Source organism: Apium graveolens, chromosome 7 (assembly GCF_009905375.1).
Source record: "Apium graveolens cultivar Ventura chromosome 7, ASM990537v1, whole genome shotgun sequence".
Lineage (NCBI taxonomy): Eukaryota > Viridiplantae > Streptophyta > Magnoliopsida > Apiales > Apiaceae > Apium > Apium graveolens.
In genome coordinates, this window is record NC_133653.1 from 196,296,536 (window position 1) to 196,368,624 (window position 72,089).

General features: G+C 35.6%; 2 protein-coding genes and 1 non-coding gene across 4 annotated transcripts; 1 reads left to right on the forward strand and 2 right to left on the reverse strand.

Moving 5' to 3' along the window:
* The first annotated feature begins 24,156 nt into the window (after positions 1-24,156).
* On the forward strand, positions 24,157-30,873 carry LOC141671678 (serine/arginine-rich SC35-like splicing factor SCL30A). 2 transcript variants are annotated; one of them, XM_074477980.1, is made up of 7 exons: positions 24,157-24,398; positions 26,595-26,672; positions 26,904-27,071; positions 27,159-27,223; positions 27,381-27,426; positions 29,343-29,684; positions 30,618-30,873. In XM_074477980.1, the coding sequence occupies exons 1-7, from the start codon at positions 24,220-24,222 to the stop codon at positions 30,622-30,624; spliced, it is 885 nt and encodes a 294-aa protein (XP_074334081.1). In that variant the 5' UTR covers positions 24,157-24,219; the 3' UTR covers positions 30,625-30,873. The 2 variants fall into 2 exon arrangements, with proteins under 2 accessions (XP_074334081.1, XP_074334082.1); XM_074477981.1 differs by having other exon boundaries at positions 24,158-24,398; positions 26,904-27,068.
* Positions 30,874-31,239: 366 nt separating this feature from the next.
* On the reverse strand, positions 31,240-36,588 carry LOC141674312 (uncharacterized). The gene is made up of 5 exons (XM_074481038.1): positions 34,374-36,588; positions 33,836-34,011; positions 32,232-33,471; positions 31,886-32,055; positions 31,240-31,790 (listed from the first exon to the last, which is right to left on the reverse strand). The coding sequence occupies exons 1-5, from the start codon at positions 36,586-36,588 to the stop codon at positions 31,413-31,415; spliced, it is 4,179 nt and encodes a 1,392-aa protein (XP_074337139.1). The 3' UTR covers positions 31,240-31,412.
* Positions 36,589-41,166: 4,578 nt separating this feature from the next.
* On the reverse strand, positions 41,167-41,273 carry LOC141675349 (small nucleolar RNA R71). The gene has a single exon (XR_012556007.1). It is a non-coding gene; the product is annotated as a small nucleolar RNA R71 (small nucleolar RNA).
* Positions 41,274-72,089: the final 30,816 nt, after the last annotated feature.

A 72,089-nucleotide genomic window follows, 5' to 3' on the forward strand; every position in this document is an offset into this window, starting at 1 on the left:
ACAAATGTAAGAAGAGATATGCATGAAGAAGGAATTCTATGAAGAATAGAATACTTGGAAGAAAAGATATCTGATTGATATATTTTAGGAAGCAGAATTATATTCCATATCAATTAGCGATTATCTTGTAACTATGTAGTATATAAACACAGACATAAGGTTTACACTATAAGTGTTATCATTATCACAAATATTATTCATTGTAACCCTAGTAGCTCTCGTGATATTTGTTCATCACTGAGAGAGGACAGTTCCATATTGTAACAGAGTTTATTGCTCTGAATAAAGTCTGTTTTCTATTACTTGTGTTATTAGAATTCGATTTGATTGTGTTATACACTGTATTCAACCCCCTTCTACAGTGTGTGTGACCTAACAGTATGCTCTGACTCAACCCGAAGCAGTTTCTGGTAATCAAGTACTGGAGTTCTGGAGAAGCGGTGTGTATGATGATGGTGGTGCTCAAGGGTCCCCAAGTATCATTTTTTCATCTGGGGAGGATGAGTACGGTTCGACAAGCACTGCAGCTACCTGAGAATTGTGTCTATTCTACTGTTGATGAACCAGTTCTTCAAAACATGATGGCAAGTCTGGGATATGGAAGAACATTGGCAAAGTTGGGCCAGTTGAAGAGATCTTTCATTAGGAGGGAATGAAGTTTCTTCTTTGATTGCATAACTAAAGCTTTTGCAAACAAATGTTCTAATTTTGATGCAATTCCCATATTCAGCCAACAAATCGGGTATGCTCTCATAAATCAAACTGATTTTGACTATGCACGTGTTGTTTTAGGTTTTATTGGGGACATAATGAATGAAGATAGATCTACTGTTTATTTTGCTAGATTTTGTCAGCTTATTTATAGTTTCTGTTGTGATAATAAGCCCCAAGGTTATGGTGAATTAATTTCATCATTCAGAATAGGTAAAAGAGCTTTTACTGACTTATTATCTACTGATAATAAGAAGGTTGTGTTAAGACCCCTCTTAATTCCTTTATCTGTCAAACAAGCCTTAATAACCTATGATCCTGTTAAGTACACTGCCTTATATTCTGATGTTCAACCATTTGAACATCATCCATCAGCACCTACCACCTCTACTCAACCACCACAAACTTCTCAACCTTAACCATCGGAACCTACAATGCAGCCTTCATCTTCCAAATCTAAGAGGACTAAGAAAGTACCTCAGACACAACATAAGAGAAGGAGATTCATTCTGCGAGATGAATCAGATGCTGAGGAACAGGTTCCTGTATCAGAACCTGTTGTTCAAGAAGCTGAGAAGGTCTCTTCTCAGAAGGATGATGATATTGGGAGTTCTAGGCCTCTAAAAAGGCTTAAAAAGCATAATTCTGATGATACAGCTCCTAAAGTCATCTTAAAAGCTAAAAGATTCAAAATATTGGCAAAAAGGCCTGAAGATTCTAGTAAAGGAATGGAAGCAGCAGCTAAGGAAGGGGATCAGGAATCTCTGATCTCACAAGACCCTGTTGAAGCTCACAATTCTCCTAGTGCTGATTCAGACCCTCATGCTACTCATCACTCACCACTACATGAGCCAGAATCCACTCATATACCTACACCTCCAGTATCTCCAATACATACTGATACCCAGGGGCCAAGTGATGAAATTGACAGTCATAACTTGGAAGTGCCTCAAGTTTTGCATCTAGAAGCTCCAACAATTCAAGTCACTCCACCAACAACACCAATTCCTGATGCTGATTTTCGTCCAGAATTGCCTACAATGCCTTCTCTGCATCTAGATACTGAAGATCAGATTTTAGGTGAGCATCAGAATATGGATGTTGATCAGAACTTAGTTGGAGATCAGTCCTAGAGGATGATGTTGAAGCATCCATAGCTTCTCATACTGTTCTTTTATCAGAAGATGCTGAAGTTGTTGACTCTGTAAGTTCTGATGCTGCACATGTTGATGCTACTGGTAATGCTGCTACAAATTTAGATGTTGATGCAGCTGGTCCTTCTGGACATGCACCTCTGCAAGCTCCTTTAAAGGCTGAAATAGTCAAAATGTTTGTTACATGGGAAGCACCAGTACCTTGGATTGAAACTCCTAGAGGACAGGAGTGGACTAAGGAGTGGAACACAGTTACCTTTGTTCCTTCTGAAAAGATTCTTGCTGAGCATCTTGCAAAAGCTGATGAAATGCTGATCAGTGATGATTTCAAGACACAGCTGAGAGTTACTGCATTGAGTACAAGGCACCTTCAAGGTCAACACTCAATAACTCATGACAAGGTGAATAAAATTCAAGAAAACTTGATCCAACAAGATATGAATCTGAAACTTGAAATGAAAAGGTTTTTCCAACCTACCTTTGATAGAATTGCCTACATTGAGAAAACCCAAGAGAAGCAACAGTCTCAGATTGATGAAATTTTGAAAAATCAAGCTTCTCAGCAATCTCAACTCAATGAGATCCAATCCTCGGTGGAATTGCTTCTCTCTCTTCTTTTACCTGCTGATGCCAAAAAGGGGGAGAAAGTAATTAAGTCCAAATACAAACCTGATAAGACACTGAAGAAAAATGATGATTGTAATGACTCGGGAAACTCTGGAATGGGTGGAGGTCGTAGTCAAGGTGGAGGTCTCTCATCAAGTAGAGCTGGAACTACAAGTCGTAGAACAAGTTCTGATACTGGGAGAAGAATAACTTCTGATACTGGTAAAAGGATAAGTTCTGATGAACGTTTGGATCTTGATGAAGAAATTTCAAGACAGTTACTTCTGAAAGAAAATCCAGGAATGGACTTTGACAGTCTAATGAAAGAAGAAGCTAGACTTAAGTTAGAAAAGGTCAACTCCAAATCTGAAGCTTCTGTTGTTAAAAAGAAACTTCCTACGGCTAAAGGCATTGTGATAAAAGAAAGGACAAATCCTGTGGCAACCAAGGCCAAATCACAATTGCAGATAGATCCAAGGTCCAAGGGCAAAGAAAAAGTTGGTGAACCTGTAAAGGTTTATGTGCCTCCTATGGATGAAGAAATTTCTGTTGAAGATGTTGATCTTACTCTGACTTCAAGGAAGATTTCTAAGACAACCTCTAACATGGCTCAAGTTGTTCAGAGTCAAGATATAGTTAGTTCTGATATAACAATAAAGCAAGCAACCTCTGACATAGCTCAAGTTGGCTTGATATCAGAAGATAAGTCAAAGGAAACCTCTAACATTACTCATATTAAATCCTCAAAGTTACTCCTACCGGGATTCACTAAAGCCAAACAGACTCAACCTTTGAAGACTGCAGCAAGTGGTTTTGAAGCAAGAGTGGTTACTGTAAAGGAAGCAAGAGATAAATTTGGATTGGGTAGTGCTGATGAAAGAAGAGTGCAGAACACAACCAATGATCCAACTTCCTTAAGTGAACCAGGTGTTGGAGCAACTCCTGAAAGATTGAATCAACTAGAATCTGTACAGATGGTCTACCATACCTTCTTGAAAGAACACATCTTGTTATATTTCATGATAGATGGAAGGGTTTACCATATAAGGGAAAATGCTATACCACTGAAGTATTTTGAGGAACTAGAACATGTTTTATTCTTACTTCAAGTGAATGACATGATAACAGAAAGTGCTGCAAATTATTTGAAGACTCAAATTCAGAGATAGAAAATACTTTATTCTGTAAAGTCTGACAGCACATACTATCCCAAGTACAGAGATCACAAGGGAGATATTGTTGATATGAAGCCTAATACTGCAAAGATCAAAACATATCTTGGTATTAAGGGACTTGAATTCAATCTAGAGTCTGACAAAACCTATGTCATAAAACTAGATCAGGAGTTGAGAAAAGCAAAAATTAATGATCTCAGATATGCTATCTTCCAAACTGGTGAAGATACTGCAGAACTCAAAGATGCTAAAAGGAGGATGATTGATGAACTCAGATATGCTGAGAGATGTTTGTTAAAGAACTATCTCAGAACAACTCCTAACATCAAAGAGATCAGAAAGTGAAGCCAAGTCAAGATCTACAACTGCTCAAATTCTGATATGTATACAGACTGAAGTTGTTATCAGAAGTTAAAGTTGGTAAAGCTTTAAGGACTGTAAGTTGTAGTTATCTAGTCAAATTCTCATGCATTTGTACTTAATGTTTTTTACATCATCAAATATCTGTTAAACTTGTATATTATGCTAATTTACAAGTTGGTGGAGATTGTTAGATATATTTGATAATGTCATGTCTAATATGATTTATGTTTAGCTTTCAAATCTTACTTAAACATGACAAATCAATACTTAACTGAAATCAGCACTTATACTGAAGTCAGAACTTAAGTTATCAGTACTTAAGATTCAGGAGATATTTATCAGGAGATAATATCAGGAATTAAAGGAAACTTTCAGATAAGGAAGGCGGCTGATTGAAAGGAAAGAAGATCAAGACAAACGTAAGAAGAGATATGCATGAAGAAGGAATTCTGTGAATAATGGAATACTTGGAAGAAAAGATAAGCGATTGATATATTTTAGGAAGCAGAATTATATTCCATATCAATTAGCGATTATCTTGTAACTGCATGATATATAAACACAGACATAGGTTTTACACTATAAGTGTTATCATTATCGAGAATATTATTCATTGTAACCCTAACAGCTCTCGTGATATTTGTTCATCACTGAGAGAGGACAGTTCCATATTGTAACAGAGTTTATTATATTGAATAAAGTCTGTTTTCTGTTACTTGAGTTCTTTAGTTCGATTTGATTGTGATAAACACTGTATTCAACCCCCTTCTACAGTGTGTGTGACCTTACATATGGTCACGGTGTAGCTCCTGATTCTCAGTAGGATTCATGGGCACACACGTTGAACCACGGGGCATCACATCTCCTCGATCGACGTCTTTCTGCCATTTTAAAAGTAGCATCCTTAGATCATCATCTCCCAAACGGATCCCCAAACGATCTTTCAAGTCGGTAAAGCCTTGCTGCTTATTGGTCGGTATAGATTTCGCTTGTCGCCGCTCCTCCAGAGTCCGTCCAGATCAATGTGGGTGAGTAACAACCCGGTTATCAATCCATGACACCTCTCGTCCATCAGTATCTTCAACAACAAGCTCAACGATCAGAGTTGTATTATTGGAGTAATTCAACTGCCGCATGGTTATTCGCACATGCCCGTCTTTAGTTCGGCCATGGCAGATCAAAGCATCTCGCTCGGTCATTGGAGCTTTTCCGGGTGCATGAACAAGGTGGTTATGGCGATGACCTCTTCTGGTCTTGTGTCGCTCTACCGTGATCAGCCTTGAATAAAACCCATCCAGGGCATCACCCATACGGTATAGTTGTTCTAGATAATCAACGTTGCTGATCAGAACTGGTGGTTGACGTCCAACGTATGGAGTGGGGAGATCAATTGTAGTCGAAACATAGGGTTCATGACGGCAGTAGCCATGATCAGAACCTTCTTCAGAACTTTCTCCATCATAAGAACTTTCATCATAATATTGAGACAACTTCCCTCCTAAATGCCGATCTTGATTACCCCTCCTTCTAGCGCCAATTTGTTGATGGAGGAATTTGGTAGCAAATTCGAGGTTTGTAGCCGGAAACAAGATTTGTGATGGTGGTTCTTCGTCGAAAAACTTGAACAGTGTTTGGTGGTTGTGATTATTGGTGGGTGAAATTGCTTAGGTTTAGTGGTGGCTTCTTTGCGCTCTCAATTTCCGACCTCTTGTAATTTGCCTACATATCTCTTTTATAGGGAATCAAGCCAACGTAATTCTTCGGGAACAAGAAACCTAATGGGCTTAGATTTCTCATTCTGAGGCCCAGTAGGAAACCTACCAGAAATCATCTTCTTCAAGCTTTAGGAATGTCCACCGATGAGGCCCAACCACAAAGGCCCAAGGCTCATCCACAGCTTCGAAATGACTCATCCAAGTAATATGTTGAAGTTCACTCCCAAGCCATTTCCTTTAATGAGGGCACGCCCTAACACTTCTGTGTGTCAGGGCCATCTCAAGAAATCCTCACAGAGGTCGCGCCCTAACCATTCACGGCATAGTGGGCTCGTCTTTGAGGTCTACTGTAACGCCCTCCAAACCCGGGTCAGAATTTTGGGGGTCCACAACACACACACCATATTTAAACTTGTTTATGAATATAAGAATATGTTAGATATATTTGATAATGTCATGGCTAATATGTCTTATGTTTAGCTTTCAGATCTTGTGTGGACAGGATAGATCAGTACTTAACTGTTGATCAGTGCTTATACTGGAAGTCAGGACTTAAGGATATCAGTACTTATATTATCAGGAGATAATCATCAGAAGATAGATATCAGAACTTAAGTGCTGAAGGACGATCAGATAAGGACAGTAGCTGATTAAAGGAAAGAAGATAGAGATAAAACATAAGAAGAGATATGCATGAAGAAGGAATTCCATGAAGAATGGAATACTTGGAATAGAAGATATCTGATTGATATATTTTAGGAAGCAGAATTATATTCCATATCAATTAGCGATTATCTTGTAACTGTGTAATATATAAACACAGGCATAGGGTTTACACTATAAGTGTTATCATTATCGAAGTTATTAATATATATAACCCTAGCAGCTCTCGTGATAGTTGTTCATCACTGAGAGGTAACAGTTCCATATTGTAACAGAGTTTATTGTATCAATAAAGTTTGTTTTCTATTACTCAAGTTCTTTAAGTTCGATTTGAGTGTACTATACACTGTATTCACCCCCTCTACAGTGTGTGTGTGTGACCTAACAATTGGTATCAGAGCCTATCTGTTAACTTACATACAGTTAAAGATCCAAACACAATCATGTCGGACACAGAAACTCCAACTAAGCCTACCACAACTGAGGAACCACCAAAGACACAAATTCAGAGTCGGTATGAGACCATCAGAGTTCCCATACTGAGACCATCTGAATATCCCATATGGAAGGTAAGGATGACCATATTCCTGGAAGCAACAGATCCAGAATACCTGGATAGAATCAAGGAAGGTCCTCACAAACCAACCAAACTCGCTGTTGTAGTTGCAGGTGAAGCAGCAATGACCGTACCAAAGGAGAAGAGTGATTATACTGCTGAGGACATAACATCAATTGCTAAGGATGCTAAGGTACGACACTTACTGCATAGTGCCATTGATAATGTAATGTCAAATAGGGTAATCAACTGCAAGACTGCTAAGGAGATATGGGATGCTCTGGAAACAAGATGTCAGGGAACTGACACAATTAAGAAAAACAGGAAGACAATACTCACTCAAGAGTATGAACACTTTGACTCAAAGACTAATGAGTCATTGAATGATTTATATGATAGATTTGTCAAACTTTTGAATGATTTGTCATTGGTTGATAAAGAGTATGATCTTGAAGATTCAAACCTTAAGTTCCTGTTAGCTCTTCCTGAATGCTGGGATTTGAAGGCAACGACAATAAGAGACAACTACAATCTTGATGAAACAACTCTTGACGAAATCTATGGAATGCTCAAGACACACGAGCTGGAGATGGAACAGAGAAGCAAGAGGAAAGGAGGAAAGTCAAGGACAGTTGCTCTTAAGGCTGAAGAAGAATTCCCCAAAGCAGCTTCCTCAAAGAAAGACAAGGGTAAAGCTCTTTTCATAAAGTCTGATACTGAGTCATCAAGTTCTGAGAGTGATGATGACTCAGATTCTGAAAGCTTGCCTGAGACTGATGCTGATGAGGAGATGATGAAGCTGTGTGCTCTTATGGTGAAAGGAATCACAAAGATTGCATACAGGAAGTTCAGGAAGGGAAAGAAGGTTTCCAGGAAAAGCATAAGTTCTGATAAGAAGAATTTCAGAAGATCTGAAGGCAGAGGAGGAAAGTCTGACAGAGGAGATTACACCAATGTTAAATGCTATAACTGTGGTGAGAAAGGCCACATATCTCCTGACTGCAAGAAGGTAAAGGGTGACAGAGGCAAGGCTCTTGTCACAAAGCAGAAAAGCTGGACAGACACTTCAGACTCTGAAAGTGAGGAGAACTATGCATTGATGGCAAATGCTGATAAAGAAAGTGCTGAGAGCAGTTCTGAAGCTGCTGAAACAAAGGTACCTCAGACTACTTATGCTTTTCATACTGATGATATTAATGAGTTGAGAAGATATCTTAAAACCATGTTTGTTAGCTATAGAGATCAAACTTTAACATGTGAAAGATTAACTTCTGAAAATCTTGCATATAAGAAAAGAAATGATTTCTTAGAAAAAGAATTAGTCATATTCCATCAAACTCAGAAGGATAGAGATGATGCTTTTTATGTTAGGGATGAAGTGCTAAAAATGAATGAATCTCTAAAAACTGAGTTAGAAAAGGAAAGAGAAATAATCAGGATTTGGACTAACTCTGGCAGAACAACTCAAAATTTGCTTAGTGAAAATTGGAAAGAGGGCTTAGGTTATGGAGAAAATAAGAATGATAAAGGAACTGAAGAAATTAAGCCTGTTGTTAAGCAAAAGCCAAAGTTAAAACCTGTTAAGTTTGTAACTGTAAAGTCTGATAATGAGAAATCAGAAGTTAAAGAGGAATTAACTTCTGACAAACTAAAACAGGAAAAGACAGCTGAAGTAAACATAGGCTTAATGACAAAGAAGCAGCTTAAGCATAAGCTGAAAGATGTCAAGAATGCAAACAAGGTAAAATCACCTAGGAAAAATAGGAATGGAAAGGAAGGTGTGAATAAAAGCAATGATTATAAACCTGTTCCTGATGCACCTAGGAAAACATGTCATAACTGTGGAAGTTCTAACCATCTGGCTTCTTTTTGCAGGAAAAATAAGAATATTAACTCCTTACCTTCGAAATCAGGAGTTAAGAGTCAGTCAGTTAGATACAAACCACAAAATCCTTGTTTTCATTGTGGTAGTTTATGGCATTCCATTAATACTTGTAAGGAATATCATAGTCTGTACTATGATTATTATCAAATAAAACCTTCTTTGAAGAAAGTTTTCATTGTTCCTTCTAGTATAAATTCTGATTCAAAGTCTGATAATGTAAATTCTGATAAGAAAAATGTTAACATAAACTCTGATGCTAAATCCGCTGCAAATGTTAACAAACTTAATAAGACCAAAGGATCCAAGCAAGTCTGGGTCCTTAAAACTAATAATTAGTGGTCCTTATGATTGCAGGGCAACAGGAAGAATATTCTAGTTCCGGACAGTGGATGTTCAGGTCATATGACTGGAAATAAGGCCCTGCTATCAGACTTTGTGGAGAAAGCTGGCCCAAGTGTTTCTTATGGAGATGGCAACATTGGAAAAACATTGGGATATGGAAATATCAATCTTGGGAATGTCATCATTAAAGAAGTAGCTCTGGTCTCAGGACTTAAACACAACCTTCTGAGTATAAGTCAAATATGTGACAGAGGTTATCATGTTGATTTCTTTGAAGAACACTGTGAAATTATGAGTAAATCTAAAGGCAAAGTTGTTCTGAAAGGATATAGATGTGGTAACATTTATGAAGCTAAGCTTTCAACAAGTGCTGATGGCTCTACAATCTGGCTGTTAAGTAGAGCATCAATTGAAGAAAGCTGGAATTGGCATAAGAAACTCTCTCATTTAAATTTTAACAATATAAATGAACTGGTCAAGAAAGATCTTGTGAGAGGATTGCCAAACACAGTATTTGCTCCTGATGGTCTTTGTGATTCATGTCAGAAAGCCAAACAAAGAAAATCCTCATTCAAGAGCAAGACTGAATCATCAATTCTTGAGCCTTATCATCTTATACATGTTGATCTATTTGGTCCAGTAAATGTCATGTCTATTGCAAAGAAGAAGTATGCGTTGGTCATAGTGGATGAGTTCACCAGATACACATGGGTGTATTTCTTGCACACAAAAAGTGAAACTTCATCTATCTTGATTGATCATGTCAAACAGCTGGATAAAATGGTCAAAAATTCTGTGAAAATTCTAAGGAGTGATAATGGCACTGAGTTCAAGAATCTGATAATGGAAGAGTTCTGTAAAAGCCATGGAATAAAGCAGGAATTTTCTGCTCCTGGAACTCCACAGCAAAATGGAGTTGTTGAAAGGAAGAATAGAACTCTCATTGAAGCTGCACGTACAATGCTTGAAGAAACAAAGCTTCCAACCTATTTCTGGGCTGAAGCTGTGCAGACTGCTTGTTTTACTCAAAATGCAACACTCATTAACAAGCATGGAAAAACACCATATGAGATGGTGAAGAAAAAGAAGCCAAATCTGAAATATTTTCATGTATTTGGATGCAAGTATTTTGTTCTCAAGACTCATCCTGAACAGCTATCAAAGTTTGATCTAAAAGCTGATGAAGGAATCTTTGTTGGATATCCACTTTCCACAAAAGCCTTCAGAGTCTATAATTTGAGAACAAAAGTGGTCATGGAATCTATCAATGTCTCTTTTGATGACAAGAAGATCACTGGTCTTAAAGATTTCGTCGATCATGATCAGCTGAGATTTGAAAATGAAGACTCATATTCTGATACTGAAAAACCTGACAGTCTAAGTCCTGATACTACAAACTCTGACGGATTAAACTCTGATGTTATTGAAACTGTGGTGACTACGTTAAAGGAAGATGCACCTATGCAGGGGGAGCATACTCAAGATTCTACCACATCTCAAGAAACATTAGAACATGCATCTGGCTCTTCAAGTTCTGATTCGTCAAGTTCTGATAAGCCAAGTTCTAATAGTGCTGAAAATCTAAATACTGAAGAATCCAACACAGAGAGCATAGTTTCAGGGGGAGCATCAGAAAATGAAAATGAAGATAGCATGGATCATGGGGGAGCATCCAGTTCTAGAGAAAACATTCCATCTGTAAGGAAGTGGACAAAATCACATACACCTGATTTGATAATTGGAAATCCTGATACAGGTGTCAGAACTAGAACAGGTACTTCAAATGAGTGTCTATACAATTCTTTTCTCTCTCAGACTGAGCCAAAGAAAGTAGAAGAAGCTCTTCAAGATGTTGATTGGGTGCAAGCAATGCAGGAAGAGTTGAATGAATTTGAAAGAAACAAAGTTTGGACCCTAGTGCCAAGACCAAAGAATAGATCTGTTGTTGGTACAAAGTGGGTATTCAGAAACAAAACTGATAGTGATGGCACAATTACAAGAAATAAGGCAAGGCTGGTTGCAAAAGGATATTCTCAACAGGAGGGAATTGATTATGATGAAACATTTGCACCAGTTGCTAGGTTAGAAACCATAAGGATATTTTTGGCTTATGCTGCTCACAAAAAGTTTATTGTCTTTCAAATGGATGTGAAAAGTGCTTTTCTCAATGGAGAATTGGAGGAAGAGGTATATGTTGAACAACCTCCAGGTTTTGTAGATACCAAACATTCAGATTATGTCTACATGCTTGATAAAGCACTTTATGGACTTAAGCAAGCTCCTAGAGCATGGTATGAGACTTTAGCTCAGTTTTTTCTGGAAAGTGGATTCAACAGAGGGACAATGGACAAAACACTGTTCTACCTCAACCATGGAAAGGACTTACTTTTGGTCCAGATTTATGTTGATGATATCATTTTTGGATCTACAAATGACAAACTTTGCAAGAAGTTTGTCAAACTAATGCAGTCAAGATATCAAATGAGTATGATGGGGGAACTTAGCTATTTTCTGGGCCTTCAAGTCAAGCAGAATGAGGAAGGCACTTTTATTTGTCAAACCAAGTACACCAGAAACTTGCTAAAGAAATTTGGAATGCAAGATTGTTCAAGTGCATCCACCCCAATGGCCACTGCAACAAAACTGGATAAGGATACCGGTAAATCAGTAGATATTACTGACTATAGAGGTATGATTGGCTCTCTACTCTATCTAACTGCTAGTAGACCTGATATCATGTATGTTACCTGTCTTTGTGCAAGATTTCAAGCATATCCAAGAGAACCTCACTTAACAGCTGTAAAAAGAATCTTTAAGTATCTTAAAGGAACGGCTGCTCTGGGATTATGGTATCCTAGAGAATCAGATTTTAAACTAATAGGTTACTCAGATGCAGATTTTGCAGGTTGCAAAATTGACAGGAAAAGCACAAGTGGAAGCTGCCAATTTCTTGGAGGCAGATTGGTTTCTTGGTACAGCAAGAAACAAAAGTCAATTTCCACATCAACTGCAGAAGCAGAGTATATTGCTGCAGGAAGCTGCTGTGCACAGATTCTTTGGATGAAGAATCAATTACTGGATTATGGGTTAATATATTTTAAAATCCCTATTTACTGTGATAATCAAAGTGTTATTGCTATGACAGGTAATCCAGTTCAACACTCAATGACAAAGCACATCAGCATCAGGTACCACTTCATCAGGGAACATGTGGATGAAGGTACAGTGGAATTGCATTTTGTTCCCACAGATCAACAGTTGGCAGATATCTTCACAAAACCATTATGTGAAGCTACTTTTACAAGATTGGTAAATGAACTTGGAATGGTTTCAGGTTCTTTCTTTAAATCTGCTTAGACTTGTTCTGTGTTATCAGACTTTATGCTCAGTATTTACAGAATTAATATCATTGTGTATTCTGTGCTAAATTGATAAATGTCTTTAAGTACTGACTGTTGTCTGATATATGTTTCTAAACTCTGATAAGTGATATGTTTGTTTTAGTACCTATTCAATCCTATGAGGATAACTGTGCTAGATACTGACCTAGTAGTCTTCAATAAACAAATGCCTCCATGAAAGAAGTAATTATTTCAATGGAAATCTTATGACACTAGCAAATTCTGATAATTGAGCTTAGTTAAGTTTACTTTGTATATCTTATTACTAAGTCACAAATTAGAATAATGCTACTCATCTGTTAAGTTCTGATACTAGTAAAACTGCTGAGTGCACTAAGTGCTGATAGACCTCTCTTATCAAAAGAAAAAGCAAAAAGATTAAAGAATAAAATCAGGTACTCCTTTGAGATCTAGAGTAAAAACGTGAAAGGGACGACCCAAGTGCATTGCTGGTATTAAGTAAATATGCATTAGAAAAGCAAAATATTTTCTTGGTGACTTTTCACACTCTATGATTACTGGAGAAATACTCTGATAATAGCATAAATTCTAATAAACAGTCGTGACTCACTTACACTGAGAAGCCACTGCAAAATAGAATTTCAAAAGATGCATAAAATGAGCACAAAACAGATGAGGTGGACTCAAGCATGAACTCATTCATCAGTAGGTTTCAGGACAATGACAGATCTTTAGCAAAATTTTAGTTATGCCTTATTTCTAAGATATACTGAAGTGAATCAGCCTTTACTCTTTGTCTGTTTTTAGCTTAATGCACACACTAATCACTCCATCTGAATGATGAAAATTTCTGTGGTGGTCTATGTTATTTTAGATAAACAGTCATTGTGTCATTTTTGCACAAATTCTGAGGACAAGTTCTAAGTTCCACGTTCTGATGATTAAGTTCTGACGTCCATAACTCAGAACTTGTATGAGTATTTACTAAGATGGGCATTCCTTTTTCGAGTTAAGAAATTATGTTCTGATGACTGTTAAGTTCTGGTTTAGGTCTAAGTTCTGATTTCTCAGTCTAATCCTTTACTTGGCTTATCTGTGAATAAAATTTGATAACAGTCTCAGTTCGAACTCGAATATGTTGAAGTGGAAGATTAATAGTCACTATGATTAGGATTAATGGTATTTGTACTTGTACAGTCCATTGTTTCTTGTGTCTTGTGCAGTCTAGACCATGCTTCCTCTTTCCAATGACTGTTACTCTTTTTCAAAGTCTAGGGAGACGAGGTAGAATTAATTCTACCTGTCAGCATTAAATATCTTTGCGTCTCTTGGCATTCTCTTGCCTATATAAACAGCCACTTCACATTAGTCTTCTCATCAAACTTTTATCACAAATTCAGTCTTGTTTTTCATTCACTATCACAAATGGCTGAATTTGGCTGGTTCTACAATTACGGTGATGAGACTGTGCATGTCTTTTTGAATGGAATTCCAACTCCCTACCCTATCACCAACATCCCTCACAATCTCTGGATTCAATTTCCAGAGGTTATCAAACGTGATCTGGTGGCCGTTCGAAGAGACCTTTATCTTCGTCGTATCCGTCAGCAAGAGCGAATCATACGACTCGCCATCTTGTTCGTCGAAGATAGGAAGAGGAAGATGACTTAATCTCATCTTCTTCATGTTCTTCTTCATTCTCAGCTTTGTCAGGCTTCTTAGCTAGGACTAAAGCTGTTGACGTTAGGATTAGAAGCTTAGGGAAAATCTTGTATAAGTACTGATGTAATTTTCATTTCATCAATGTATTGTCTTGATATATTAATGAAAGTTGTTTTTACTTCAAGATTTTGTCTCTGAGTTATTTTATCTTGTGTTGTTAAATCTTGCTTGATATTCTGATGACCATTTAAATTTTGTCTTTATTTAAGTTCTGATTCTTTGTCAGCACTTATTCCTCGAAATTATCTCGGTCATTTTTAACATGATTCATTTTCAGAATATTAATGTTGCAATGAAAAATACTTCAATCAGTGCCAACGGTTTAAATTTTGAATTAAAATTGTGTCTCTTGATAAATGGAACGGTTTTTCCTTGAAACAAGGCAACTGGGTAAGTAATCATTCCTGTTTTCTCGAGCCCAGTAACTATCCGTTATTACTGCATGTCTGACAGGTGTCCAACGGTAATATTTTTTTTGTATAAGTACAGCAAAGAGAAGATTTCTGTAATCTTTTTAATTTCTTCATCTTTTATCTCTCTTCTTACTTTTACTCTCCTTCACTTTACTTTTTCCGTTGTTTTCATACAGATATTATCTCAAACACCTAACAGGCATACTTGAATCTCAATATTTTTTCACATGGCACCAAAGGATTTAATCATTGATGGAGCAAAGTTTGTTCCAAATAACTATGCTGCAATTCTTGATCATACTGAAGCTCCATCTGAATTGCACTTTGTGCAAGATCTTCTTGCACATAGTGAGGTTGGGTACGCCTTAACTCAGCCTGAATTATTTTCAAGTCAACAAGTTCTACGGTTCTGGAGGACTGGAGTTTTTGATGATGGTGGTAAACGAGGAACTCCCAGTATTATCTTCCAAGTGGGTGATTCATCCTATGTAGTCACTCCTGGTACAGTACGAAGAGCATTACATCTTCCAAAAGATTGTACCTTCTCTATACCAGAGGAATCAGAACTTCGGGGGTTAATGACTGAATTGGGATATGAAAAGAGTCTGACGAAACTTGGACAGTTGAAACGGGCTAATATCAGAAGAGAATGGAGTTTCTTCTTCGATTGCATCACCAAGGCTTTTGGCAACAAGTGTTCAAATTTTGATGCCATCCCAATTCTGAGTCAGCACATCGGGTATGCTATTATTCATCAAACTCATTTTGATTTTGCAACTGGGATAATTGGTTTTATTGGGGATAGGATGACAGAGGATCGAGATGTTATTTATTTTGCTAGATTCTGTCAACTTATTTACACGTATTGTACTGCTGAACCCCAGTTAGTCAGCACTCAAACCCCACCTTTTAAGGTTGCAAAAAGGTACTTTAACGACTTGATAAATGCTGACACAAAGAAATCAATGGTGAGACAATTACAGATTCCTCAGTCTGTGAAACAGATTCTGGTAAATGCTGATCCTGCTACTTACAAATCTGTTTACTCAAATGTTCAATCAACTCACCATAACCAAAATCCTTCAACCTCAGTACCTACCTCTCATTCTACTCAACCTACCCTCAGAACTTATCTCCAATCATATCTCTCCACTTCACAGACTGCTCAACCTTCTTCTTCAGCACCTACTGTGAAGCCTACATCCTCTACGCCAAAGAGAACAAAGACTGTTCCTCACACATCTCAAAAGAGGAGGAGAATTACTTTGAGAGATGAATCAGATTCTGAGGATCAGATTCCTTCTTCAGAACCTGTAGTCAATGAAGCTGAGAAGGCAACTTCTCAGAAGGATTCTGCATTTGGGGGTTCTAGGCTTCTCAAGAGGCTTAGACGTATGACGGTTCCTGACACTCCCAAGGAATCCAAATCAACAAGGAAGTACAAGAAACAGAGGGCACAAAGGCCAGTTTCAGATGATGAGGAGGAAGCAGCTAAGGAAGGGGATCAGGAATCTCTGATCTCACAAGACAAGGAATTTGCTCCAGTCACTTCTTCTCCATCAACTCCATCTCAGAAACCTGTATCTGACAAGGCTAATTCACCTTCTGTGTCTCTTGTTGATCCAGGCACAAGTGCTGAAATTGATATTCAGAACCTGGTTGTGCCTGAAATACTTTTCTTAGAAGCTCCAACAGCAAATAATCCTTCCACAACACCTGTTACTGATGCTGTTCAAACTCCTGAGTTATCACTCACACCTTCTCTGCATCAAGATGCTGATGATCAGATTTTAGGTGAGCATCAGGATATGGCTGTTGATCAGAACTTAATATCAGATCAGCAATTAGAGGATGCTGAAGCCTCCATTGCTACTCACATTGTTGTCTTATCAGAAGATACTGATTCTCTAAGTTCTGATGCTGCAAATGTTGGAGATACTGGTGAGGCTGCTACAACTGTAGATGCTGATGAAGCAGGTCCTTCAGGACATACTCCTCCACTAACTCTTCCAAAGTCTGAACTGGTAAAGGAGTTTGTTATAGGGGATGCACCAGTACCTTGGAGTGAAACTCCTGCAGGTCAGGAGTGGACTAAGGAATGGAACTTAGTTTCCTGTGTTCCAAATGCTTTACATCTTGCTGAGCACTTGACTAAAGCTGATGAAATGTTACATTCTGATGATTTTAAAACCCAGCTTAGAGTCACTGCATTGAGTACTAAACATTTACAAGGTCTTCATTCTAACACTCATGCAGAGCTACACAAGATTCAGGAGAACTTTATCAAACAGGAACAAGTTTGGAAAATTGATAAGAAAAAGTTCTTCCAACCTACCATTGACAGAGTTGCTTATATTGAGAAAACTCAAGAGAAGCAACAAGCTCAGATTGATCAAATTCTGACAAACCAAGCTTCTCAGCAATCACAACTTACTGAAATCCAGACCTCAGTGGAACTACTTATCTCTCTTTTATTACCTGCTGATGCCAAAAAGGGGAGAAGGTAATTAAGTCCAAATGCAAAACCAACAAGACATTGCAAGGAAAGGATGATGGAAAAGATGATCAAGGAAACTCTGGAATGGGTAGTGGTCATAGTCAAGGTAGAAGGTTTACATCAAGACAAGATAGTCACAGAACAAGTTCTGATACTGGGAAAAGAATAAGTTCTGCCGCTGGTAAAAGGATAAGTTCTGATGAACTTCTAGATCTTGATGAGGAAATGTCAAGACAGTTATTTCTTCAAGAAAATCCAGGGATGGACTTGGAAAGTTTAAAGAAAGAAGAAGCCAGACTTAAATCAGAGAAAGTCACATCTAAATCTGAAGCTTCTGGTAAAAAGTTACTTCCAAAACCTAAAGGCATTGTGATCAAAGAAAGGATACATACTGAAGAAACTTTGACTGGATCACAACCACAGATAGATCCAAGATCCAAGGGTAAAGAAAAGGTTGGTGAACCTATCAAGCCTTATGTATCTCCTGAGAAAGAAGAAATTACTGATGGAAAAGATGATCTTGCTCTGACTTCAAGAAAAGTTCTTAAAACAACCTCTGACATGGCTCAAGTTGTTCAGAGTCAAGAAATTGTAAGTTCTGATATTCAGAAGAAGCAAGTAACCTCTGACAGTGCTCAAGTTAACTTGATATCAGAAAATAGATCTAAAACACTCCTACTAGGATTCACTAAAGCAAAACAGACTCAATCTTTGAAGACTACTCCAAGTGGTTTTGAAGCAAGAGTAGTTACTGGAAAGGAAGCTAGAGATAAAACTGGATTGGGAAGTGCTGATGAAAGAAGAGTACACAACACTACCGATGATCCAACTTCCTTGAGTGAACCAGGTATTGGAGCAACTCCTGAGAGATTGAATCAACTAGAATCTGTACAGATGGTTTACCATACCTACTTGAAAGAATACATCATGTTGTATTTCATGACAGATGGTAGGGTTTATCATATAAGACAAAATGCCATTCCTTTGAAGTATTTTGAAGAATTGGAGCATGTACTTTTCTTACTTCAAGTGGATGACAGAATAACAGAGACTGCTGCAAACTACTTAAAAGAACATATTCAGAGACAGAAAAGGCTTTATTCTGTTAAGTCTGACAGCAGATATGTTCCAAAGTACAGATATCACAATGGGGATATTGTTGATATGAAGCCTAATACTGCACAGATCAGAACGTATCTTGGTATTAAGGGACTTGAATTCAATCTTGAATCTGACAAAGCTTATGTCATAAGACTAGACCAGGAGTTAAGGAAAACAAAGATTAATGATCTCAGAGCTGCAATCTTTCCAACTGGTGAAGATACTGCAGAGCTTAAAGGTGTTAAAAGGAGAATGATTGATGAACTAAGATATGCTGAGAAATGTTTGTTGAAGAACTATCTCAGAACAACTCCTAACATCAGAGAGATCAGAAGTTGATGAAGCCAAGTCGAAGATCTATAACTGCTTAAATTCTGATATTTATGCAGATTGAAGTTGTTATCAGAAGTTGAAATTGGTAAAACTTTAAGGACTGTAAGTTGTAGTTATCTAGTCTATTTCTCATGCATTTGTACTTAATGTTTTTGACATCATCAAATATCTGTTTAACTTGTATATTTTGTTAATTTACAAGTTGGGGGAGATTGTTAGATATATTTGATAATGTCATGGCTAATATGTCTTATGTTTAGCTTTCAGATCTTGTGTGAACAGGATAGATCAGTACTTAACTGTTGATCAGTGCTTATACTGGAAGTCAGGACTTAAGGATATCAGTACTTATATTATCAGGAGATAATCATCAGAAGATAGATATCAGAACTTAAGTGCTGAAGGACGATCAGATAAGGACAGTAGCTGATTAAAGGAAAGAAGATAGAGATAAAACATAAGAAGAGATATGCATGAAGAAGGAATTCCATGAAGAATGGAATACTTGGAATAGAAGATATCTGATTGATATATTTTAGGAAGCAGAATTATATTCCATATCAATTAGCGATTATCTTGTAACTGTGTAATATATAAACACAGACATAGGGTTTACACTATAAGTGTTATCATTATCGAAGTTATTAATATATATAACCCTAGCAGCTCTCGTGATAGTTGTTCATCACTGAGAGGTAACAGTTCCATATTGTAACAAAGTTTATTGTTTCAATAAAGTTTGTTTTCTGTTACTCAAGTTCTTTAAGTTCGATTTGAGTGTACTATACACTGTATTCACCCCCTCTACAGTGTGTGTGTGTGATCTAACAGAATATATATATGCAATGACCCTACTTACCATAATCTACGGATCGACGCAGTTTAAAGTATTTCCACAAGCCATAATCTTATTTATTACACAAATGTACCAAATCCCGGTTTATTTATTTTACAACTGAAGTTTAAACTTTATTACAAACTATCAACACAACCAAGCCAAACATCATTTGCTAGTCTATTCCATTTCAACCTAGATACCTTGCTCGCACATTTGTTTGGGGATCTTCGCTACCACCAGTTTTCTTTTTCACTGGAAAACAATATAAACAGTTTTGCAAGAGTGAGCTAACTAGCTCAGCAAGTCACAAAGATAGTAACTGAGATTAACAATGATCAATTGAAATGATATAAGGAATCAAGTTTACTGATAAGCAATGATTAGAATTGGATATTCATTTTCATTTAAAAACCAAGGTTAGGCTGCTGATCAGTCACACACTAACCCCGAGCAAGGCTTCCAGCTTTGCTCTATATACTGGATCCAAGGCACACATTGGCCTATTATGACCACGAATCTGGTCTATATTTAAAAATAATTCAATTCTAGAATCACAATTTAATAAGCAATGTAACTCAATAGTTGAATCATAAATAATATTTACTTTGAAATGTAGGATGATCTGTAATCTCATGAAATAATCTGGATATCATGAAGGTTGGGTTTCAATCAAAGAAAGAATCTGAAAATAGAAGACCCAAGGGTTCAAGAGTTACAAGAGTTGGTCTTCTGTTACACAAGATATAAGGGTTAATATGATACACAATTTCGTATCGGGAATCAGCATGTGGTAGGTATGTATTTGTGGAGTAGTATTGTATAGGTGTGGTTTGTATATGTGAATTCAACCATCAACGGTTTATAAAGAAACAAGCTTATGGCTCGAGAACAATAAGAATCAGGGTTTGGGTTATGTACTTCAAAATACTTGTAATATAGAATAATAACCGTTTAAAGTAACTGCAATATAGTGAAGAGTGTTCCAAAATACTTGCAATATAATCAAGAAGAACATAAACACTTGCCTTATCGATTCGCTTTCACTTTACTAGCATTTATCAATTGATTCCCACTCACTGACTACCTGCTTTCCCTTTCTACGTCTCGCTTCCTCTGTTAAACATCACATATACTAATCAACACTTTTTCTCAACTCATTCTATTCAATACAAGCTTCTATCTACCCTTCGTTTCACCCAAATCCGACGTACAGATTAAAAGTTATAGCAGAAACAGTCAAACAATGCACAAACAATCATTTTATACAGCAATCAGGTCACATATAACATATAGCACATAATATATTCAATCCAAATAATTTATCAAAGAAGATTTAGGGTCAAAATGATTTTCCAGGTATTTAATACGATTTTTTGAACATTTTTCGGAATTAAAATTGGACTCGGAATCATTTTATAAATAAATAATATGTTCGAACACCCAAATTTGACTTTAAAATAATTTTATAATAATTATCGGGCCTTGAAAATAATTTAAAATAATATTTTAAATCTCGAAACTATTTTTCAAAATTTTTAAATCAATTTTAAATAATTAAATATAATTAAATAATCAATTAAAATTAATTAATAACTAATTAAATTAATTAATCAATTAATATTTAAATTAATTGACTAATTAAATAATTAATTATCAACTAAAATTAATTAATTAAATAATTAAGATTTATTTTTGAATTAAAAATAATTTTTTAGAATTAAATATAGATTTTTAGAATTCTTAAAATGAATTTTCGAATTAAAACAGAATTTAAAATAATTTGTAAAATAAAATAAATCAAAAACAGTTTTTGAGTTTTGATTTAGGGGAAATAAGGATCGAAACCGGGTTATATCCCGGGTCGAAACCGACCAGGCCAGATCGTTCAAGAACAAACCGACCGGTGCAGATTCCGGTGGCCGGTAATGAACTCCGGCGAGGCTAATAATCTCCAGGACGACATGGTTTTTTATACTTTCTTGACTGGGTTCGTTTCAGCATCACAACAGAGGTCCACTTATGGCCGGTATAGCCATAAATCGTTTCCGAAATAGAAATCCGGCGACATCACCATTGAAGCCGGCTAGAAACTCAGAAATCCGGTCACCTCAATCAGGCTTCCAACACAACAACTTTATACATGAATCGACTCGTTTTCAAACGATCTATTCATTGGTACCACTCACTCGCGCCCAGATTTAATAAAAAAGAAATACCCAATTTGGATTAAGAACATTCAAATAATTAAAATCCTAATTTCTTTAATCCGATTATCAAACAACAATGTAGGCATGTTATTGAACTCCAAATTTAATGTATAATATACCAAAATGACTAGAAAAATATTATCTACACGATGGAATCATCAAATTATATCAAAAACATCAAGAATAAAAATTCATAATTTAATCTATAATTAATTCGAATTAAAATAATTAAATCAGAAAAATACCTTGATTTCTGGGTAAAAACTGATGATTGATTATGATTCTATATTTCGAGAGTTTCGTTTTGATATATCGCACGCTTGAATCGGAGTTCGGTAACGCCTTCGTTTGTGCGTTTGATTCTCAGGAACGTATCAGTTTCTAGGATTTTTCTCTGTATTTACTGTATTTTTACTGGTTGTAAATGAATAAACGAATAAAATGTAATAAGAAATATGCTATTTGTATTTACTTAATATTGGTTCGTACTGGATCATTTTGGATCATTAAATTAGTTACTTAGCCACTAAGTAACTGCAAAATGATCCAATTTAATACCTGTATTGGATAATTATCCCAAGCGGGCTTTTTATAAAATACTTTATACGAAAATAATGTAATATTATCCCGTCTTTCGAGAATACGGGTTTTGTTGATTCACCGAAATGATTATCGAATCAAAATCTTGCGCTGGGCCGCGCACGGGTCAAACCGTACTCCGGATCGAAAAAGTCAAAACATGAAAAATGTCCAGAACGATCATATTAGGTTAGGAAGGAGTTTTCGGAAGAGTTTCGGGTTGTAAAAACGTAAAAACAGTTGAGGTTGAGCGATTCCCGGCTTTATAAAATAATTTTGTAATTATTTAGAAAATAATTATAAATTCATAAATCATTATAAAATCATATAATACTCCAAAAATTACCAGAAAATTTCTTAATTATCTATATTTTATTCTGGACATAATAAAATAAATATACTCACATTTTATCATATATATACATCTAAATATTATTATCAATCAACAGATAATTTACCAAAATTCACATAATAATTACATAAAAATCATTTATTGATAAAATAATTACACGCGATATCCCAGATATTACATCAACATTTGTTGCTTATATAACCACTTAAGGCGCGCCTTAAGGTTTCAAGGCATCTTTGATCCGTTCATCACGGAGGGCGCGCCCTTGATTCTTGGTGAAAGTAGGCTCTCCCTATCTTTCCTTGATCCCTTAATTAATGCCCTGATTTTATTCAGTTGACCCGTTTTTTGACCCGGATATTATTTATACCAAATTTTAGGCATAACAAACTCGACCCGAAATCCCGAAACCCATTCCGTTCTGACCCGAACCCGAAATCGATTCGAAACTCATGTTAATATATAAATAATATTTTATATTTTAAAAGTATTAATATAATATAAATTATATTATATTACTAATATTAATACTAAAAATTTATACTTTACAAACTATTGCATTAAAGTCTAATATTACTCGACTATTATCGTTAAACATATTTTCAGTAACATTTTCAATACAAGTATACTAAAGGTCAAGATTCATGTATTATTTCACCAACAATTTTATTCTTAGAAGTATTATCCATTGTCTTATATGAACGCTTTTATTAACCCCAAAAATTTCAATATCGCATATAAGCACTTTGCTCGGATCGGATCCTAATAATATTTCACTAGAGTTTGTGAAAAGTAAAATGCAATTTGGTAGAGACTACAAATCCGAACCCGAACCCGAACAAAACCCAATGTGTTCGGCTTCGGGTTTATTGATTCAGATTTTTTCTGATTCGAATTTGAATTTTACTAAACCTGTTTCGACCGACTCGATTGTCATCCCTAATTTCCGGACTAGGGGTGAGTATTAATTTAGGAGAAAGGTTAGACACCCAAAATTTATTCCAAAAACGGTTTCAAAATATCACATGATTGGTCATTAGACAATTCACAAAATAGACCCCAAACATTTACATCAATAATCACCTCACTAATACTAACATCATTTCGAAACTATTTTTTTTATTCAATTTTAGCTCCTTCAGACTGATGACTTCCATATTATATTATAATAGCCGGAATAGAGATAATTTGGTTCAACGATAATTCCCTAATTTTGATTATTACAAAAATAGATAAATAGTGTCATATATCTAATAAACTACTAAATTATTAAACTGCTACTAAATATAGTATACTTATCCTATTAAACTACAAATACAACTTATCATATTATTAAATAATAAAAATAATAGTGTTACATATCTGCTAAACTAAATTGTTAAACTACTAGAAATAGTCTATTTATTCTACTAAATTACTACCACCTTTTATTCTATTATTTTAATTATAAATTTATAATCATTATATATTTATATAAATATTTTAAAAATATAATATAACTTGATAAATAAAAATATAAAATATTAATGAAAACCGTGTATCGAACAGGATTTATGCTAATATTTATTAATTAACAAAAAAAATATTCTACCTCTCACCGGTCACCCCTCTTGCACATATTTGAGCCTAGGGTTTTGGGCAGAGGATGGGAAGATACAGAGAGAGAAGCCGAAGCTACAGTCCCAAACGCACACACCGCGACCACGATGACCGTTCTCACCGTGACTACGACGATCGTTCCCACCGTGACCGTCGTCCTGTTCGCGACCGCCGTTCTCCCGGTCCCTCCGGTCTTCTCGTTCGCAACATCTCTCTCACTGCCAGGTCTTCATTTTCACCCTTTTTTATTCTGATCTCTACTTATCATTATTATCATTTATTCTCGCCTCTTTGTTTAATTTATTATTTTAATTGAGGTTGAATTTAAGTTTTCAGAGTTTGTCAGGAATTTTGTATCGTAATACCTTTGATTTCGAAAACTTGGAGAAGGGAAAAGTTGAGTACCGAGATGAGTTGTTATGTGTAATTAGTTGTAAACATGTCGTTTTTGGTTGGGGAGAATTGAATGGAATGGGTCAAGTTATCGGAATATAATAGAATTTGGACAAGGGGGAGTTGACCGGGTGAAGGACAGATTTAGCCTATTTTTACACAAAATTAACAAAAATGACCAATTTTTGAAAAGTTGGCCAACTTTAGCCGGGATACCCAACTTTTTATATGAGATACCCAACTGTCAGGGGAGTATCCCATATATGAAATACCCAACTACCAGTGGAGTATCATATACAAATTGGGATACCCAACTCGCAGTGGAGTATTCAAACGACCAAAATTGGCCACTTTTTTCAAAATGGTTATTTTGGTTAAATTTTTTCAAAAATTGGCTATTTTTGTCATTTTTTCGAGTTGACCACGGAGATTAATTGGTAATGTGTAAGTAGTTATTCGGGTGTTCTTTTCAGTTTTTATGTTTAAGATGCCCGGAACCTTAAACCGATTCTCCTATGTGGGTAAATTAAACCCTACACTCCAAATGCTCCCTTATATTGTTGAGAACTTGGTTCCTTTAAATAATTAAGATTGGCTTATTATGTTGATAAGGAGGTTGTATTTAATCAAAATGATTTTGTTGGAGTTTGGTAGTTCAGTAGTATTAGGGTATTGTTTTAAAAAGTTTTAACAGTCCAGTGATATTTCAATTATAATTTTGGGTAGTCTTAGAGCATCTCCAACGTCAAGCACCTGTTAGCAATAATGTCAGCGTGACAACCCTAATTTTAAAAATATGCATGATATGTAAAAAAACAGTATTCCAAGGGAGACACATGTTAGGTAAAATTTTAGATGTCGAGAAAGAAGCATGAGAAAGAAGCATGCTAGATATGTTGAATGAGTGGCCATCATCTCTATCAAGGCCACGTCATTTTCCTCTGGATTAATTCTCCAGCGGCTTTTTTTCCAACTACTGTACACCTTCCCGCCACAACATTTGGATTCATCAAATATATATAATTAAGGTTTGGATTTTTAGAATTGAATGGAGTTTTACAAAAAATGGAGAGATCTGTTGTATCTTTAAATTTGAATATATATAATTACTAATTTAATTTTATATTTTAACTTTAAGTAATATTTACTGTAAAAATTTATTGTCAAAAAGCTGAAAAAAAACTCATTGTTAACCAAATTTATTAATCACTTATATAATAATTTTACTGTACATTTTTATATAAAAAACTATTAACAAATTACTTGGAAAAAAAGAATTAGTTAAATGTTTTATAATATATAAAAGTAATATATATTAATTAATTTTTTATCATGATTTAAATATTTTAACAACATCATTAAATATGTTATATATATATTATTTCCACTTATATCAAGTAAAAATAATTAATTTTTATTAATAACTTCTTACCAAACCTTTTTGCTAAAAGATGACTGTATAATTGTTGAAATTTAAAAATGACAATAAAAACTATTTTTTAAATATAACTGAACATTATAGCTAATACCACTGAAGCTCAATTCCTTACAGGTTCAGCAAATTTTACATAATATCTATTTTCTACTTATATAGCTAACGGATATAGCTACTCCCCTTGGAGATGCTCTTAGATTTCTGTTCTGGTGAGTTTTAGTTGAGATTGTATAGAATGATAAAAATAGCCTTACAAATCTGATGGTATCTAAAATTACGGCATATATCTAAAACATTTACAGATTTTAAAAGCAGTAAAAATTCATTTATAATAAATGTATTACTATTAATAACTTGTCAATATCGTATTAATTTTAATGTAATACAGCCCCTCAGACTTGTAACCAAGCCTCCCAAATTTAGAAGAATAATCTTGAAATAAGTATCATGTTTGATAACCAAAGTCTTGTGTACACATCTACAGTGTCCTGCCTTATACAAGGGTTAGGGGAAATGTTGGATTTATGCTGTTTAGGATTACTCAATATCTGTTATTAAATTTTTAAGGATGTTTTTGTTTTCTGTTTTTGCAGGCCTGAAGATCTTAGGATTCCCTTTGAACGCTTTGGTCCCGTCAAAGACGTTTATCTTCCCAAAAATTATTACACTGGGTATGTTTTGTCTTGCTTATCTAATATTATGATTATGCAAATATATAACTTTGTTACATATTGAGTGCCTGCAACTGACCCCGTGAGCTGTGAAAAAATTCAAGTGGAGGCAGTGAACGCATAATGGCCAAGCCTCTGTGCCTCTACTGGCATTTAATTTGTCTTTTCTATTATGCTCCTAATATCAACTTTGTTGAGCTGATGTTTATTTACCTTGTTTAAACATACAAGGGAGGCACGTGGCTTTGGATTTGTGAAGTTCCGTAATTCTGAAGATGCTGCTGAAGCCAAGCATCATCTAAATGATACTGTTATTGGCGGTCGTCAAATAGCAATTGTTTTTGCTGCTGAGAACAGAAAAACTCCCCAAGATATGCGCAGGAGTGGTGGCGGAAGGTCGTTGCAGACAACCTTTGTCTATTCATATTTTTTTAACAGTTAAGCTATCATGTGTGCAGTTTCCCTAAATTTTTTTTCTAAATGCAGTGGCCGCCATGGGGGCAGCAGCAGAAGATGGAGCCCACCTAGGTCTCCGAGACGTAGATATCGCTGTTAGTATACCTCAAACCTTTTACTTTAAATTAAAATTTGGTGTTTGCTTCATTTAACTTCTTCACTCTTTAGCATTACTTCAAAGTATGCTATTTGAAGCTGTATTATACAATTGTAATCTTACAGTAATGTGGTTGTATTTGCTTCTTGAAACAGCTTATTCACGTTCACGTTCACCTTCTCCGGCTAGAAATGGCTCAAGGTTAGCATTCCCCTAGTTAAATTTATTCTTAGATTTTCTAATTCAGGATTCTTTAGCCCATTTTCTTACCAATGCATTATGGTTGTATTAATAAAACCATGTATGCATACATTTCAGCAGCACTATTTGTTGTTTCTTTCTTTTTTCTTTTTACTTCACGTTTTATCTTTCAAACTGTGGACATGATTCAATGTTTTCTACACATCTGTTGATTCAATCATATCTTTATTGATATATTTATTTCAGTTGGAGTAGTCTGAGTGATCAAATTTTAAGTTATATTCGGAGCTGCAGTTATTATTAGACATGTACAAATATATGCTGTAGTAATTATTAGATATGTACAAATATGGAATTAGTTCAGTCTGTGTGTATGAACTGAATCTTGCACGGACATTGTTTCTTGGTTTGATCGCTTCCACTACCTATCCCTGTTACTGAGAGTTTCTTTCAAAGTTTGTTAACTTTAAATATATCAACCCTTCTAAGGTGCTTGCTGTTACTTGTTCCAACAACCCACATAAAACATGACATATGCAAAGGCTTGATTATCTTTGTTTTTTTTGTGTGATATAAACTGGCAATATGCTTGCTTATAAAATTCAAATGGTAAAAGTTAAGCACTTCATGATGTGTGCAAGAGCTTTCTTAGTTAGGGAATCAACTTAAATTCTAATATCCTTTTCTCTTTTTGGTTTGGCTTAATTCTCTTTTTTCTTTTGCATACAACTCAATACTTGTTAAATGTTTTTATGCTGTACTTATGGTACAACTTAAGCACTTCATGATGTGCGCAAGAGCTTTCTTAGGGAATTAACTTAAATTCTAATATCCTTTCCTCTTTTTGGTTCAGCTTAATTCTCCCACTCTCTCTTTTTTGGCATACAACTCAATACTTGTTAGATGTTTTTATGCTTACTGCTTTAGTTTTTAGTGGAGACAATTAATGTAACACACAGTCCGTGACAACATTATGATGCCAACTGAATGTTTAAGTTGCTCAATTGATGCAAAAGCTAGGTAGTTAAGCGTCTACTTTTAGAAATAGGGTAGCATGTGCTTGTCATGCATCCTTGAGTTAATGGTTAGTTATAGTATGAGTAACATGTGAATTTTTTATGCAGATAGTAAAAGTGAAAGGAGAAATGATTCTTAAAGATTAGACAAAAAAGATACTTAAAGTTTTTCGAATTCTCACCTTATAAATCCCATCACAAAAGAATCATTGGCTGATCTCAGCTTCAACGACTGTACACATTAAGTGAACGGGCTTCACAAAGTTCTGGTTTGTAATTTGTAGATTTTACACCTCTAAACTATCAAAACCAGTTTGTGATGGTGTGTAAGGAATAAGTCTTAACAAGGATTCTTTTTTTCTTTATACCTTATATCTTGAAATTTAATTTTCTTGCTTTGCATACTATCCAGTTACATATAGAGATTAGAGAGCCAAAAGAAAGAATTTCATGGGACTACTATCAAACCTTCTTATTGCTAATGGTAGAAGATTCTATGTGACTGGATATGCAATAATCAGCAATCATGTCAAAATAAACCATGTTCGATATCTAGAGAGGTCGTACAATGAAAGCTTCAAAGTTGTGGATGCTGGTTACTGAGAATATCGTTGTAAAGCATAACTGAAATTGTGTTGGAACAGAAAGTTTACGTATTTTATTCAGGGAGAAAGAGTGATAACTGTACAGGTATGGGTAATATTTCTAGTAAAATTATGTTTGTGGAAAGTGCAAAGGTCTACACAAAGAAAGTGTATTTTTGATCTATTCTTCCCCTCTACCTGAGTACTTTTAGCTTGATTATGAACCTCCTGGTTAAGTCATTACAGTAAATATATGTATTTTTTTTTAATTATGCATGTGATTGATTAACTTGTTTGTTCTTTATTTTTTCAACAGGGATAAACGAGCAAGGGACCACTACCCACCCTCACATTCTAGGTCTATCTCACGATCTGTTTCACCTCGTGATGATAAAGAGTACAGGTCTAGTCGGAAGTCAATCAGTCCAAACAGAAATGGTAAGAGTCCAAATGACAAGGAGCACCATGGTTCAGATCAAAGATCAGCCAGGTTGAGGGACAAAGATGTCAGCCCGCATGGTGATGACTACAGTCCTGGCCAGAAGAAAGAACCTGAGCTTGTGCGCAAGGAAATCGATGCTAGGGATGATGTCCGTAGTCTACCAAGGTCTATGTCTAAGTCTCGCAACAGGTCCCAAACTCGCTCCCCGTCATACAGGTATTTTCTGTCCTTGGTTTTACAAATATGATTATTCTATCTTGTTTTAAACTGTGAGGATTGAATTCTCAGTGTAGTATCTTTTCTCACCTACAGGTGCTACTAGTTATAACAAATATGTAACATGGAAGATTATTAAAGTGCACCTGACATTTATTTGAAAAATAGAATATGACTTGTTAGTGGTTATTGTATACCAAATCTAAGATTCTTGCTAAATCACATCGAAGTGACAATCTGGTGGCCAAAACATGACGTGAAATTTTAAAGCTACGCTTTAAACTATACATATTTGTTCATAAAATGCAGCATTATAGTATTCTTGACATGCTAAGGATAAGAAAATTAAATTGTTGGTATGGTGGCCAAGTTTTTGGTTTTTAATTTGTTTTAGATCACATGTATAGTTGCTACCAAATATGAAATATCTAACAATTAGATGAACTTATTTTATAATTATCTCCACTAGGTACTACTCCCTCCGTCCCACTGGGATGTGGAGGAACCTTTTGTCTAATTTTGAGGAATTTCGATTTTTATCCCCGTAAAGTGGAGTGGAATTTTGAAATGCATGCATAGATTGGCTTCTGTAACTTATGTTAACTGTCAAGTAACCTACTCTCGAAACGTCGAGGTGTTTTGAGGAGACCTTAACTAGATCTAATAATATATTTAACACTTTCCCTCAAGTGGCAAACAACAGAATGTATCAAACAAACCAACATACAAATAAATTAAATACCGGGGTAGGACATGTTTAGTAACCAACTCTCCTTAAACCGGAAGGTGTTAGAAGGCCTTAATTGGTCAAACCTTACGGTGTTGGAACGCCTTAACTGGACCATATTATATTTAACAACTTGATAAAAATTCATATAGTCTTGCAAAGAATATTAAATCTTCTCATACATATCTGTGTTTCTTGTTTTGCAGTCGCTAGACTGGCATATTTATGATGCTGGATGTTTGGATTGCAACTTAGAGGTTAAATGCAAGTCATTAGGGAGCAGATTTGACTGAAAGCATGTGAAAACTTTGTAATTGATGCCATGTCTTGAATTATGCTTTAGGATGGATGCTGTTGTAGTTGTGCAAATTCTTTAATGTTTAGCAAATCAGAACCTGTATTGAATTGTAATTCGTTTTGAGATTCTAAATTATTATTAGTTATGAATTTGTTTGGTTGGAATTTTTATTTCTAATTTTATTCCGCATTTGGATGATTTTGATAAAAATTTTAATGTTTATCAATGCATGTTAATTACAGCATATGCTAGTGGTAAAAGCAAACATACGAAGTTTAGCCAATTTCTTTTTTCTTAACTATTCTTTAAAAAGTTTGCAAACCAAATTTTGATCTTATGAAATTCGAATTCAAGTTTGGTAATGTTTTTTTTCCTAATTAATCTGGTTCAAGTTTGATAACGTTTTTGTTAATCAGATCTAATTCAGTCTGTTATTGAATTTTGTATTCTATGGAATTGAAGCCAAGAACTCAGTAACAGTAAGATCATGTGATCAAGCTTTGAATCATAAATTTATAACGAGTGCACTGATGACTAACCAACCCTTCATCGTCTTGAATCAAAAGGCTTTTGGGGCTCAGAAAGATCTGGCCTCGTCTGACAAGGCTCTGATATTTCAACCAAGTTGTACATAGTGGTTTTGCAATTCTTTGACATTTGATACCTGAAACACGAAATTCCATGACATGGTGCAGGAAGCAAGTCAGCCATATAGTTCATTCTGTGGATTGAATGCTAAAGGCATTATCTTCTTCCGCATATAGGCCTCCTCACAGCTGATAACATTTTTGGTCGAGTGAAAAGCAGGGGGAACATTCAAGGAAGTTTCTACGAGTGGTTCAATCCGTGGATGCTTCCTGTTACACCATTGCGTTTGAGCTTCAAGACTACCTGCAGCATGTCGTTTTCTTCCCAACTTCTTGGGCATTTCACTTCTCTTTGTGGTTTCCTTCAACTGCTCTTCTAGCTGTTGAATTCGTGCTAAAAGATTATGTGGTGGATATTGAACCTCAAGATGATGGTCTTTAATGCATTTGACAGCTGCTCTAAGAGAGGCCAGTTGTTTGTGCATGGCCTTACCCTGTTCATAATATTTGAAAAAAGTACTATATCTGCTTGGCAGTTGGACTAGAAGAAGAATAACAAAGTAACCAGAAATGTATTTTTAAAACATACCTTTAATTCACTAGAAATTTTCTTCCAGTTTATTTTTGGAGGAAGCAAATTTTGGGAACATATGTGATCTTTTAGGATAGAAACTGGCCGGAAGTTCCCAACAAGTTTAAATTCATAAATATATCGTATGGCCTGGAGCCGGTCCTTTTTCATGAGACCTCTTATGAAATCTGTTGGCATGAAACAGGATAAATCTAGTCATTGTCTATGTATAAACTTAATCTTGCACCAAGATTATTAGAATATTCTGACTGAGTCTCGTCGTCCGCAAGCTTATTGAACAAATTATAAAATCCAATACTATTACAAGTGTGTGAAAGATTGAGGGGGGGGGGGGGGTACGTACCAGGAATTTTATGTTCCAGCCTTAGCAACCGAACTGTTTCGGGAGCTTTTCTTTGTACATAAATTCTGTCAAAGAGGCCAAAAAGTTCGTCTGAATCAACTGAAGAATTGCAGATTGCCAAAAGGTAAAACAGCCCTAACACCTCTACTGGGTTCTTATTCCTATCATCCACAATCCGTGTTTTCCAGTCAAGCGCAAACCTGATAGCTTCTTCTTCGACGTCAGGCTGAATTTGTCGTGGATTTTTCAATAGTTCGTCCACTAAATTTATAAAGCTCTTCACCACCCAAATATGAAGATTTCTATTATCATTCAGGTTTGAGTGATAGCAATTCCGCATAGCATCCAGAACAAGTTTAACTGAATTCGTTGACTCAATTACACTAGCTCCATTGTTTGTGTTTTCCTGTATTTTGAGGCCTGAAGAGTTTTTGTGATGCCAGTGACAATTACTTGATGAAATCATATCATGATTTGAAGTCATTAATTGAATGACTCGACATAATTGAGAAGCATGCGGAAGGTATGAAACAGTTTCAAAGAGCTGTTCAAGCTCACTGGGCTCAAAATTTGAATTTAGATTGTAGGCAGCTATAAGATGCAAGAAACACAAGATTTCAAGAGGAGTCCTTGTCTTCGCTTTCCATTGAAGTGCAAGTCTCACCGCATCCTCTTTCACCTGGGGATTAATCTCTGGTGACAGCTTCATAAGTTGCTCCAACAGAAGAATGCAACTTCTCATGATAGTAGTGGATTTATAATGTTTATCTTCTATCTCTAAACCGCGAGGATGAAATCCTTGAATGGCATCCAACACAAGCTTCGCAGACTCCCTTGATGATTTGAGGGCATCAAAGACATAATTGCATATCAGTCCATGATCTTCCACATTTTCATTCAAGAACATCAGCAATCTTTTTCCGTTCATGTCAGCAAGGATAAGAGCCATGTCACTCTTACTGCTTAATTTAGGGTCATCAGCTTCGTGATCAACCCAAGTAATGCAGCTTTCAGTTGGCTCAGGTGATGATTTGTTTGATTTACAAATATTTTCAGTGTCTTGCTCCTCAACATCATTGTTAGAGGCTGATAACCTACCGTTTTCATCTTCCTTCTGCTGTGCAAGCCGTTGAATGGACATTTCAATACATTCTGGAGGATAATCTGATTCAAGTTTGTAGCGAATAATGCATGCAAGGGCCTCATGGAGTGAAGCCACAATGTTATCTATGGCCTCGTCCTGCATAAAAAGTTTAAATTAGAGTTCAACAAAATTGTTCACTTAAATATATATAGGATATCAATGGTGTGATAAGCTAGCAATCCCTCAATTTCATATGTGGAAGCACATTACGGTGAATTCGGAAAGTAATAACGAAACGGATAACCCAAATTTTGCAGCATCCATGTTGATGTAAGTGGCAAAATGCAACAGGACATTTGAATGCATATAACCATGCATATTCAAAGATATCAGACTTCGGAGTCCATGTTAAGCTATTTCTCAAAGACATCTTGCTTGGGTGTCCGCGTCCCTAACTAATCGATATATACTGACAAAAAAGGGTAAATTTCCAGAAGATAAAAAGAGAAAGAGAAATTACTTTCTTGTTAACTGGGCTGCTAATATTCTCACACAAAGTCTTCGACACCTCCAGAGCATTTTTCAAAAATTCTTTCAAGAGCGTTGCAGGTTGGAACTTCTCGCGAAGCCCAAAAACACAAACATATTCAACAGCTTTAACATACCGCTTCTCTTTTAACATGACTTCAATACGATCTGTCAGATATTACAAATAAGGAATATCAATTATATTAGATCTGTGCAAATCATAATCTTCAAAGAAACCTGAGAAATTCCTTGAAGTAGACATACATAATACAGATACATCTATGAAAGGAACAAGTTGATACTAGTTACTGAAGAAAGGACAACCTGAGACTAACATTTTAGTCAGTTACATAAATTCTTATATTTTCATATATGTTAAGCATAAAGATGATGGCCAGATTTGGACAACATATTAAAGAACTGAAAATTCCTTTGGTGGTATGTCAATTATCACTAAGACTGATTTTTATTTCAGGTGTATAACAGAAGCATTGAATTATGTGCATGATTAACTATTGAAAAAAGCTTACCACTGATTTGATCTGGATAACCAAGGAGCTGAAATAACTCTGAAATCTGTGTCTGCGGACCAATAACTTCAAAGAGACTTGAGAACTCTTCCGGTACAAAAGCAGAACTCAGTCTGTAGGAAGCTAAAAGATGCAAGAAAACAACAACCTCCGTGGAGCTCTTCATTTTTCCCTTCCATTTACTTGCAAGCTCCAACGCTATTTTTTTATGATATGACTGAATATGAGGAGAGATTCTCCTCAACTGCACCAACAAAAGAATGCTAATCTTACAAACTACATCCTCTTCGAGCTCCTTATCCTCTTTTATCACGTACAAGTCTTGCAATGCATTTAAAACAATTTTGGCAGGATCCATTGATAGCCTAAGTGCATTGTAAACTGAGTCGGTCACTGAATCAAGATCCATTTTATGGTTGATCAAATACAAGAGCAGATTTTTCCCATCCATAGTAATGGAAAATCTTATATCTGCGTATGAACCATCATCATCACACCATGGCTCAGGTTTCACAATTGAATGATCAACATTGCTAAATTGTTTGTTTTTTACTTTGAGTTCTTTCATCTGATCTTCAAGTTTTCTTTTCTCCAACTCAAGTTTTTTGCATCTTTCTTCGGATGAAATTCTGATTTTATCAACTTCTTTTTCTTTTTCCTTGAAACTTTTGCTACGATCTTGTAAGTGCTGTTCTTTCATAATAGATACATTCAGAAAATCATGTAGATTTTTCTTTATTGAATCAAGTTTCTTGCATCTTTCTTCATTCAGAATCCTCACTGAATTAACTTCCTTTACCTTTAAATCAATAGTTTCAACCCATTCTTTAAAATGATTCTCTTTCAATTCAAATTCTTTCAGCTGGTCAGCAAGTTTTTTCTCCATAATTTCAAGTTCCTTGTATCTTTCTTCACTTGAGAAAATCTTTGAATCAACTTCTCTCTCCTTCGAATCAATGGTTTCCACCCATTCTTTAAAGTATTTCTCTTTGGTTTCAAGCTCCTTCTTCTTCTTGTCAACCACTTTCTTTTCCAAATTTAAGTCTCCCTTGTGAGAATTATATCCCCTACACAAATTTTGGTTAGATAATTTAGCATTATTAGATTCCACCCTACTTTCAAGTTTCTTACTTTTCTTCTCATTGTCAATCCTTAACAAGGCCAATTCCTTCTCTTTCAAGTCAAGTTCTTTCTCCTTCTTCACCACATTCTTCTTTTTCTCATGAAACTCAACCAAACCCCTATCTAGTTCAATTTTTTGAATTCCTAAACTCTTCTCCATCGCTTCAAGTTCTTCTTCCTTCTCTTCCACTCTCTTCTTAATCAAATCAAACTCTACCAAAGCCCCATCTAATTCAATGTCACAATTTTCAATACTCTTCTCCTTTAAATCAAGTTCTTTCTCCTTCTCAACCACATTCTTCATTCTCACATCAATCTCAACCATGGTCTTATCTAGATTATGTTTTAAATCTTCAAAACTCCTCTCCTTCAATTCAAGTTCTTTCTCCTTCTCAACCACATTCTTCATCTTTACATCAAACTCCGCCGAAACCCTATCTAGTTTGATTTCTCGATTTTTGATACTTTTCTCCTTCACTTCAATTTCTTTCTCCTTCTCCACCATATTCTTTACTTTCACATCAAACTCAACTAAAATCCTATTCAACTCAATCTCGCGATCCTCAACTTTCTTCTCCATCAACTTAACCTCTTCAAATCTTGAGTCCATCAAACCCTCAATCTTCTCAAATTCACTCCTCTCCAAACAAAACTTCTCATAAATACCCTCAATCAACTTCTTTTTCTCATCAATTTTCTCTTCTCTCAGATCAAAGTCCTTCATCCTTCTATCTATAAAACCCTTACAAAAATTAAACTTCTTCATTCTCAACTTCAACTCCTTACTCTTCTCCTCATACATTACAATAAAGCTCTTCTCTTTCCTCTCAGCTTCTTCTAACCTATTCTCCAAACTATTCGTTCTTTCATCAAGAACTTTACTACGATACGTAACAGATTGTTGCAACGCATTCAATCGTTCTTCTCTCGATTGAATGTCGGTGAAACAATCATGTAACAAACGTCGAGTGGAAGAGTCTATCTGTAACAGACTATTCCACTCAGCGACGAGAGAAAGCAGAACTTTCTCGACCATATCTCTTTTACTTGCAGCGAGTTTTGTCGCGGCATTCAACTCCTCTAGTGCATCCATATAATTTAATTATATCATGTACAAGAAGAAAAGCTTTGAAAGATTGCGATCTTTTTTGAAACTGGCGAAATCGTGGCGAGTGGGGGTGTTTATATAAGGATGAGGGAGAACATGAGTTGGTTATTATAACAGACTATTGCGGTAGGGTTTTAAAAAAATTAAAGTATGAGGTACGGTTTCTTCTCCGAATAATATTCAATTTTGATTTCGAGAAAGCCGTTTGATTCCTGAAAGTTAATTTTAGACGTTTAAACTACTACTTAATACTTAATTTTTTGAATCAGAAAATCATTCGCTTTTCAAAGACATCCCATTTATTATTGTAATATTTTAGAATTTTAGAATTTTAGAATTTAAAGAAATTATAAAAGATTGGATTACCTTAAATTCCACTAAAGCAAGTCAAATTATAATCTTAATTTTTTCATAAATCTAATACTATCTATATAAATGACGAAATATTAAAAATTTTGGTACGTTACCTATTTTTTATACTTCTAATTACCCATATTTATTATATTCTAATTCTAATATATAATAAAAATAATAAACTTAATATATGTGTGCATATCAATCCGAGAAACCACATAATATTAGGTACTCTAAGCTACCAAATATACAAGTAATCTTCGTAGAGAATATAAAGATTTATTTGACGGGATTTATATACAATATAAAAAAAGTCTAAATAGTTAAAGCCTTGATCAAATTTCATTGAATCACTTGATTAAATTGTACTTACTTTTTGGCATTTGTATACGAGTCTTTAAGCTCTAATATAATCAAGCAGTTCCTGTATAAATTATATTAATATTGTAGGTACTTATTTTTGGAACTTACATGAAACTACATTAATCTTTCATATAATCAAATATTAAAAGTTTGGTCGTCGATATTTATTTTATAATATAAGCTGATTTTACAATTACCCTTACTTATAAATTATATTAATATTATTTTATTAAAGTCAATTACCCATCTTTAATTCAGTCTATAATTTCAATTGTATGACACCTCAGATGAAATTCTATCAAATTTTTTATTAATATAAACTGCTCACATCTTCAACTCAAAATATGTTTACCCGCTTCTCTGTATTGACGCCCCCATTAAGTTATTTTGTGAATTAAAATTTGTATAATTTGTATAATTATTAGTTATTATAATTACTAATAATCAATCAATTATTCTTTTTAACTAAATTAAAATATACTCTATTTAATTCAAATAATGATATTTTTTAAGAAAATCAATTCACGTAAATTAAAAAATCAAATACAAGTAAAGTTTGGACGCTCGGTCATTCAAACTCTAATTGATATTAAATGAAATTAATGTACACATTCAAATTCCAATCATATCCAACTTTATATTATTCAAATAAATATTAAAGTCAATCTCTCCTGTCAATTTAAATCTAAATAATATTGAATTCTATATTATACTAATCGCTATTAAAGTCAACCACTTGTACCAATTTAAATTCAATTTTTTTTGATAAATTCTAATTTAACTTCTAATTTATAATGAGGTCTATATTATTCAAATTGATATTTAAATCAACTTATTCTAATAATTTAATTTTTATAAAATTAAATTCTAAAATGATCTTTAATATATCAACCAATTTAAATATTATTTATTTAAAAATTAATTTACACTTTTCATCCGAGTTAAAACAAAATTAAATTTTTATCCGAGCTAAAATAAAAAATTAAAAAAAACTAGATATAATTAGTTGGATCTCGAGTTAAAACAAAATAATAAATATTATTGAACCGGCTAATAAAATTATACTATTAAACCGGGCTAAAATAAAATAATTATACTATTATTTAAGACTAAAAGCACATTATACAATTGATTCTATTGATATGGGTTAAAAAAATATTATAAAACTTGTTGTGCAAGACATGCCTGTACGATAACATAATAAGTCAAATTGACAACCCTAAGGAAGTTGTATTGTAATATAAGTTTGCATTTTGTATTATAACACTTAAGTCTGTAAAAGTGTAATTAGATTAGACTGAGATATTTTTCTGTAAACAGTTTCAAACCTAAAAATAAACCCTGGAAGAAGATCATGAAGATCATGCCTCAGAGAAAGTGTGAAGAAGTTTGGAGTTGAATAAATCTATTTTGGGAAAAACATTCTATGTCAAGAAATCTACAAGTCACAGATTATGTGTTATAAAGAAGTCATTCGAGAACTCCAGAATGACTTATCGAGAAGTCAAGAAAAGCTACTAGAGAACTCAGAGATATCGACAAGCCAAATTGAATACATAAAGATTGGAGATATCGACAAGTTATTTCTTCACTAGAGAACTCTGAGATATCGATAAGTCAATTTGTCATTAGAGAACTCAGAGATATCGATAAGCCGAAGTGAAGATATGAAGATGAGAGATCTCGATAAGCCAAATTCTCCTATAGAGAACTCAAAGACTTCAATAAATCAAACAACTATAGAGTTATTAGAGATCTCGATAAGTCATTATACTTATCGAGATGTTGAGTTCTCTATATGCCTAACTGGAGATCTCGAAGTAAAACTCAAGTACAAAATGCAGATCAGTTTAATATCCAAGATTATTGATGAGTGGATTTTATATCTACTTGGAACACTTCATTACAGGCTTAAGTTGGTATTTTGGACTCAAATTATTGGTATTTTTGATGTATTTTTGTGTTATTGCATTTCAGGCATCAGTTAAAGGAAGAAAAAAGCTTTTCAAAGAATTATGCTAAAAAAAAGATCAGAATTGGAATCCTAGGCCATTCTCAATTTGTAGAGAATCTCGTTAGCTTCGCGTGGGTAGTTGAATCGCCTAATTCTGACGAACAGAACTTAAGATACGACCAAAAGAAGAAATGTCAGAATTTTTCCAGAAGGTAGGCGCGGCCGCGCAAGAACCAGCGCGCCCGCGCCGCTGAAAACACTATTCCAGCGCGGCCGCGCCCAAAAACAGCGCACCCGCACCCTGTTTCTGCCCCAGAATCCTGATTTTAGTCGAAATTGAAGATATTGAGAGTCATCCTGGAGCCTATATATATCAATAAAAAGACGTTTTTAACAACAAGGAGGCCTGCGAGAGCAATAAGAAGACCTAGAGAGCACGCGAAGGCTACGGAGAAGAAGACTTTTATTTTTTAATATAGTTGATACTTGGATGCTCGTTTTCGATTTGTCTTTGAACCCTAGTACTCTTATATTATTTTATATCATGTTTTCATTGGAACCCATGGTGACGATGAGTTCGATTATGAACTAATCGTTATTGTGGGGTTCTAACGGATTTAATTATGGATTTCTATAGTTAATTGTTTTGATATCTAAGTGTGTGGTGATTGATTGATATCCTAGTATTGGTTGTGCTTATTCGTCTTATGTGTGTAGCTAACATATAAGATAGCGTGTTAATCTCTATTGAAGCGAAAGTGAATATAAAGGTTTAGAACTTGCCATGCTAGCATAGGTTCATGTATAATTGTTATGCATGATTCGTAGGTAATTTTAATAATCTTACTTGCCATATGTAATCAAGATAGATAACTGGCGCATTAAACCTTTATGTTATCAAATTCTATAGACATATAGGGTCTCAACATAATTGGTGTCTATTTAGCTTCCATCTCTTTTGTGGATGTCTGGTAGCAGGGTATTCGTACAACGAAAGTTGTACAACAAAAATTGGCCTTTACTAGTTTTGTGTTATCTGATTAGTTGTCATCACCATCACATGTTAAGGTTAAGAACAATGACTTTGAATGAAGTAATAATGAAGTTAGAAACCCATGTTTGTCTCATATAAGTAATTCAACCTCAATTCTCTTAGTTAATGTTAATTAATATAATCTCTTAGTTTAATCAAAGCCCAAAATTGTTATTTGTCTTAGCATTGAGCGATAACCATATATTGTTGCATATGTGCATAAATTGAATTTAACCTAAACCAGTCTCTGTGGGAACGAATCTGATTTATATCTTATACTACTTGTGAACGCGTATACTTGCGTGAATTTTAGCGCGTGTTTTCGCCCTAACAAGTTTTTGGCGCCGCTTCCGGGGACTCGGTGTTAATATTTAGTTTATGTGCTTGTCATCAGTGGTCGTTAAAGTTTACTGACTCAGATTCTTTTACTTTCACGGTTTACTTGTTGTGTTTCAGGTACTCGAGTTTTTATTGCAATGGGAGAACCAGCAGCAGCAAAGAAAGCGTTGATGGATTTTTCTCAACCCAAGATCAATGACATTCAATCTAGCATTGTCAGGCCAGCTATCGCAGCTCATACCTTCGAGATCAAGCCTGACATAATTCAGATGGTAGAGAATTCAATTCTGTTTGGGGGTGCTCCAACAGAAGATCCTACATCAGGTATTTCATAGAGATCTGCGACACCTTCAGGTTCAATGGTGTGTCTGAGGATGCGGTGAAACTGAGACTATTCCCATTCTCTCTGAGGGACAAGGCTAAGAGCTGGTTACACTCACTACCAGCTGGTTCTATCACTAACTGGGAGGATCTTGCTCAGAAGTTTTTTACTAAATTCTTCCCTATGGCGAAGACAGCTGCACTCAGGAATGCCCTCACTCAGTTTGCGCAGCAATCGGAAGAGTCTCTATGTGAAGCTTGGGAGCGCTACAATGAGATGCTTAGGAAGAGTCCTCATCATAGCATGCCTGATTGGATGATCATCAATTATTTTTACAATAGTTTGGGAGCACAATCTAGACCCATGCTTGATGCTGCATCAGGTGGAATATTCTGGGCAAAGAGCTATGAGGAAGCTTATGAGCTAATTCAACTGATGGCTGCTAATGAATATCAGCATCCAACCCAGAGATTGCCACAGGGAAAGGTAGCAGGAGTTCTTGAAGAGGATACATCTACGGCTATCACTGCTCAACTAAAGGCGTTGTCTATGAAGATCGATTCTCTGGCTAACTATGGTTTTAAACAGATAACCAATATTTGTGAGCTGTGTGTAGGTCCGCATGCGATGGAGCAATGCGCTATATCTAGTGACTCAGCTCAGTTTTTGAGCAACTTTCAGTGATCACAACAACTAGTTCCTGCCACATATCATCCTGAAAACTGGAATCATCCTAACATCAGTTGGAGCAACAATTAGAATACGATGCAACAAACATTCCAGTAGTTTGGAAATAGGCAATTCAATTTTCCTGGTTTTCAGCAACAATTTGCACCAAGACAACAAATCCAACTTCAACAACAAACTCATGATGCAGGTCAATCTTCGAATGAAAAATATGAATTGGAGGAGTTGAAGCTTATGTATAAAAACCAGGCTCTTATATGCCAAAGCCAGGCTGTTTCTATCAAGACTCTAGAGAACCAAATAGGGCAAATTTCTAACGCCTTATTCAATCGACCACCAGGAACGTTTCCTAATGATACATAAGCCAATCCAGGCAAGAGGGAAGTTGAAGAACAAGTGAACGCCATCACCTTGAGGTCTGGAAAGGTTGCAAGCCCCCAAATTCAGCAAGATAAAGAGCCTGAAAAATCTCAAGTTTCAGAAAATACAGTTGTGGCTGAAGAAGAAGTGCAGAAGGAAGCAGAAGTGGAATCAAGGAAGAAAACTGTGGAACACACTCCTTCTGAGGGTAATACAGGGGAGAAACATGTCTATCCTCCACCTCCTTTTCCCAAGAGGCTGCAAAAGCAGAAGTTGGACAAACAATTTGCTAAGTTTCTAGAGGTGTTCAAGAAACTTCACATCAACATACCTTTTGCTGAAGCTCTTGAACATATGCCTAGCTATGCAAAGTTTATGAAGGGTATTCTCTCTCGGAAAGTAAAGCTCGATGATTTAGAGATCGTTGTTCTTTCGGAGGAATGCAGTGCTGTGCTGCAACAAGTGTTGCCTCCGAAACTTAAAGATCCTGGAAGCTTCACTATTCCTTGCACCATCGCAAACTTGTCTTTCGACAAGTGTTTATGTGACTTGGGAGCTAGCATCAATCTGATGCTCTTGTCTATCTTCAATAAACTTGGTTTTCTTGAGCCAAAACTGACATACATGTCGTTGCAGTTGGCTGATCATTCCATCACTTATCCACGAGATATAGTGGACGATATCTTAGTTAGGGTGGATAAGCTCATTTTTCCTGCTGATTTTGTCATTCGGGATTTTGAGGAAGATAAGAAGATTCCCATCATCTTGGGAAGACAATTCTTGGCTACAGGCCGAACTATGATCGATGTACAAAAAGGAGAGATTATGATGAAGGTTCACGATCAAAAGGTCACTTTTAATATGTTCAAGGAAATAAAGTTACCCACAGCTAAAGATGAGTGCTTTAAAGTAGAGTGGGTCGACTCTGTCATGAATTTAGAGCCTGAGCAACTGCCAAAGTCAGATACCTTAGAGAGATCCTTAATAGGGGAATCAGTTATTGAAGATGAAGAAGGAGCAGAGCAAATGCAGGTTTTGAATGCACCTCCGTGGAAGAGGAAGTTGAATATGCCATTTGATTCTCTTGGGTTAGCAGAGCTAAAAATTTCTCAGGAGCGTTTTGAACCATCTATTGAAGAAGCTCCCACACTTGAGCTCAACTGACAGCCATATCACTTGAGTTATTCATTCTTAGGTGCACCCCATGATAAGGGGTTGGGATATATTTTTGATAATGTAGAGAGTGGCTGGATAGATCTTCCCGTGTCTACAGAGGGTTCTTCTCATGTGCAATAGGTAGTTGATAGGACTGGTATTGGTGATGAGCAGTATAGGCAAGTGACTAGGCGTATGGAGGCCATGCACGACATTCACCGTCGTTTTGCTGCAGATTTGACACAGGCTTTGGGCACTATTTTCTGAGCCACTGGTGTCGAGGTTGATTGGCCACCTGATCGTCCACCCGAGGAGGGTGATCTTTCTGACAACTAGGTATGCCTAAAATCCTTATTATTACCTTCAATGAGGTTATTGAAAATTTTAAATTTGGGGGTGATAATGTAATGATTAGTTTGTGATGTGTCCATATAGTTCATATAGATTCATGTTGCATATAGTTGTATTTCATTCGTAGTGTTGCATGATTGTTCATATATGACATACTTGTTTGTTTTTTATGTGATTTCATATAATTGCATTTGTATGCATATTTAGCATGATCCCTTAGGTTGAACTATTTTTGATTAATAAGTTGGTGTTAATTTGAGTGTGGTGATGATGAATAGAGGGATGTTTAAGTCTTAATGAATTGATTTGCATGCCAAAAACAAAAATTTTCACAAAGTCTTATAGGTTTGCTTTTGAACTAGATCATGATCAGACTTGTTTAATTGTTGAGATTTAATCACTTGTTTATATCTAGAATTTTTGATATTCTCTTAATTGCTAAAAGAACACTGAATTTTAATCTGGAGAAAAACTTGGATTTCATTGCTAGTTGTGAATAAAGCTAGACGTCAAATGGCTAGTAACCGGCTCATATTTTTATGAGTAGTCTAGGGTTGAATGAGATGGAGCGAAACACACTCATTCAGAAATTGTTGAAAAAAAAGAAAAAAAAAGAAAAAAAAGAAGAAAAAAAAGAAAAGAGAAAAAATATGTGTTATGCATAATTGATCAAGAGTGAGCTCTTTAATACTCGAGTTATTAAGTCCTAGGGGACTTTGTGCCTAGTGACCTAAGGCTTTTATAGTCTGGGATCTACTAACCTAACGCTCTCTACATGGAAATTATTATATAAGTCTTTTGGGACCTCATTCATTGCACAATCAAATAAGCATCTTTGTTATGTGTTCAATAATAGCATGAATCCTTGTATAACTCTAGTAGAAAGGAGGTGTTGAGAGTCATTATGCGTTTAACGTCTATTCTGTTTATAAACTTGTGATTATTTTGATGATAAGATGAGTATGGTTATTGATCTAGTATCAAGAGTATCTGTTAAGCGTTGCACACGCACGTTTCTGGTTTATGAGTTAGTTTGTGGGGTTTATTCGAACTCTATTAAAAGTCATTGCATTCTTAGAGGCATTCTCTTGTTGGTTGGTTATGGTTATTCTGAGGAGATCGATTGCATTATCATTTAGTTGCATTCATGCAGTTGCTTTCATGCATCAAGTTTGTTTTATGGATTTGAGTCTGTTTATACTCGAGGACAAGCATCGATTCAAGTTTGGGGTGTGATGAGTGGATTTTATATCTACTTGGAACACTTCATTACAGGCTTAAGTTGGTATTTTGGACTCAAGTTATTGGTATTTTTGATGTGTTTTTGTGTTATTGCATTTCAGGCATCAGTTAAAGGAAGATAGAAGATTTTCAAAGAATTTGAAGGAATTTACGGATGAGCGAAAGCGTGATATAACATTTATTCCGTAAAAACCATATACCGTACATATAGAAAAATGTATAAAAAAAACTGAGGAATCGTAACCATACCTTGTGAATCGAAGCTTTATAAAAATGGAGTGCTAGCAGTTGCTCCTCAGCGTGTGAAGCACTCTACCGGTATCCACCTTGAATGATCCTCTTCAATGAACCTTTTTATAAAACCGAGGTTTTATAAAAATGGAGTTTTTGGGAGAGAGAGAGAGAGAGAAGAAGAAGATGGAGGCTAGGGTTTTCACAAAACCAAAATTGTGTAAATAGAATGAGCCATCTCATTCTATTTATAGGGCTCTCCTAGGGTTAAAAAATATATCTTTATATATATATTAACCCCCATATTTTATCTTTATAAAATGCTTTAATAATAATTAAAACTATTTTAATCATTATTTCTTTTTCTAAACTATTTAGAAAATAATTCTCTCTCTCGTTATTTCATCAAAGAAAATATTCTTTTATGGTGTGACCCTGTAGGTTCAATATTATTCCGGTAGTAGAAATAAATAATAATAAACTTTTATTAATTATTATATGAATACTAAAATTCACTAAATATAATTAACTGATTAATTATATTTATTCTACATCGTGAGTGATGCTTCTCAACATATCGCGACTATCCGGATAATATGAATTCACTGCTTAGAATACCAAGAACCTGTCAGTGACTAGATACTGTACAATGAATTCCTTCTACCCTTATAATATCCCGATTAAATACAAGGCATGGATCTCGTGTCAGGCCTATCAAATTTAATCATATGATTTCTTATTCATAATGCAAAGTTCATATTAATGCAAATTAGAAACTCCTTTCTAATTTCATACACTCTGGCCAGAGATTCCAGAACTCGCATACTAAGAATAACATATGATATTCTCTTCCTATGCTGAAAGGGGTAGATCCTCTATTGACGTTAACTATCTCTGTACACAAATTCCTATGCCCAGAATAGACCTAATGGATGTCCTTGAGACAAATGACTAAACCAAAGCACAGTTCATTATATACAAGATAACTTTAACGATCTCAAGTCTAAGGACACTTGTACAACTATCACTCAGTGAACAATTATTGACACGTGAGTAATCTCCATTAGTTGTTCAACTTATCGAGTCATGTTCAGTGAACTTATTCCCTAATAAGTACCTACATACTAGCTATAGTGTCATCACACAAATGCCTATGAGAACAGACATCCTCCTGAAGGGAGAAAGCATAGTATGTACCAATCTTTGCGGATCCACTAACATCCGATTAGTTATCCTATGATCAGGAACTGTTTAAGTCTAGAGTTATCATCTTCTAGATCTCACTATTATAATCTCATTATAATTCTAGAAGCTTTACTCTAAACTAAGGAACATCTTATTTAATACACTTTAAATAGATAAAGCCCATAATAAAATCAAAACAAGTCTTTTATTAATTTCAATGAAATCAAATAGGAATACAAGAAAGTTCTTCCTAACTCATCATACATGATTGGATTTAGGACAAACACTTTCAATCTCCCACTTGAACTAAAACCAATCACCCTGGTATCTAATACCCATATTCTCTTTATGACGATCAAAGTGAATCTGAGACAATGACTTTGTGAGTGGGCCTGCTACGTTGTTATGTGTGTCAACTCTCTCAATCTTGACATCTCCTCTTTCAACGATTTCCCTAATCAAATGAAAGCGTCACAAAACATGTTTGGAATTTTTATGAGACCTAGGTTCCTTGGCTTGTGTTATTGCTGCGTTGTTATCACAATACAACATAATAGGCTCCTCAATGCTAGGAACAACTCCCAACTCAGAAACAAATTTCCTCATCCAAACGGCTTCTTTTGCAGCTTCACTTGTAGCTATATACTCTGCTTTCGCTGTGGAGTCAGCCGTTGTAGACTGTTTGGAACTCTTCCAACTAATCGCACCACCATTCAGAGTAAACACGTACCCTGACATTGATTTGCTATCATCACTTTCTGATTGAAAACTAGAGTCAGTATAACCCTCTATTTTCAACTCAGATGTAGCACCAAAAATAAGAAAAATATCCTTAGTCCTTCGCAAGTACTTAAGGATGTTCTTCACTGCTTTCCAGTGGTCTTCACCTGGATTGGACTGATATCTGCTCGTCATACTGATTGAATAAGCAACATCAGGCCTAGTACATAACATCACGTACATGATAGATCCTATTACTGAAGCATAAGGAATCTTACTCATACGCTCTCTTTCCTCAGGTGTCTTAGGAGACATCTTTTCGGAAAGGGATACTCCATGGCTCATCGGTATGAGACCTCTTTTGGAGTTTTCCATGCTAAACCTTTTAAGCACTTTCTGGATGTATGTACCCTGGGTAAGACCTATCATTCTTCTAGATCTATCTCTATAGATCTTCATACCGAGAATGTAGGATGCTTCTCCCAAGTCCTTCATAGTGAAGTTCTTCGATAACCATACTTTGACTGATTGCAGCATCGGTATATCATTTCCTATAAGAAGTATGTCATCCACATACAATACAAGAAATGTTACCGTGCTCCCACTGACCTTCTTGTAGACACATGGTTCATCTATGTTTTTGATAAAACCAAACTCTTTGATTGTCTCATCAAAACGGATGTTCCATCTACGAGAAGCTTGCTTTAAACCATATATGGTTCGTAGCAGCTTACACACTAGGTGTTCATTTCCCTTGGAAAGAAAACCCTCTGGCTGTGTCATATACACTTCCTTTTCAAGTTCCCCATAGAGGAAGGCCGTTTTCACGTCCATTTTCCAGATCTCATAGTCGTAGTAAGCATCAATCGCAGGCAAAATCCGAATTGATTTTAACAGGGCTATAGACGAAAAAGTTTCATCAAAGTCAATCCCTTGCCTTTGTCTGAATCCTTTTGCTAAGAGCCTGGGCTTATAGGTCTCCACCTGGCCATCTACTCCAATCTTTCTTTTGTACACCCATTTGCACTCAATAGGCTTCATACCCTCAGGTGCTTCAACCAAAGTCCATACTTGGTTGGTATACATAGATTCCATTTTGGATTTCATGGCACTTTACCATTTCTCTGAGTCAACACTACTCATAACCTCATTATAGGTCATAGGGTCGTCATCATCAATGATTGACAACTCATTGTTATTCTCAATGACAAGGCCATAATACCTCTCAGGTTGGTGAGACACTCTCCCTGACCTACAAATGGGATGTTCCACAGAAGGTTGTTCAGTCTGAACAGGTGTTTCCACTTGATCCGTAGTAGTTTGTGCTTCTTGAACTTCATCAAGTTCAATTTTACTCCCTCTGTTTCCTTCAAGGATAAACTGCTTTTCCAAGAAGGTAGCATGTCTGGAGACAAACACCCTATGATCGGTGTAAAAGTAATACCCTAAAGCCTCTTTAGGATATCCCACAAAACTACATTTTACGGATCGAGATTCCAGCTTATCAAAGTCAACTTTCTTGCCATAAGCTGGACATCCCTAAATCTTAACGTGTTTAAGACTCGGTTTCCTTTCTTTCCATATCTCATATGGAGTTTGAGGAACAGATTTGGAAGGCACCTGATTCAGTAAATACGCTGAGGTTTCCAATGCATAACCCCACAGGAATACTGGAAGATCCGCATAGCTCATCATGGACCGAACCATGTCTAACAAAGTTCGATTTCTCCTTTCAGATACCCCATTTAACTGTGGAGTATATGGAGGAGTCCACTGGGAGACTATACCATTTTCTTTGAGATAATCTAGAAACTCTCCATTCAAGTATTCACCACCTCGATCTGATCGAAGAGTTATAATACTATGTTTGGTTTGTTTCTCCACTTCATGCTTACATTCTTTGAACTTTTCAAAGGCTTCAGACTTGTGTTTCATCAAATAGACATATCCAAATCTAGATCGATCATCTATGAAAGTAATGAAGTATGAAAATCTACCCATGGCTTGCGTAGACATTGGTCCACATACATATGTGTGTACCAATCCTAGCAAATCTGCAGCCCTCTCTCCATGTCCACTAAATGGAGATTTGGTCATTTTACCCAATAGACAAGACTCGCATGTAGGATATGATTCAAAATCAAAGGGGTCAAGTAACCCTTCCTTATGCAATGTTCGCAGTCTATTTTTACTAATATGACCAAGTCTGCAGTGCCACAAAAAGGTGAGATTTTCATCATCCCTTTTTCTTTTATTAGTATGTTCAATTTGTAGTAAATTATGATCTACGTCACATACATACAGACCATTATTTAAAATACCACTTCCATAAAGAACATTATCTCTAAGAATTGAACATTTATTATTCTGAATAACAAACGAAAATCCAGCCAAGTCTAACATGGGAATATAAATAATATTTCTCACAATCGAGGGAACAAAATAACAATTATTTAAAACAATAGTCTTGCCCGTAGGCATATATAAATGAAATGATCCTACAACTTCAGCAGCAACTCTTGCTCCATTTCCCATCCGTAGAATCACCTCCTCTTCCTCAAGAGTCCTACTTCTCCTTAGTCCCTGCAACGAATTGCAAATATGAAAACCACAGGCGGTATCTAATACCCAAGTAGAAATTTGATTTAATGACATATTCACTTCAATCATGAACATACCTGAAACAGAAGCGGTAGTCTCACTACCCTTCTTCTTCTTCAATTCTGCAAGGTAAACCTTGAAGTTCCTCTTCCAGTGCCCCATCTTATTACAGTGGAAACAAACAGCTTTGCTCTTGGGGTCTTCAGCTTTTGGTGGAACAGGCTTTTTTTCACCTACTTTCTTCTTCTTGGAAGGGTTCTTCTTCCTTTTCTTAGGATTGGAACCTTCACCAATTAGAAGAACAGAGCTCTTCTTAGAGGGAAAATTCAATTCCGCAGTCTTCAACATGTTGTGGAGTTCAGCCAGGCTGACATCCAGCTTATTCATGTGAAAGTTCACAACAAACTGCGAGAACGAACCCGGAAGTGATTGCAAGACCAAGTCTTGGCTCAGCTCCCCATCCATGGCAAAACCAAGTTGTCCAAGACGTTCAATCAAATTGATCATCTTAAGTACATGGTCATTCACAGATGATCCCTCAGACATCCTACAACTGAACAGCTCCTTCGATATCTCATATCGAGCTGTCCTCCCTGCCACATCATACAGCTCTTGTAGATGTATAAGGATAGTGTGAGCATCCATATGCTCATGCTGCTTCTGTAGCTCTATGTTCATGAAAGCTAGCATGATGCATTGAGCAACATTTGCATCATCTATCCACTTACGATACACAACATGTTCATCATTATGTGCATCGTTAGCAGGTTCAGTAGGCTTAGGTGAGTCAAGCACATATTCCAGCTTCTCAACCCTGAGAACAATTCTCAAGTTTCGAAGCCAGTCAGCAAAATTAGGACCAGTCAACTTGTGAGCATCTAGTATACTCCGGAGTGATAGTGCAGAAGACATAACGTATATAGTAAATCTGTAAATGATGAAAACATAACAACACTTAGCAAATATTCAACTTCATTTCAAAACAGTATATGAATCGGGTCTTTATTCATAAGTGGCTCCCACTAGTTAATCTAATTTATACAACCCCCTAAGTGAAAAATTAAGCATTCATAATGCTAGTGGGAATAGGGATCCTACATTCCATCACACAACCTCGGCTGTAGCACGAAATGTCATGTAATGTTCAATAGGCAGACAACTCTTGTCAATTACATCTTATGTTATTCCCTAATAAAACTTTAGCCTCTTGAATAATTGAGTCATGGCTGTAGCACGACAGACTCAATATTCTAAGTCAAGTCTAACCCAACATTTCGTACAATTAAATCACTCTCCAACGACCCACAGCTGCAGCACATAACGACCTTTAGATTCTAATTCAATGTACACATCTCTATGTAATAGACAAGTATTTCTAATTTCGAAATCAAAGCCCTCGGCTGTAGCACGAAACGACAATGATTTAAAAACAAGAACTACTTTCTACCATGTTGGAAGGCTTTGACCGACACAAGCTCGTTGTGTCATTGGCCAATTACTACTTGATATTATTTAATTTTAGAGGGATTATATTATATTATAATCATAATCATATTATAAAGAGATTTTTCCTTTTAAATTAAATATTTCAAATCAATAATCGATAATCAGATGATTCCCAGATCGGGGGAGCATTGTCAAGAGGCGTCACTTAATACCCCTTTCTTACAGATCGAAATCTGTTTTTGACAGAATCATCCTTTCTCTCAAAATTGAAAATTCATATTTAATTACATGTTTCATAAACACAAGAATCTCATGATTGTATTCATAATATTATTGTCAAGGCAAGAAACGATTCCAATTCTAGATTTTCTAGAGCACGCCTTATTTTGATTTAAGTTCACCTAAATCTATCATCGCATAGTAAACATAGGCATATATCTTATATATAAAAATAAATAAACATAAGCATGCAAGCAACATCATGTCACACATTGATATAATGATGTATGGATTTATTATAGCATTTAAAATAATTAAAACATGCTTTAAAACACTTTCGGGAATATAAACAGTTCAAAACTTTTATATAAAAAATATTTGACCACTCTATTAGATCTGTCTCGGAAAAACGAATCCAACAATATATTACACGCCCAAAACGGAGTTACGAAACTCCCAAAAAATCAATTTTAATATAGACAAAGGGCTGTAACGCATTACAGGAATGCGTTACACGCCTGTAACGCATTCCGGTAATGCGTTACAACCCTGTAAAGCCATTAACAGGTGTAACGCATCCCGTGAATGTGCAACAGGGTGTAACACATTCACGGAATGCACGACACCCCTTCCCGCGCGTGCGCCTCACGCGCCCAGGCCGGTCGACCGTTGCAGTTTTCAGTTTTTTTTGTTTCTTCCTGCCGTGTAATAGCCAGGTCTAACAGCCGTTTCAAAAAAAACAAATAAGTAACCCTTTTTCTTTACTCTCTTATTTAATAACCTTTATTAATATATTCTTATTTTAATTCTACTATTAATAAATTAATTAACAATTAATTAATAAATTAATAGAAATCAAAATAATATAATTTCTTAAATCAGGGAGTTGCAAAAAATTATCAGATCAGCCATGGGTCCATGTGCAAATTTTAATCATATTTATTCACATGCATAATTATTCCATGAATTTTAATTAAAACAATTTTATAAAAATTCATAACAAATAATCTACACATCACAAAATTATGAAAAAAAATACCTAGACGATCTACAACACTTGTAGAACCCAGATCAGTAGTCAAAATGTTATGCAAAAATTATTTCGAATTAATTCATAATTAAATCTAAATAAACTTGCAAAAATCATAATAAATCCATACATGCATAAAAAAATCTGAAATTTTTTATATGAATCTCTATATGCAAAACCTAGCTCTGATGCCATTGAAGGAATTTACGGATGAGCGGAAGCGTGATATAACATTTATTCCGTAAAAACCATATACCGCACTTATAGAAAAACGTATAAAAAAACTGAGGAATCGTAACCATACCTTCTGAATCGAAACTTTATAAAAATGGGGTGCTAGCAGTTGCTCCTCAGCGTGTGAAGCACTCTACTAGTATCCACCTTGAATGATCCTCTTCGATGAACCTTTTTATAAAACCGAGCTTTTATAAAAATGGAGTTTTTGGGAGAGAGAGAGAGAGAGGAAGAAGATGGAGGCTAGGGATTTCACAAAACCAAAATTGTGTAAATAGAATGAGCCATCTCATTCAATTTATAGGGCTCTCCTAGGGTTAAAAAAATATATCTTTATATATATATATTAACCCCCCATATTTTATCTTTATAAAATGCTTTAATAATAATTAAAACTATTTTAATCATTATTTCTTTTTCTAAACTATTTAGAAAATAATTCTCTCTCTCGTTATTTCATCAAAGAAAATATTCTTTTATGGTGTGACCCTGTAGGTTCAATATTATTCCGGTAGTAGAAATAAATAATAATAAACTTTTATTAATTATTTATATGAATACTAAAATTCACTAAATATAATTAACTGATTAATTATATTTATTCTACATCGTGAGTGATGCTTCTCAACATATCGCGACTATCCGGATAATATGAATTCACTGCTTAGAATACCAAGCTTTACTCTAAACTAAGGAACATCTTATTTAATACACTTTAAATAGATAAACCCATAATAAAATCAAAACAATTCTTTTATTAATTTCAATGAAATCAAATAGGAATACAAGAAAGTTCTTCCTAACTCATCATACATGATTGGATTTAGGACAAACACTTTCAGAATTATGCTGAAAAACTATCAGAATTGGAAGCCTAGGCCATTCTCAAGTTGTAAAGAATCTCGTTAGCTTCGCGTGGGAAGTTGAATCGCCTAATTCTGATGAGTAGAACTCAAGATACGGCCAAATGAAGAAATGTCAGAATTTTTCCAGAAGGTAGGCGCGGCCGTGCCAGAACCTGCGCGCCCGCGCCGCTGAAAATACTATTCCAGCACGGCCGCGCCCGAAAACAGCGCGCCCGCGCCCTGTTTCTGCACCAGAATCCTGATTTTAGTCGAAATTGAAGATTTTGAGAGTCCTGGTCATCCTGGAGCCTATATATACCAATAAAAAGATGTTTTTAACAAGGAGGCCTGGGAGAGCAATAAGAAGACTTAGATAGCACGAGAAGGCTACGGAGAAGAAGACTTTTATTTTCTTTAATATAGTTGATACTTGGATGCTCATTTTCGATTTGTCTTTGAACCCTAATACTCTTATATTATTTTATATCATGTTTTCATTGGAACCCATGGTGACGATGAGTTCGATTATGAACTAATCGTTATCGTGGGGTTCTAACGGATTTAATTATGGATTTCTATAGTTAATTATTTTGATACCTAAGTGTGTGGTGATTGATTGATATCCTAATATTGGTTGTGCTTATTCGTCTTATGTGCGTAGCTAACATATAAGATAGCATGTTAATCTCTATTGAAGCGAAAGTGAATATAGAGGTTTAGAACTTGCCATGCTAGCATAGGTTCATTTATTATTGTTATGCATGATTCGTAGGTAATTTTAACCATCTTACTTTCCCTATGTAATCAAGATAGATAACTTGCGCATTAAACCTTTATGTTGTCAAATTCTATAGACATATAGGGTCTCAACATAATTGGTGTATATTCAGCTTCTATCTCTTTTGTGGATGTCTAGTAGTAGGGTATTCATATAACGAAAGTTGGCGTTTACTAGTTTCGTGTTATCTGATTAGTTGTCATCACCATCACATGCTAAGGTTAAGAACAATGACTTTGAATGAAGTAGTAATGAAGTTAGAATCCCATGTTTATCTCATATAAGTAATTCAACCTCAATTCTCCTAGTTAATGTTAATTAGTATAATCTCTTAGTTTAATCAAAACCCAAAATTGTTATTTGTCTTAGCATTGAGCGATAACCATACATTGTTGTATAGGTGCATAAATTGAACTTAACCTAAACCAGTCTCTGTGGACAAATCTAATTTATATCTTATACTACTTGCGAACGCGTATACTTGCGTGAATTTTAGTGCGTATTTTTGCCCTAACAATTATCAATCAACGAACAAATCAATCACTGATTTGAAAAGTCTACAAAAGCAGCTTGAAGAGTATAAGATCAAAGGCCAAGATTAACTGGAAAAGTAAAGCCACATGCATGCAAGATTAACAAAGATACACTAAGCCAGAAATAGAAATATTTGGTTATCCAAAAGTAGGGTTTAGTACATGCTGTTGCATGCTGTGTAAAAACCAGTGTTTAATATTCTATAAAGTAGACACTGAATGCTTTGTTTTAGTTGTAACAAATAGATCTGAAATTTCTTGTAACTCTCAAGAGAGAAGCTGAGTTCTTAACATACTAAGAACCCATAAATTTGTATCAAACATTAGCTTGATTTTAATATAAAATTAAGTGAGTTTTGAAAGTAATTGTGTTCATATGCATGTTTTAATTATTCTGTTAAAACACATTATCTCTACAATATAGATTACTTTGTTCACCATTATCAAAAGTTCAAAAAGACATTAATATTGTTTAAAACACAATCACCCCCTCTGTATTGTATTAATTACCTAACAAGTGGTATTAGAGCAAAATCTGAAAAGTAAGCAGATTAAAGATCTTGGAAGAATGAATACACAGAAACTGAGCAGTATTAAAATCCCCACCTTTGACAGATCTAACTATACACTATGGAAAAAGAAAATGCTGCTGTTTATCAGGATGGCCAATCCATTATACATTCAGATCCTCAAGAATGGGCCTTTCACATCTATGATAAAAGTTGAGGAATCCACAGATGGAGACATGGTCATTCCAACTCATTATGCTCCTAAAGATCCTTCAGAATATACTGAGCCTGAGAAAGAAAAAGTCTCCCTAGATAGTGGCTTACAGCTGATGTTGATAGAGTCACTTGACAATGTAATGTACAATAACATTGTCAACCGTGACACGGCCAAACAGATTTAGGAGAAAATAGAGATATTATGTGAAGGAATAGAGGAAGATAGGTCAAACCAAAGGAGCATTCTGGTTTCTCAGTATGAAGGGTTTGTGGCTAAGCCTAAAGAAGAAATCACTGAAGTTTTTGAAAGGTTCAATAAATTAATAAATGACTTGCTGCTACATGGTAAATATTATGAGGCTGAGGAGGTTAAACTAAAGTTTCTGCTAGCTCTTCCTGACCATCTTGAACAGAAAATATAAGCCATTAGAGAAGGAAGAGATTTGAGCAGAATAACTTTGGAAGTTCTATATGGAATTTTGAAACCTTATGAACTTGATATGATGCGGAGAAAGTCATTGAAAGCACACCATGGTCATATTGTAAATGGTTTAAGTGCTTTAATTGTAAAAGACAGAGAAGAAAGTGAAGATGAGCAAGATGATCAAGTTTCAGTTATTCAAGCTAGGGAACAGAAGAACAAAAGACCTCAGAAGCAAGTTGTGTTAGAACTGGAGGAAGATGAATATTACACCTTGGATGAACTAGATGAAATGGATCAGTCCATGAATTACTTGGCTAGAAAATTTTCAAACATTAAAGTCAAGAAGCCAAGGTTCTTCAAAGGCAAGGGACAATCTTCCAACAATAACTGGAAACCAAAAACTCAGTTCAATTCAGTTAGCAAAGATGGCTACAAAATAGGATCCGTGGACAGATCAAAGATAAGGTGCTTCAACTGTGATGAGTTGGGTCATTTTGCTACAAAATACAGAAAGCCTAAAAAGGTGAAGAAAGACAAGGCATATCTTGAACTGGAAGCAAATTATGAAGCTCTCTTGAAGAAGCAGTCTGGAAAAGCTTATATTGTAGAAGGAAAGAGTTGGGATGGCACTGATATTGATGATGAAGATGAAGAAGTTGGAAATTATGCACTCATGGCTTTTGAGCAAGGAGAAATATCTACTTCAAAATCAAAGGTACCAACTCTAACCACTATTGATTTAAATGCTAGTCAATATAAGGAGACTATGGAAAAGATGAGTGTGGAGATGTTTCATACACACAAGTTTAGTGGTAGCTACTGAGAAAGTCAGTAGGCTAACAAAAGCAAATGAGAAGCTTGAGAGTGAAAAGTAAAAGATGGATCTATTGCTTATGGAGCTTGAGTCAGTCAAGCAAGAAAATAAATATTTGAAAAACAAGCTAAAGTGTGCAAATGAGATTGAAGTTGTGTTAAGAGATAAGATTGAAAAGAATGAAGTTAAGTTGAAATCTTTCAGGAATGCATCTGATTTGGTTGGACAATACCATGAGAAGAAAAAACCATGGGCTAACATAGCTATTGGTCTTGACTATAGTGCCTTGAACAACAAGAAGAAAGATACTGGTGGTAAAGGAAAATCAATAGAAAATGAAGATGTTCCAACTATGCTGAAAAAGGTTGATTCACCTATGTTCAAAGCATGTGAGGTAGATTTCATTGAAGAAGAGTTGACCATTAAGCAAGAAATTGTTGATGAAGATAATGAGAAGAAAAATGTAGAAATAACTCCAACTTCCAAAGCTGAAAAGAAGCCCATGGTCAACCAAGATTCCAAGACTCCTATCAAGGAAATGAAAACTGGAGATGCAAGAAAGAAAAAGAAAAATAGAAATGGCAAGATTGGGATAAATAAAAGCAACAATTTTTCTTATGCTGCAGATGCTCCAAGAAAACAATGTCAAAAATGTGGCTCTGTGAATCATCTAACTCACCTTTGTGAAAAGGTTGTTAACAAGCCAGTAGAAGGAGCATGCAAGTACAATGAAGCAAATGCAAATGATCCCTACTCTTTTTGTGACAAGTTTGATTGCATCCCTTACAACCTGAAAGTGATGAAAAGTTGCCACAAGCTGAGAGTAGCCCTTAAAGAAGTAAAAATTGGGTCTACATCAAAAAGGGAAAATGCACAACAGTCAATGAATTCTATTTTATCTGAAATAACTCATTCTGATCCTGCTCACTCTGTTAACAAGAAGAAAGCACCCAACACTGCTTGGGTTGCTAAATAAACTTAAACTCATTGTGTGTAGGGCAAAAAGAAGAAAGTCATATGGATTGTAGACAGTGGATTCTCAAGACATATGACAGGTGATATGGCCCTGCTATCACAGTTTGAGGAGAAGGCTGGCCCACTGGTAAATTTTGGAGATAACAGCAAATGATTCACAATGAGATATGGCAAATTAATTTCTAGAAATTTTGTCATTGAAGATGTAGCACTGGTAGCTGGTCTTGGAGTGAATCTTCTAAGTGTCAGCCAATTTGCAGACAAAGCTTTCAAGGTTTTATTCAACAAAGAAGAATGCACTTTTATCAACAAGAAAACTGGTGAAGTTGCTCTAAAAGGAGCAAGGAAAGGAAGCTTATTTATTGCAGACTTGGACTCAACAAATGAGAATATAATTTGTTACTTCTACACCAAGGCATCTGTGGAGCAAAGCAAACTATGGCATAAAAAGTTATCTCATTTAAATTTCAAAGCAATCAATACTCTAGTTAAAAAAGAGTTGGTGAGAGACATGCCTAATCTGGAATTTGCCCAAGATAAAGTTTGTGATGCTTGTCAAAAAGGAAAAATGAAAAGATCAAGTCACAAGAGTAAAACTGTGAATTCTATAAGTGCACCTTTGCAACTTATTCACATAGATTTATTTGGTCCAGTTAATGTCCAGTCAATTTTAAGAAAAAGGTAAGCACTTATGATGGTGGATGACTACTCAAGGTACACATGGGTATAATTTATGTATTCTAAAGATGAGACTCCACACATCATAATTGAGCACATCAAGAAGATTGAGAAGCAGACTCAAGATCAGAATTGTGTGAAAATAATAAGGAGTGATAATGGAACAGAATTCGGGAATGCAACCTTAATTGAATTCTGCAAAGACAAAGGCATTGTTCAAGAATTCTCAGCAGCTAGGACACCTCAACAAAATGGAGCAGTTGAGAGGAAAAACTGAACATTGGTGGAAGCTGCTAGAACAATGCTGCAAGATGCAAAGTTGCCAACTAGTTTTTGGGAAGAGGCTGTAAACACTGCATGCTATACTCAAAATAGATATCTCATTAATAAGAATCTTGGAAAACCACCCTACTCAATCTTATCTAAAATAAAGCCTACTGTGAAGTATCTTCATGTGTTTGGAAGCAAGTGCTATGTGTTAAAGGACAACTCTGAATATATGGGAAAATTTGACTCTAAAGTTTTTGAGACAAATTTTCTGGGATATTCATTGGAATGAACTGCATACAAAATCTATGTGATTGAATATAAGAAAATTATGAAAAGCACAAATGTTACTTTTGATGATGACAAGTGCCCAGGCTTGGAATACCTTGATAAAAATGAAGCTGAAGCCCTAAATTTTGAAAACCTCAATATTGACAGTGATTCTGATGATGAAGCTGAAGTCAATGCAAATCACAGAACAAATGAAGAGCCAACTGAAAAAGTAAATCATGAGAATGGAAGCTCATCTCATGGACCTGAATTTGATAGCACAAACTTTGGGGGAGAAAGAGAAGAAAATTATGGAGGTCATGTTAGTAATGAAGAAGATGCAAAAAACATAAGTCAACAAACTCACACAAGAAAGTGGGATATAAGTCACACTAGAGAAGCAATTATTGGTGATCCAACTTCTGGAGTGAGGACTAGAAGTGCAATTGCAAATGAATGCCTTCATGTATATTTTCTGTCACAAGTTGAGCCAAAGAAAACTGAGGAAGCCCTTCTTGATCCTGATTGGATATCTGCTATGTAAGAAGAGTTAAATCAGTTTGAAAGAAACAAAGTTTGGAAGTTAGTCCCTGCACCAAAGAACAGAAGTATCATTAGAACGAAGTGGGTGTTCAGGAACAAGATGGATGAAAATGGAACTGTTACCAGAAACAAGGCAAGGTTGGTTGCAAAAGGCTACTCGCAGGAGGAAGGAATTGATTATGATAAAACTTTTGCTCCAGTTGCAAGACTTGAAGCAATAAGGATTTTCCTGGCATTTACTGCACATTCAAATTTCAAGGTATATCAAATGGATGTGAAGAGTGCATTCCTTAATGGCGAGTTGGAGGAAAAGGTTTATGTGCAACAACCACCTGGCTTTGAAGATCCAGAATTTCCAAATTTTGTATACAAGCTACTCAAGGCTCTCTATGGACTTAAACAAGCACCTAGAGCTTGGTATGACACACTGTCAGAATTTTTGATTAAGCATGGATTCACTAGAGGTATAATTAACAAAACTCTCTTCTACAAGAAGCATGGTGATGATATGATCCTAGTACAGATCTATGTGAATGATACTCCCTCTGTCCCATTTATTTCTATACACTTTCCTTTTTTGGATGTCCCATTCAATTCTATACATTTCAAACTTACCAAAAATAGTAAAAATTTAATAATATAAAAATCAACTACATCCATTACTTTCTCCCACTACACTCACTTTATTCATTAAATATTGATTGGTCCCCCCACTTTACCCAACTTTATACTTTTTCTCACTAAATTACAAATTTTCTTTCTCTTTCATCCCACTATCTTACCAAAACTAATATTATTTTAACGAATTTCTTGTTCTCCATTCCCAAACCATTTGTATAGAAATGATTGGGACGGAGGGAGTATTATTTTTGGTTCTGCTAATGAAAAGATGTGCCAAAGATTCTCTAAGCTTATGCAGAGTGAATATGAAATGAGTATGATGGGGGAATTAAGTTACTTTCTTGGACTTTAAGTCAGTCAAAGAAGTGATGGAATCTTCATCAGTAAAACTAAGTATGCCTAAGATTTATTAAAAAAGTTTGGCATGATTGATTGTTCACCTGCATCTACACCTATGTCTACATCAACAAAGTTGGATGAAGATAAAAAGGGCAAGAGTGTAGATATTTCAAGTTATAGAGGAATGATTGGATCATTACTTTACTTAACTGCAAGTAGACCATATATTATGTTTGCAACATGTCTGTGTGCAAGATTTCAAGCCAATCCAAAAGAATCACATTTGATGGCTGTGAAAAGGATTTTTAGATACTTAAAGGGGACTCCAAACTTGGGATTATGGTATCCTAAGGGAACTGGTTTTGAAGCTGTTGGATACACAGATGCAGATTTTGCTGGATGCAGGGTTGACAGAAAGAGCACTAGTGGAAATTGTCAGTTTCTTGGACAAAGACTTGTATCCTGGTACAACAAGAAATAACAATTTATGTCAACTTCCACAACTGAGGCTGAATACATAGCTGCTGAAAGTTGTTGTGCTCAAAGGCTTTGGATTAGAAATCAGCTAATGGATTATGGCATAGTGTTACACAAAATTCCAATTATGTGTGACAATACTAGTGCTATATCTATTGTGGCTAATCCAGTTAATCAGTCTAGAACAAAGCATATTGATGTAAGGTACCATTATATTAGAGAACATGCTACAAATGGTACCACTGAGCTTATTGAAGAGCTGAAAATTTCTCAGGAGCATCTCGAGCCGTCTATTGAAGAAGCTCCCATACTTGGGCTCAAAACGCTGCCAGATTATTTGAGTTATGCATTCTTAGGTACACCCCATGATAAGGGGTTGGAATATATCTATGATAATCTAGAGGGTGGCCAGACGGATCCTCCCGTGCCTACAGAGGGTTCTTCTCATGTGCAACATGCAGTTGATAGGTTTGGTCTTGGTGATGCGCAATATAGAAGGTTGATTCGGCGTATTGAGGCCATACATGTCATTCACTGATGTTTTGCTGAAGATTTGATACACGCTTTCGGTACTATTTTCCGAGACACTGGTGTCGAGGTTGATTGGCCACCTGATCCTCCACCCGAAGAGGATGATCCTCCCGCTACCTAGGTATGCCTTGTATCCTTATTATTTCCTTTAATGAGGACATTAAAAATTTTAAGTTTGGGGTTGATAGTTAAGGAATATTTGTGTGTGAGTCCATATAGATGTCTATTCATGATAGTTTAGTTCATATAGTTTGCATATTTGTCATGTAGTTATTTTTTTTTTTATTTTGCGTATTTGTTATCATGTATCATGTGGTGTAGAAGCTGGTGTTCTCAATAGCTCACAATAGACACTTGAATGTTGGTCTATTGATCCTGGAGGAACTTGCCACCAAGCTAAATATGCCCTAATCTGCTAGAGGTAAGGGAATTTTCTTTCCTAGATTTATTATGTCTACTTAAAATCATAAAGTATCATACATACATTTGTTGAATGGTATAGACAACACTAAAATAGGCAATTGTAAGCAAGTGTCCAAAATTATATTTGGTTCACTTACTACAAAGAACAAGGTAACTGTGAGTCTGAAAATCACTCTATTCATGATGGAGAGGTTTAAGACTTACCCTTACCCTATGCCTGACATGAGATCAAATGCACAATCTAGTACAGCTATGGTCCCTGAACCTGTAAAAGTACAAATACAGGAAAACCAGCAGGGGCCTTCCCAAGCTGAGACCATTTCTTCAAAACTAATAGCAGCTAGGAAACCAACCACTTCATCCTCTCAAAATGGCGAAGTGAGTAAAAAGAAGAGAAATGAGATAACCCTTACTATACTAAATGAGAGTGGTGAAGAACAAATACCAACTTAGTCACCCTTGGTCAGAAAACCAAGGAAGGCTAAGCAAACCGAGTTGACCACTCCAGACACCTCTGCATCCTCTCAAAAGGATGTAGTTGTAAACAAGGGACTTGAACAGACTCTAGGGGCATCTGATAAGTGGAATTTATATCCACTTAGAACGCTTCGTAAAGGCTCAAATTGGTGATTTGTACTCAATTTATTTGTGTTTTTGATGTGTTTTGCATTTCAGGGTATATTTGGAAGAAGGAATAGATTTTACATTGTTTCTATGCAAAGGGTGTTAAGATGGAGCCTCAGGAGTTAGCACGAAAGAAACCAGCAATTGAAGTCAAGGAACAAGAAAGATTAGAATTTCCAGAATGTCAGGGCGACCGCGCTAGTCTTGGGAGCGGCCGCGCCCATTTGTTAGAAACTCAGGGCGGCCGCGCTGGATTTGACGGTGGCCGTGCTATATCAAATTTCAGGATTCTATTGTAAGATTGATTTGCTGGACTCCTGATCGATTGGGCTTATATATAAAGCCTTTTGAAGACGTTTTTTAGATGCAACGAGAGGAAGGAGAGAGCAACAAGAAGACCTAATAACACAATACAACGAAGGAGAAGAAGATCTTATTTTTACTTGTAATTCTTTGCTTAAGTTGTAACGTTGGATGCATGTTTTCTTATTCGTTTAAACCTTACACTTTTGTTAACATACTTTTGATTATTATTCAGTTTATAAAGATCTAGTTTTTATACCATGCTTTCATTGGAACCCATTGTGACGATGAGTTGGGTTATGAACTAATCATTATCGTGGGGTTCTAACAAATTTACTTATGGATTTCTATAGTTAATTTATTTCAATATCTTGGTGTGTGGTGATTGATTGATATCCTAGTATTGGTTGTGCTTATTCGTCTTATGTGCGTAGCTAACATATAAGATAGCGTGTTAATCTCTATTGAAGCGAAAGTAAATATAGAGGTTTAGAACTTGCCATGTTAGCATAGGTTCATGTATAATTGTTATGCATGATTTGTAGATAATTTTAATCATCTTACTTTCCCTATGTAATCATAATAGATAACTTGCACATTAAACCGTTATGTTTTCAAATTCTATAGACATATAGGGTCTAAGCATAATTGGTGTCTACTTAGCTTCTATCTCTTTTGTGGATGTCTGGTAGTAGGGTATTCGTGCAAGGAAAGTTGGCGTTTACTAGTTCCGTGTTATCTGATTAGTTGTCATCACCATTGCATGCTAAGGTTGAGAACAATGACTTTGAATGAAGTATTTAATGAAGTTAGAATCCCATGTTTGTCTCATATAGTTAATTCAATCACTTTTATTTTTAGTTAATTGCATGTTAGTTTAATCTTAGTTATAAACATCTCAACTTGCTATTGTCTTAGCATTGAGCGATAGCCATACCATTGTTGCATAGGTGCATAATATTAAGTTAACTAACAAGAGTCTCTGTGGTTACAAACCTGATTTATATCTTATAGTACTTGCGAACGCGTATACTTGTGTATAATTTTAGCGCATGTTTTCGCCCTAACAGTATCCTCTCAACAGGGTGTCTCTATTGAAAATAGCATTCTCCCAAATGCACCCTGTAAAGAGTCTACACAACCATCACTTGATCTAATACAAGTGTATGGAAGGAGAAACAAGGATGGCACACACAAGGAGAGCACATCTCTTGAAGCTCCCTTATCCATTCAGGGGGAGCTACCAACACTCAATACTGACCAACAAATCTTAATCTCTCAAATTTCATCTTCACATGTACTTGAATCCATTCCTCAAGTGCTAACTCTCTCAAGTGACATGGTTTAAGAAACTTTACTCACCACCCAAACACCAAATTTAGATGGTGAGAGGCTACTAGCTGGGGTAGACCTTGATGATACCATCACAAATGTGGGGGATTCATCAGTTTTTACTGAAGACCCCATGGTGATCACAAATTTACCTTCATGTGCAAATCAGTCTTCATAGGCTGTTAGGTTTGAGGGTAGTAATCCTGAGGGGAGCTATCTAAATCCTCTCCAATTCAATTGGAGGTTTCTGTTCCAGGAACAACTCCCCTCAAAACCCTATCAAAAATTGCATTAGCAATTGATGCTAGGAGTACAATTTCCAATGATCCTGTTATAGAGGAGGCAAGTATATCACATTCATGTGACAGTGCTTTGCAAGAAGCACAAAGGTTTGAGACTGGTGCACATGACAGTAACCCAGTCAAATCCCCTCCAATTCAATTGGAGGTCCCACTACAAGTGGAGAACAATAACTTACCATAAACACAGAGAAATCTGTGAGTCAAACTGTGACTCCTGTCACAGGTGGTTCTGATCCTACTCAACAACCTTCCATCTCTAAAAATCTACAAACTCATCTAGTCTCTAACTGGCTACAAGAAGCTACAAATCAACCTACTCTTGAAGATTTAAGGGTTGATCAGGTAGCATGACTTGCACAGATCTCTCAAAAACTCCTCACATCATATATGTCCAATCAGGACTATCAAGCACTAATGTCATCTTATCAAACAGATGTGGAGGACCAACATGACAAAATAGTAGATGAAGCTGGCAGAGATGCAAACTGTGATGCCTGGTTGGATAAGGAGTTCAAGATAGAAATGGACACACTCCTAGCACAGTTTAGAGAAGAGTATCTCACCATTCTAGGAAGCAATGCCAGATGCCTGTTTCTACAGGAAGTCTATGATGTAGTAAATGAGGTGACTAAAGCTCAAATCAAGGCCTTTCACAATTTTGGAAATGCGCTCACTGTCACATTAACTGGCCATCAAGACAAGATCATGTAAATGGTGAGGAAAAAGATGGATGAGATAATCCCCTCAAAGGTAGAAATCAAAAATCAATTCAAAACTTTTTCAGAACAAATGTTAAGGTATGATCTAAGTGGGGTGGACAAGAGTGTGAAACAACTAAAGGAATCCTTTGTCACTCTGCACAAGGTAGTTCAAGATCACATAACAAATTCTAATGACACAAGGTGGAAGTTGGATCAAATGCACACTGCAAGATACACTCCTTCCCCTTTGGCCATTGATGAAATACAGAAGCATGTGCAAGCTTCATTTGGACCATCTACCTCTATATCCACTTCCACATCTCAACCTGTCTCTACATCAACAAATCTACAGATTCACGCTCTCCAAGGTCAAGTCTCAACTCTGCAAACCTCTAATGACCAACTCACAACTCAAGTGCATGCTCTCACTACACTGGTGCAGAGTCAACAGACAGACATTCAAGCATTGGTGGATTCCCACAAGTACTTACAAATGCAAAATTTTATTTCTTTGGGAGCTGTAATATCTGGGATATATCGTGTAATTATTTTTGCTAATAAATAAATATTATGCATATTCAGTATTGATTTTGCGAACTATTTGTTAAGTGGTATATGTGTTTGGATGTTTAAAAATAATATAAATTGAGTATTTTAATTTTTATATGTCCAAAATAAAATATAGATAATTGTCATATCTTCCTATTTATTTTTATGTTGATTTATGATTTTATAGGAAATTTATGGATTTTATAAATTCTTTTTCCGAGTAATTATACACTATTTTATATAATCGGGAACCAGCCGACTTTACCCGTTTTTACATTTTTATAACCCGAAACTCTTCCGAGAACTCCTTCCTAACCTAGTTGCAATATTCCGAGCATTTTCCATGTTTTGACTTTTTTGATCCGGCGTACGGTTTGTCCTGTGAGGTCCCGGCGCAATATTTTTGATATAAAATTCATTTCGGTAAATCAATAAAACTTGTATTTTCGATAAACAGAATCTTTTTATTAAACATTTACAATTATCACCTCGTAATACGTGTAACCATGCGCTGAGACTAAGACCGCAGTACAAATTGTACAGATTTGGATAATTATCCTGAAAACCGGTATCGTTTGGATATGTTTTTATAAATAAACGTACTATTTTATATCCGGAATGATCCAACGGGATACTAATTTTCCGTAAATATAAATAGCCTTTACCGTATTTTACTTCGCACCGAAAATCATTTGCAAACAGTAATTATAGAATTTTCCAGAGAAAAATCCTAATTTCATAAAACCTTCTGAGAATTAAACTACAGTTTCAAGGTGTTATTGAAATCGGTTGGGAAAGTTGGAGTAACCAAAACGAAGGATTTGGAGTGTACTTTCAGATTTCAGAACTGGTTTTACTGCAAAAATCAAGGTTTAATTTCTATATTTTTCTTTATTTTTGAACTATTATGATTAAAATTATGAATTTTTGTTTGGATGATTTGATGATTGCATGTTGTAGAACTTTTCTTCCTGATGATTTTGATATATTATATGACTGATTTGGAGTTCAATAACATGTTTAAAATTGAGTTTAATTTTCGAATTTTAAAATTAGGGTTTATAATTCATTTGAATGTTCTTGATTGAATTTAGGGGCTTCTTATTTAGGGATTTGTAGACGTTCTAGAGAGGTGGGTTTTGTTCCCCTTGGAATTTGCAATCGATTCATATATACCTTGCTAATCGACGTTGCTTGTAGTGACCGTGGTTGTGATTTGAAAGTTCGCCGGTGTTCTTCGTTTCCCGTCCAAAATCCGGCCAAGTTACTAACATTTTGTGAGATATGATTGCATAACATAGTTGCTGGCAGTAAAAGGAACAAATCTGTACAGTTTGGGGTGGTTTTGGGCTGTGAGGCATGATTCCGGTGAGCTTGCGCGGCGGCGGGTTGCCGCTATTGGCTTCCTGGCCGTCCGCTGGCGAAGTGGAAGGGGGAAGACGGCAAAATTGCTGTCTAGTCCCCCTAGTTTTCAGAAACTTAAAATTTAGTCCCTAACATTTTAAAACTTATAAAAATTTGTTTTTTGTTTTATTTATTTTCAAAAATAGGATTTCTTTTTATAAAATGATTTTAAAAATAGTTTTAATTATTTTAAATTTCAAAAATCATTTATTTTAATTCCAAAATTTGTTTTTAATTCAAAAATAAATCTAAATTACTTATTTAATTATTTTTAATTAATAATTAATTGATTAATTAATTAATTAATTTAAATATTAATTGATTAATTAGTTTGATTATTTGTTAATTGACTTTAATTGATTATTTAATTTGATTTAATTATTTTAAATTGATTTAAAAATTCCGAAAAATAGTTTCGAGCTTTAAATATTATTTTAAATTGTTTTCAAGGCTTGATAATTATTATAAAATTATTTTGAAGTCAGATTTGGCCAATCGAACTCTGTTTATTGCTTTAAAATTTATCCAACGACCCATTTTGACTCCGAAAAATATTTTAAAAATCATATTAAATACCCGAAAGACTGTTTATGACCCGAGACTTTCTTATAAATGAAATTTCATTGATTGTTTGACGTGTTATGTGTTATATGTGACTTGTTTATTTGACTGTAAGATTATGTGATCAGTGTTTACTTGTAATATAACTTTCAATCCGTTAATCAGATTTGCGTAAAACGAAGGGTAGATAGAAGTGTATACCAAATAGAATCGTATGAGTTGAGTATTGATAGATACTTATGATATGTGAGCAGAAGAGGAAAGGCGTAGGAAAGGGAAGCAAGTAGTCGAGGAATAGGAGATTGTGATTGGAAGTTAGTGAAGTATAGCAAGCTAATATCAGGCAAGTGTTCTGAACGTTCTCAAGATATATTAAAGATAATTGATAGTCCTGTTTTATATTGCAAGTGCTTTGAAGCACTGAACCCTAAACCTTGATTCCAGTTATTGATCTTTGAACCGTAAACCTTATTCTTTCTGAACCACTGATTGTTGAATACCCGAATACGAACCACAAATATATGACACTACTCCACAAATACATACAAATTAAATACCGAAGACTGAATCAGATTGCTTACATATTCAAACCATTGTACCTTATGCTTTGAAAGACCAAATCCTTATAACCTTGAAACTTTGATTCCTTTGTTATCCAATTCTTTCATTACCTAATAGCCATTCTTTGAAATTGCCATATTGTTTTCTTGTGAATATTAAAACCATCTAATTATTAGACATCCAATATTGCATATGATTTTGTTTATTGCTTTACATTATTTATTCTGTTATTATGTTAGAATTAGATTATTTTATAAAATTGTGGACCAGATTCGTGGTCAAGTTAGGCCAATGTGTGCCTTGGATCCAGTAATTAGAGCAGAGCTGTGTGCCTTGCTTAGGGTTAGTGCGTGACTGATCAGCAGCCTAACCTTGATTTTTAAAATTAAAATATAATATCCAATTCTAAATCATTATTCATTGTTCACTTGATACCTTAACTCTTTTCACTTGATGATCATTATTCTCAGTCTTGTCAATGTGACTTGCTGAACTAGTTAGATCATTTGTGCGATGTTGTTTATGTTCTTTTCCAGTTAAGAAGGAACCTGTTGATTGCGAGGATCCCCAATCCAGTGCGAGAGCTAAGGGTCCAGGTTGATCGAGTTAAGCTAACTGACAGCTTTTGGAATAGTTTAAATTTATGAAGTTTGTAATAATGTTTAATATTCAGTTATAAGTTTGAATAGTTGGGATTTGGGCGTTTGTAATATAAGTGTGTGTGTGTATGTGGCTTGTGTTCATATTTTAACCTCTTGCGATCCTTGTTAGTTGGTAAGTAGGGTCACTGTATATTATGATTATCTTTATTATTGTATAAGCAGGTTATAAATAAGGTGTGTGTGTGGACCCCAAACTTCTGACCCGGGTTTGGAGTGCACCACAGGTTTGGTATCAGAGCAACAGGTTATAAGTCACTAACACAAGCCTAGGTTGACGGGAATGGGTTGAGGGTTAGGATTAGAAGTAAGAAATAGAAAGATAGAAAATCGAGAGGTTGAGTACGATGACATAATATGTATTAGTATGATTCACGTCATGGTTCAAGATTCTTATTTTGTGATATGATTTTAGATAACAGCGATGACCGACTCTTTCATCCCCGTATCAGCTGATCACTCAGAGCCCTCAGTTGGAGGACCATCTTTAGATCCACGTCCTATTGTTCCATAAGTGTTGGCTATTTTACCTCCACCTGTGTTGCAGCCCGTACCATTGCATACTATTCCACCCTCAAGCATGAGGCCACCTATCAGAGGACCCCCACCAGCTGATTCAGATTCCAATGGGCATTCAGTTGTGGGTGCCCCATTCCAGTCTACATTGCATCCTGTTCCTTATTACCGGTATGAGGCTCTTCTACTGGAGCGTGATTCCTTGTTGGCACAGATCCGAGAGCTGCAGCATATCATCAGGACTACAGATGTTGATCGTAGTGTGAGGGAGCTCCGAGAGGAGATCCATGTGACACGTAGAATTCTTGAGGCCAGGCTATATGGAGCTACATTAGCTGGCCCTGATGCATTTATGGATGGGCTAGTGAGGTGAGGGAGGATCTCGAAAGGCTAGGTGGACCAGAGTTTCCTTGGAGTTAGAGCGAGAGGCACAGAGATGGAGATGCTGATCAGTGCTGTTGTGGTTATTTTGTATGTACAGTAGTGTGTAGTATGTATCAGTAGACTTTTGGGTTGTATTTATAGACTAGATCTGCTGAGTAGTGAGTAGGTTTGTTGTTCCCTTTTGCTTTTAATTCTGAAGCGTTTTAACGCTTGTACTACCCAAAACTTTTGATCTATATATATCAGTACCTTTCCTTTCCAGCATTGTCATTTATATTACTGCACCTGTTTCACTTTACCTTTACTTATTGCACCAGTTATACCTCCTGTGATACCATGTACCCTACCCTCTTTTACTGTTTACATTCTATAAAGAAGCATACAATTTACTTAGTTCAACTGTTACAATTGTTTTCAAAAAGAGATATTTCTATTTTATAAAACTTTTTTTTATGCAAAGGATTTGATTTAAAAGCTAAATAAGTTATTTGATTCTTTACAGAAAATGCCTCCCAGAAGAAATACCCGCACCAACACCCAGAATGAAGAAACCAACAACAACAACAACAACAATCAAGACAATACCAACCAGAATGTAAACCCAGGACCCATAGACCTAGCAGTTGCTCAGATTTTTCAAATCTTGGCTCAACAAACAGTTCACCTGACTCAATAACAACAAAGACAGACCAACCCCCAGGTAACTTTCAAAACTTTTCAGGCGGTAAACCCACCAGAATTCAAGGGTTCCTTAGATCCGATTGAAGAGAATGTTTGGCTAAAGGAAATAGAGAAGTTGTTCGCTTTAGTTAAGGTAAAGGAAGAACAAAAGGTTGAGTTTGCGAGTTATTATCTGAAAAATGAGGCCACCTATTGGTGGAAAAATGTAAAGACATTGGAAGGTACCGATGTTATTACTTGGGAGAGGTTCAAAGAATTGTTTCTAGAAAAGTATTTTCCCCAGTTTGTTCAGGATCAAATGGAGCTGAAGTTTTTAGAGCGTAGCTGATTACGAGAGTAAGTTTGAAGAGTTGTCAAGGTATGTACCATCATATATGGATACGGACAGGAAGAAGGCTAAGAGATTCCAGCAAGGTCTGAAGCCATGGATCAGAGGGAAGGTAGCCATATTTGAATTGGATACCTATGCAGGAGTTGTACAGAAAGCTATGATTGCAGAAACAGAGAGAGAGATATCACAGGAAAAGAAGGAGAGTAAGAAGAGAAAGTTTGAAGGGAATGAAGGACAGTCACCACCATGGAAGTTTCCAAGTTTTAGGAAGGGCAAGTTTCAGACAGGAAGAAATCTTAATGTCAAGAAGCAAAATGCAGGCGACGGAGGTCAAGGCAACCGTCCCGTCAATATGAATCAGCTGAATCAGTTGAGGCTAACTTTACTAGATTGTCAAGTATGTGGGAAAAAACACGGAGTAGTTTGTAATAAGTTGAACGTGGTTTATTTCAAGTATAATCAGAAAGGGCACTATTCGAGGGAGTGCCGCAATCAGCCAGCGAGAGAGCCAGTGAACAAGGATCAGTCTACCCGGAGTCCAGCAGTTAAGGTTCCAGCTATTGGATTTACATGCTTTAAATGTGGGAAGCCAGGACATATAGCCAGGGATTGCAAGACACCAGCCCTAGTCAGCAATGTATTGAGAATTATGGGATCTACTCCAGCAGTGAATGAGACTTCAAAGGCTAGAGTTTTTGATATGTCGGTAAAAGACGCTATCCAGGATACTGATGTCGTGGAAGGTACACTTAATATGAATTCTTTATGTGCTAAAGTGTTAATTTATTCGGGAACAACTCGATCATTTATTTCTCAAGATTTTGTTAGTAAGTTAAATTGTCCAGTTGAGTATTTAAATGAAATAATGACTGTGGAATTAGCAAATCAAGAATGTATATCTGTTAATCAAGTTTGTGGGAATTGTGAGATTGAGATTTCTGGTAGTAAGTTTTGTGTGGATTTGATACCATTTAAGCTAGGAGAGTTTGATGTTATCTTAGGAATGGATTGGTTATCTAAGCACGATGCCCAGATAGATTATCAAAATAAGAAGGTAATGGTGAAGACGCCAGACGAAAGAATAGTAATTTTTAAGGGCCATAATCAAGCAAAGAAGTTCTTAATGATGATCAAAGCTAAAAAGTTACTATGACAAGAATGCATGCATTTCCTTGCATATGTGATTGATAGAAGTCAGGAGCCAGCAAAACTTGAAGATATTCCGGTAGTCAATGAATTTCCAGATGCATTTCCCAATGACTTACCAGGACTTCCTCTAGACAGAGAAATTGAGTTTGCAATCGACTTAGCACCTGGAACGGAACCAATATCCAAGGCCCCGTATAGAATGGCCTCCGTCGATATGAAGGAACTAGCAAAGCAATTGCAAGAGTTATTAGAGAAAGACATAATCAGACCCAGTGTATCCCCGTGGGGTGCACCGGTACTATTTGTCAAGAAGAAGGATGGAAGCATGAGACTGTGCATCGATTATCGGGAGCTCAACAA

Coding starts and splice junctions, on each gene's coding strand:
- LOC141671678 (XM_074477980.1), top strand. CDS start 24,220: ATGGGAAGATACAGAGAGAGAAGCCGAAGCTACAGTCCCAAACGCACA. Junction 24,399..26,594: donor AACATCTCTCTCACTGCCAG/GTCTTCATTTTC, acceptor CTGTTTTTGCAG/GCCTGAAGATCTTAGGATTC. Junction 27,224..27,380: donor TCCGAGACGTAGATATCGCT/GTTAGTATACCT, acceptor TTCTTGAAACAG/CTTATTCACGTTCACGTTCA.
- LOC141674312 (XM_074481038.1), bottom strand. CDS start 36,588: ATGGATGCACTAGAGGAGTTGAATGCCGCGACAAAACTCGCTGCAAGT. Junction 34,012..34,373: donor TTATCCAGATCAAATCAGTG/GTAAGCTTTTTT, acceptor AATATCTGACAG/ATCGTATTGAAGTCATGTTA. Junction 33,472..33,835: donor GCAGCCCAGTTAACAAGAAA/GTAATTTCTCTT, acceptor CTTTTTATGCAG/GACGAGGCCATAGATAACAT.